Here is a 72089-nt window from a genome sequence, read left to right on the forward strand (position 1 = left end):
CAAGACTTTGGCAGGGAGTCAGGTCTTCTGTGTAGATTTCTTCTTAAAGACATTACTCTCTGAAGAAAACACCTTCTGTGCTCTAATCTTTGAGCCTTGGTTTTCTGAGTCAGCCCACCAGCATGCACAATGAATGTGTTAACATTAATAGCTATTATGCAACTCAATTCCAATACTGACAGAAAATATATACAGGAATTCTAAGGCATTTTCTTTAATTTCTTTTTGAAACTTCTTCAGTATTTTATTTCCAAAGTTCATAAAGTCCCTGTTTTAAAACTGTGAAAATGAAGCCAATTAATCACAGGCTGCACTGCAGCATATAATGAAAGAGAAATGAGATTTTATACCAATCTTTTTTCTTTGTCAAAGATTTGAGCAGTGATGGTAAATTGTCTCACAGAAAGAAGTTAACGGAAGTTTAAAGAGAAAGTCTGGTCTGGCAATTAAGGTGCTAATCTGAGAAACGTAATATCTAGGTGAAGTTCCCTGATGTGCTGTAGACTTTCTCTCTGACCTTGAACAAATCATCTAGTGGAATTTTTCTTGCCTACCTGTAGTGGTATGAAAACGAGGCAGGCTGACCAACCAAGTTACCTGATTAATCTAGATCTACCTAATCACTGGAGGCAGTGTAAGCAGGCAACTTCTTCCACCTCTTTTAGCATAGGAAGAACCACCTTTAGAGAGAGCCTCTCTCTCCTACAAGTAGTTTGGACTAGATACTTAAAGTGAGGTGAGACTTATCCCACTTTTAATCTTCCTACCCTTCAATTCTTGCCACACCAGTAAAATGAGCATAATGACATTTCCTTTCCCTTTTAGGCTATTATAAAAAGGGTAAAGTGTGCAGCATTAAAATACTGTAAGAATAGGGTGATAAAAGTACCACAGACACATATAAGACTGGTATGCATGTCAGAAAAAGAAAATCCAAAGTCTTTATAACTTCAATCATAGTATTTTGCTAAACTCAATTCTAGCACTCTTAAAATCAACTTTAATCAGAATACTATCCTGATTGCCATCTGGTTGGGTTCCTATTAGTCATTCAGAGACCAACACTTGGCACTAAATTATTGAGGAGAAAATGAAAGACATGCTATAAATAATGCTAGTCAGCATTCAGGTGTTGGGAAATCTGATTTGTTACAGCCATGCATAGTATCTATCAGCAAACCTAGTTTTAAGTGCAACAGGTGCCTATCACTGAAAATCTGACTTCTTTGTTATAAATTATAAATTATAAGAGAGACATGTCAGTCACGAATTTCTGCCCTTTGCTTGGAAGGAAGTTAAATAATTCATTTTTCAGCAATAGACAACAAATGACTGAAACCAGAAGAAATTTCAGGCCAAGTTCTCAGCCATGTCTGTCAAAATGAAGTGACGTGTTGGTGATTTCTAGCAAGAAGACAACTTCAGTGCAGCAGTCTATGAATTGAAACTGCAAAAAAATCTAGATTTATTTTGAACAGGAGTCCTGTGGAATTTATTGATGTTCTTTGAGTTTAGGGTGGCTTATATTTGCAGTGCAAAGTTGTCAAGTCAATTTTACTTCTTCACCTGTCAGAGGGCTGCATTTAAGACTGCTGTGTCTCTCTCATGTGGATAAAAAACCTCGTCTGGACAGCAAGTTCATCAAGGTAGAATAGCTGTATTAGATAAAGCTTCAAAGGTAAATGCAGGCTAGCACCTGTCTTTATCACTGAGGAGGATGGAAGTCTGATAGTGGTCAGCTTTACTGCAGGTTAGAATGACTTTGGAAAATATAATTTTTAGGATGGTTGGAATATTTTCTATCCAAGAATATCCACTGCAGTTTTTTCAGTGGAAGGGTGTCATCCAAGGCTGAGGTGTTTATTCAGTCATGGCATAAGTGCATGACTTCAAGAGATCCCAGAGAGGGGTAGGCCTTTCAAACAGAAAAATTTCAAGCCTGTGTTCTGAGTAGGACAGGATTTATGTGTTTTGTTTATTTATCTAATTTGTGTGGTTAAAAAAAATAATATCTTTTTCCTTTCCCCTTGCATACATGTGCTCATATCCAGGGCATTTTTTAAAGAAACATCAGATTTGGGTCTCTCCAGAGCACATTGGAAAGTACTTGGATACATCATTATTTCAATTGCTCGAGTTGCTCTAGTTTTCAGATAATCATCTTCATTTAATTCTCACTCTGATACTGTTTCTTTCATCTTCTGCTTTCTATGAAAATTATGTAATGGTTGTGAGGCTTCCAAATATTCATCTTCCAAATTATTTCCCTTATAACAATTAAAATAGTCTAAATATTCCAAATCCTGTGAATCATTTATAATTTGAAAGTTGCCATGACCTTTCTGTGACTAGGCAGTTGATTTCTCCAGTGAGTAGAAGACAATATGATTTTGATTTTAATTCTTTGCAGGGGTGTTCATATAGTTCGAAAGGCTGGAACTGTATTCATGGTTACCACATTTCAGTTTGCAACAAGGAAGATTTTGCTTTAGAAAAGGAAAAACGGTGTCAGAAGACATGTATAAAATGACACTTTTGCACTGAAATATCACTACCTGGTGTAAATTGTACTTCCTGCTCTGCTCTGTAAGTCACTTATAACAGCTTGGATCCACTTAGGAATGTGTTAAATGTGGTCTCATACACCTCATATCTAAATTGGTCCTTCAAATTATGGGAAGAATAACAGCCCTCAAAACACTGGGGTTGACTCATTAGGTGGATTATCCTTTTTCTATAAACAAGAATAAAGAGGCTGTGAATAAGTTTTAAATTACCTGAGGCAGAAGCTGATATTTCCACATGCATATATTCCCTCATAATAACTTTCTGCTTCATACTAACCCAGCAGCTGGAATAAAACTTATTAGAACAAACTGTGGTCTCCCAGGAACCTTCAGCTTCTCAAGTCAATGGATTAATGTTATATAAATATCTTGATATTCTTATTTAGTCAGTTTGTCCATATCAGTTTTCAGTACAGCATCATCTCTGCTCTAGTATCCCTCCAGGCTGAGCCCATTAATATATGCTGTATCTGGTTGTTGCTTGGATTCATTTTTATGCTTTGTATCTTTGTGCCATATCAATGCAAAGCAAATTAGGCAAGATACAGCATGCATATTCCCAAAAGGAATACAAGCAAAATGAACTAATGTAAGTTGCCAGCCTTACTGTAGTACTGCCAACATCAGCCACTCTGCTGGAGAAAGAATATTCTGCTATATTAAGGTAATGTCAACCTGATGAATATGTTGGTACAGTAATCTTTATTTTTTATCTCTTTCATTCTTGTACTGTGAGTAGGTTTTGCAGCTGATACATTTTGCTGCTGCAAACAAGAAACACTTCTCAGTTCCTCACTCCATTACTAATCCTATTTTTCCTAACTTTTCTGAATTTTTATTGGTTTCTAAAATGCCTGTAGTCCATTTAGTATCAATTACATTTGTTAGTTAGGAAAGATTACAGTGCAAGGTGGCATCTACTATCATTTTCTGGCCCTCTTTTTGTGTTATGTAGGCTGAGTCAGCCCACAGTCAATGTCAGCCATCAGGAGCTAAGATCTTTGACCGTTATTTACATGGAAATAGCATAAATTTAAGCAGCAAAATCCAGCTCTGCTCCTCAGATAAAACTCAGCCTGCTTTTACCAGCAGTGTACTGGCTTTGCTGTGACTCTAACATATTGCTTTCCCCTTCCTTGATACAACTATTCCTGCCCCAACATATACCACAAATGTGGCAGAAACAGAAAAAACTTTTGTGTTCAAGGCCCCCAAAGCTTATTTGGTAAATATTTGTAACCCTTTCTAGAAAACATGATAGATTTACTGCATATACATCTATATAAGGAACATTATTTTAAGCAACATGTCTTCTTTTGCATTACAAGACCTTCTGCTTGTGTTGTTACTTCCTCTGCCATTCATATTCATGAGTAACATCACTGTATTTGTTAGCATATTAGTTACAAATAATTAGTATTACTATGTGTACTCTTTTTAACAGAATTCATAAATATGATGAAAAAATTGCAGCTAAACAGAACAGTTATCTTTCAAGCAGCCACTCCGCTAGTCTGCAAATCGCATGTGTTGTGGAAGCCACCTACCACCTATCAGCCAGCACTAAGGATCAAATCTTTTCTAAGGTTGTTAGTAACATAGAATGCAATCATGCAAGCTGCAATTCTTCCAAAGCACCAACCTTCCTTTAACCAATAAGAATATTTTAATGAAACGGCTATTGGGCTTGGTACTGTGTGCTCAGGAGCTAGTCTGCATGTCTCATAACAAATATGGAAAGGCAGGCAAACTTATATTTGTGATTATGTTTTTCTGAACATACTTGATCTCCAGGACCCCCCTCCTAAGGCCTTTGTTCTTGTCTCATTGCTTGTGTTGCAATTTGCACTACTTTAGTTGAATGTTAATGCAAGGACACAGGGTTTTTTGAGCTCAGGTAACAAGGCATAGATGGTCAAATTCTGCATGCGAGAGAAAGTGCTTCTCTCACATCAGTCAAATTTCCTGTGACTTTTATGAAAATAGGCAGCCAGATATGGGAGAGAGACTTTATTAATGCCTTTACTAAAGGAGAGTTCTCGTACAGCAGAAAAGTTGAAAATCAAGCTCTGGCTCATGGAACTTTTTCTTTGAAAATCTGGCTCTGAATCTCATCAGTATCTCTTTACTCTTTGACAGGTGTCCAATGTTCTGCATGAAGATGTATCCTAAAGAAATGAAACAATAACAGTGTTTTCATTTCAGTTGTTTCAATTTTGATGCTTGTTTTCATTCTCATCAGCAAATGTTTTCCTCTTGTTCTTTCCTAAACTGCCATGGGATAAAATAAAATAAATCTCTAAGAACAAAAAGAAAACAATAAAGCTCTTAAGAGGCTGTTTGGTTTCTGTTCAGACTCCTAACAGCTGCTTCATTCTTCTTCACTGGTTCCAGATTTAATAAGGCGATGTAAGTCTTTAAGAAAACAGCAATTTAGAAGTTTCTTCTTTTTTTTTAATGTGGTTGGTTTCAGATTTTAATATAAAATCATCTTCTCCAGTTTTCCTTTGAGTATAGTGCCTGAATTTCTTATTTATAATTCCTAAAATTATTTTTTAAAAAGAGAGAATGTAACACGAAGCTGTATTTTCCATGAATAACAGCACACAGCTCTTGTCCTGCATACTGACATGACTAAAAATAAATCAATAAAATAAATAAGTCCTGATTCTAGTGAAATAATCAGATTTTTGCAAAGCAACACTGATGAGACTGAGATAAAAATCTGGTCTATTCTGATCATGTGTATCTCAGTGTAAGCAGTAATAAAACATTTGGGGAAATGTCACTACAAAAGTTTTCATATGTTGTCTATTTTATGAGTAGAAATGATTCACTGATTTCTTACCTGAGAACTTTGCACTCATTGGTGGGCTTTCCTTGCCTTTTACCTTCTTGTTTTAGTACTATTACTGAGTATGTCACCCTACTCAACTTTCAGCTTTGTATGGCCTAATCTGCCTTAGAGATCACATTGATCTTAATAAAGTTGACGTATTCTGGAACCACACTTACTGAAGAGTGATCTTGTTATAGTTGCGTTCACACGACAGAGAAAAAGTATACACAAATAAAAAAAAATAAATTGTCTAGGCTTACCTAAATAACTCCTTGGAATCTTTGGTAGGAATGCTGAGTTCTTCACAGAAGGAAAGAGCAGGATTGGGAGAGGCTTTTAGAATTTATTTTGTTGTTTATTTTAACATTTCAAAAACATAGACCTTATCAGTCTTTCTTTCAGGTTTACCACTTTTTAGGCACTGGTGTATATTCCACAGGAATTTAAGACAGTAATTACATCGTGAACTGCATTATGCAAGCTTTGACAGTGTTGCTGGCTTCCATTCCCAGACACTTGAAAGCACTTGAGGTGCCTTTTTTTCTCTTGAGGTAGGCTATGTTCATGTGTGTAGCTGTTTCTTGTATAATGGGGTGTTTCAGGCATGCACTGAAACAATGAAATTAGGTGTATTGTAACTATGGACCTGGGAAGCTTTAAAGACTTGTTTGCTTCTCTAGCAATCAATTAATTTCTGTCTTAATTATGACAATAACAATGCCCCAGTATATTATCTGGCAGCTAAAAAAGCCTTTTGACAGTATTCCATCATCACCTTCCTACTGCTAAATCTTTCGTAGCATTTGTAATATCACCTGTCATCAGATAGAGTTCCAATGGTAATTTACCTTTACTCCTTCCCTTTGGACTTTGCTAGAAACCAGTAGAAATGTGAGATACACAGTTACTGAAGGAAACCTGCACTGCCGCAAACTGCACATTTTCAACAGGCTAAATTATCCTTAAATTAATACACAGCACTAAAAAGAAATTAAACTTAAAATTGAATTTTTGACAGTTGTGATAAATTTTAAAGAGGAAATTGATAGTTAAAAATCACTCTTTATTTTTTAATGAAGTTTCACAGACTTTTTTTCCTCAACTTCTGCTATGCTGATTTGACATCTCCAATACTTATTTTAGTGTTATATTTTCTTTACAAAAAGAAAATGAGTCATTCTCCACTTATATGCCTTATGGCTAAAACAAAAGCAAGTGAGAAAGACATTTGTATTCTGTAAGAGATTATAGTACATAATCTTCTCAAAATGTTAGTCTGTTTAGATGGGTTACAAGTGTTCACCCTGCACAGACACAAAGCTGAAAAGGATGCATGGATCTGAAATAACTAGTAGAGCCAATTTTAAAACAACATTTGATTAGTATGAAGTAAGAAAAATATTTTGAGTGAGAATGTGATTAATTTTGTGAATAAAAACTGCAGAAAACCACCTTCTGTTTTTGATCTTTCAGTCAATTCTCATGCACCTTTATGGCTGGGTTGCTGGACTTTTTGGAATAGCATGAAGTGTGAGGTTTCAGGTTTGTCTTCAATCTTTCATCTTCCGAGTTTTAAAGATGATAGAAAATTCAGGGAAAATTAATATATTCAGTCTACTCAGTAAAATTAGGAAAAAACGAGGCCCAGAAGATTGTTTACATTAAAACCATTTTTGCTTCTCCTCTCAGCCCCCAAATGTTGTAGTGTAGGCAATACCCTATATTTAGACCTCTGTTGAACTGAATTAGTGGCATGCTTAAAACACAAATAGCTGTCTTGGACATTACTTTGGATAGCAAAATCAGAAAAATCAAGTCTGTTTCTGAAGAAGGATCTCTCTGCCCTTTTTAATAAAAGTAAGGGTCTTTATACCCTTTCATTTTTGGCAGAGACTAGCAAGGTGTTGTTGACCTTACATACTCTTTACAGTAACATAGACTTTTTCAAAAAGTCAAGCCTACAAGGGTGGTAAAGAGCTATTCCATATTCAAACCCATTTGGCTGCTTTATCATTTTCATCAAAACCTAGAAATGTCTCATCTAGGAATTTCTGCATCAATAAAAATTTATATTACAGAATGACAGCCTAGCATTTCTGACTTTGGCAGTTGCTCTGTGCAGGTGTCATGTTTCAATGTATCTATCTTTAATGCAGTAATCTCAGACTCAGTGCAATATATAACTTGTTCATAGTGGCTAAATCTTGGCTTTTGGTTCCTCTTGTTTAAAAGGTGACTGTCATCTCTGAGGCATCTAATCCTGGTTATGTGGACAATTTCACATTGTAATGGAAAATATTTCTCAAGGGGAAATTAGAGAAGCATGAACCTCTCTAGATATGACAGATTGGTTCTGATAAACATCCAAAATTTAGACACTTATCTGGACCACTCTCTGGTCTTTAAATCTTATTAGGATTTCTTAAAATACTTCCATATTTTATGGGTTTATCAGGGCAGACATATAAGAATGTCATTTTTTATGGTATTTTGGTACTAACTCTACATTTCTAGATGTAACTGGGAGATTACAAGATTCAAAAAAGATTCAATAGGGGGATTCATTCAGTAAAGTTTTGTTCTGGAAGGCCATATTTGTTTCAAGACTGGGACTGAATTCTATAGACTATTAAAGAAAGCCTTTAACTGAAAGAAATAATATTTGAGAATTCTGCTCTATACCTAGTTTATGATGCTACTCCTAGGACAGACGGTAATAAAAAATTGGAATTGTTCTTGTCTTAAAACAGAAAATTTGTTTAGAAATTCTTCCAGGAGACCTATTCACTTGGTATGTTCAACCTTTCTAGTCCCGGTCAATTTATAAACATTTAAAAAATGCCTTCAATGTTTCCTACTTTCTGTCCCAGTCAAAACAGGAAGTGAAAGTTGTACAGAGGAAAAATACAATGTTTACTCTTTTTGTCTTCCTTTATCTTAAACATCAACAACAAATAGATTTTCCATGAAGAATATCCAAAATATTGGGTCAGTTGTTATGCATTGCTTAATGCTGTGCAGAATTTCTCTTTTCCAGAGGCTGACAGTTCTCCATTGCTACTCTATGGCATTTTAATTTGAGAGGTTTATTGTTCTGTAAGTGCTGGGTCCATACTAGACTGCTTTATCCGAGGCAAGATGATCAGCAAAGGTGTTAACTCATCCTCCTTATGTATACAGAGAGAGACTTGGGAATGGTCTTGGGAGTAGGACCCACATGGACACCTCCTCACTTCATGATGGAGGGAGAATTACCCACTCAGCATTTTCCACACAACCCTACATTTTTGTCCCATTTATTATTTTATCTACTCACTGGGTCCAAAGGGCTGATGAAAATAAATGACTGTTTCCATTACCTGTCTATGATAGATATAAAAGTAGCTTTTGGGAGAATTTAGGACCTCTGATGTGAAGGCCTATACCTAATCTAGGAAACTTTTGGTAGCAGCTTCTCTTTAGTGAAGTCCAAACAAAGTTCACTCTGTCACATTCCCATTTCACCCACCATCAGAAGTTTGAGTTTCATGTCCTACTTCTTCCTTGTGATAGATAAAGCAGAATGGGGCATGATATAGTTGCCTGAAGATAGGTGTTGGGTGCCATTTGGCACCCTCTCGGGTACCAGAGGTAACTATAGGGGACTGGCAGCTAGGACACAGAGCTTGTTGGAGCCCCTTGCACTTCTGCAGTGGCAGCTGGAGTCCAGGTAGGACATCCTCTGGACCTTATGTGGTTTAATGATTTGATCCATTTGTCACAGAAGAATTTTCTCTAACATTTGGATTTGGCAAGACACAATTAACAATTTCATTGGAGTTCTTCCGTGACATTCCAGGAAGCCCAATTGTTGCTGAATGGCGGGGATAGGGGTAGTCAAGATGTACCGTTTAATGGCTGTGAACCACTTCAGCTTACACAAACCTACTCTGTCGCCTTTTACTCTTTAATAATTAATAGATTTTAGAACTTCCACCTAGACTTATAGTTATGTACATGAGGTGCCTATAAAATCAATAGCTGCTTGTGTATGCATCCAGATGCTTTACTAATTTAGCCTTCCTTATGCTTCTCTGCAGCAGGTAACAAGCCTTAATATACCCAGACAGCATACAGGAAATCTGAAATAAAGATAGATTTATTCAGCTACCCAAGGCTATGCTGCAGGTATAGGGTCTGAGATCAGCATTACTTGCTTTGGTATTTTCTGATTCTATATAATCCTAAGGATTTCCATCCCCAAACCTTCCAAGACTGTCTCCAAATGTCTAAATGTGATTAGTCAATACACACAATATTCTAAAAATTCCTGGGGAGTTTGCGATGAAACTTGTGTTTCTTCTGGTGCAAACCCAAGGACAGTCTTTTTAAAAAACCTCTCAGAGTTAGGTCACTGTAGGGGCAAATAATGGTCCTTTACAGGACACATGGCACAGCATGTATATATCTGCATGTTCTCCTTTTGCCTTTGGTGGAATGGTCTAAGCATCTTAAACCAGTTTTTACATTCTTAGCAACAATAATCCATTCCAGGGGACAGCAAGTGGTACATGTGGGTGACATGGTATCTGCTCATTAGAATTCAAGCATACACTAACACTGTAACATTGTTAGGTTCCTTTTTATCAGAACATGGGATAAAATCAGCCTAGAGCTATTAATTCCTTATCAAGTGGTAAGTAAACGTTTATAATTCATGATACAAAATATACACAACAGATTTTTAGATTAGATCAGTGTGTTACTATAAGTCCAGAATAGAGCATGCTGGCTGAAATCTTGAAGGCTTGTATACTGAAAAAAAAATAATTTGGCACTTCTGTTCCAGTTTCCAGTAGGTTTGGTGTTTGGCATATATAATATATCAATTTTGCAAAATAAGAAAAAGAACTCTTTGTCATCAAGGCTCTCAAAAGTGGGATGTTTAAGTGTTACATTGAACATCTGGTTTTAGAGTATTTCCTTTCTATAACTTCAAAAAATAACATCTGTCACTTCAGAAGAAATAAAATGCTGCAAATCTGAGATGCAAGTAACAGGTGAAAGTTGATTCCACTTGGTATGAAAATTGAAATGCTGAAGAATAAAAATAAATTATGTGTTGGAATATTCAAATTTTAATAAATTATTTTTTCCATTCCAAGAGCAATACTGCTTATATTTGTATCCTGTAATCAGCCTCAGGAGTTTGAGTTGGCAGAGAAATTTCTTTTTGAGCCTGTAGCCATGTGCTTTCTTGTTTCCTTTCATCCAACTGTTTTATTTATCCCCTTTTGCTCCCATCTTTTATTCTCTTATGCATACTCACACTTTCTGATCCCCTGCCTTGTATTTCATTTTCTCAGTTCTTATCCCAGCAGATTTCTTTTCAAAATACAGGCATAGCTCTGAGAAAATGGCTTGGGAAGTAGGATCCCTGGGGAGAAGGCCTCAGGAAATGAAATAGCTCAGCTTAAATGTAACAATGAGTTGGTCACAGGATTGGGATGAATGCAGTTAAATGTGCTGGGTTTGTTTGTTTCTTGAATAGTGTTTCTAATTTCCCTGTGCTAAATAATCATTCTTTAAGCATATCTAAAAGTAAAAAAGTATTATTAAAATGGAGTAATAGCAGAAAGATATTTGAACTTTAGGTTAATTAAAGTTTTTATTTCACTCCATAATACAGATCTATTTACTGGTCATTTTGGCTGATTTTCAACAATCTTTGCACACAAAAAAAATCCTTTCTTAGGGTATTAAAGCAGCATACATTATCAGAAAGATTATGGATGTCAGCTGGGCCGGTTCATGATAGCTGAGGAAAAACAAGTTTTGCTAGTTGGAAAGATTATTACTGAAGGGTTCACAGTGGTGAGATGGCAAAATCAAATGCAGATTGTGCCTTTAGCTGTTGGCATTGTAATTTGTGTGACTGTGAAATCTATATATGCAACCTGATGGTTCTTTTTCATTGCACCTTTTTCCTCACTCTGTATGTAAAAGACAAGTGGTATTTTGCTTTCCCTGCACCACACCAAATAATTGTTAGGTGTTGTTGTTGTCCATTTTGTCATTACTTGATATGATCCAAATGGAACAATGGCATGATTTTATACAAATTGTGCTGGCTCATCTGCACTAGTTCTTAATAATTGTTGAGCTTAAAAAAAAAAATTCTGTACCTTATTTACCAGCCACCTGTAATAAATGATTGGAAAGCATAATTTGTTTTCCAGAATCTAACATAGAAAACTGAGTTTTATACATTATATACTGCCTTATGCTTATGTAGAAAACTGAGTTTTAAACCACTGTAGAGCCACTAATAGCCCAATTCTGTGGTATAACTTCAGAGACTTGGATAGGACTGCACAGGCTATAAATTAGGAAGGAATCTGACTTTTAGTGGCTTCATATTATAGTCTTTCAGGACAGCATGGAAAGGAGAGCTATTTCTATTAGCATAGTAATGAAGCATTTTTTCCAAAGATAGTGAATGAAATCAACACACTAATTAGACTTTATGCATAATACTTGATGGTCAACATTAGTCAAAAGAGATAGGGAAAACTTCCATTTAATGCATACCAATTTTCTTGTTTATATTGGACAAGGAAAAAGAAGAACAAGAAGATAACATAAACCACTGTGAGAGGAACACTTCTCAGAATGAAATCATGTGCATCTCATCTTTTCACCTACATTATGCAGATCTGAAAAGGAAAAGAACCCCTACTATAGAAGAGAAAAGAAATAATTCTCAGCATAGCATGATATGCATCATGTGATTCAGATAAGGTCATGCACATGATTATAGAGATAGAGCATACAGGTACATCAGCTGTGATATACATACATATAGGTAAAAATCATAATATCCTGTATTTAATCTTACACACAAACATAGTTTTATTGTTGGTTTGTTCACAGCCCTTTTTCAAAAGGTAATGAGAAAAACCTGAAGCCCAGTGACTTTTCTTTCCAATGCTCTAACAGTGTATTTTATGCCGTCTGGCATATTTGCTGAAAATCAGCTGCCCTGAGATATGGCCATGAGGCTGGTCTGAGCAGTGGCACTGATTTAGCAGAATTTGATTTCTAGCCACTTTTGTTCAGAGTATCAGACCAAGAGTCCAACAGTAAGAACCTGTAGCTAGAGAACATTAATATTCTTGCACCTTTGATGAACCAATGTAAAAGATTTTCTTTGTTTTAATGTAAAATGCTCATGTTTACAAATAAATCTTTCACTTTTTTTGTACTAACCTCTATTTCATAAAAACATTACACAGGGTTTCTGTATTCATGGAAGCAAGGTTGATTAATTTTGTTCTGTAACATCTCGAATGCATCTCTAGAATTACCAAAGAGCATATCTTATTCCTTTCTATAAGATATGTATGAATTCTTCTACTATCATTTCCTCTTTTCTACTTTTATATTCCTTTTCTTACCTGTGTCCTTCTTCCCTTTTATGTATCTAGTACCTTTAATAGTTCTTTTGCTATTTCTCATGTACTTATCATGACTCAATTGCAGATGTAGGTTTTCCTTCCTGCTTGCAAAATTATTGCACAATTTTGTAATCAATTAAAGGATTTTCAGATAAATCTACTGTCTTGTTTTTAACATAATAAAATTCATAAAAAGATTTATAGGAGTTCACTTTATTTGATGCAGAATGAAAATAATATTTGTTTCATTCATATGAGGTAGCCAGGAGAGGTTGAAAAGGAAGCATTCTTATAACAGCAAAAATTTCTCTGATTATGCAGCTGTAGAAAGAAAAGGTAATTGACATTTACTCACTCTCATATAGACACAAAATGACTACTTTCACCATATCTCTTTTGCACAGTATTTAAACTATAAGTGGAAATAGCTTTTGACAAATTGCAAGTAACTCAGCAAATATATTAATAGTAATTTATGTGAATCATGTATAATATAATTTATGCCAAGATTGCTGAAATTTTATCAGATCATCACTCTCTGAAAGTACAGAATAATATATTGACCTCCTCAAGTAAAAAACTTTAAATACAGCTTATCTGGCACTTTACTTTCTCATTATGAAATAAGCAGCTGCATTAACACATACCAAAGATTCATAATATATTGCTGTTCTACTTTACTGAGCTCTTGAGTAGAAATGATTCCAAAACACAACCTTAGATATAAACAGTCTCTCACTGTTCATAATTCTGTTATGTAAACAGACTTTCACCTATATAAATAGACAAAACCAACACCAAACACTCTCACATTATGGGGGGTTGAATAATGTGGATTTCAATCCAAGTGTTGTACTGTCAGTGTGCTCGTGTATGAAGGTGAATTGACTGAATTACATAAGTATTTTTCTCTTTGTGTGTGCTCTTTGTGGTTGTCTAAGACTTCCATAGCAGAGTCAACAACTCCACAAAGAAAAGTGTCACAGCTACAGAAAAACTGCATTATGCATGTAATATTCTATTTAATCTAATATTTAAAAGCTGGTGGAACACTTTGAAAGCTTTTCATTCCAAAATGAGAAACAATCCAAATATTTCTCTGGAAAAAAATTGTTCATGATTTTCTACCTTTTTCATGTCTATGCAAAACGAATTCTGTCCCCATTGAATTCCCCTTTCAACACCATAACACTATGTTTCAATGTTAGTGTATTAAGTTTGGCATTTCGTAGTTTTTATGCTATAGGAAATAGTGAATAACCATTCCTATTCATTTTATCCATGTCTTTTATGATTCCAGGGACCTCTACCATATTCACTCTTTTATTTATTCCTTTGTGAAACTGAAGAGCACCAAATAGTTTCAGTCTCTTCTTGCTCAGAAGCCACTCCACAGTTCTGATAATCTCCATTGCCCCACACAGACTGTAACTGGTGACTTATCCCCAGAGCTCAGGCGAGCACTACTGCCTTTGTACCCAGCGAGCAAGCTAACACATTGACTTCACTGAAATCACAAAGCTTCTATATATCTGCATCCTTGATAACAGAATCCCGTGTCTATGGCTTGCTTATTGGACAGGTTCTTGTCTGCAATAGGGTATTTATGGCACCAGAACATACAAGGTCACGATTTGGGAGACAGAAAGGAAAGAGTAGTAAAGAAACTCTCTCAGCAATAGCATCAATTCCATCTTTTTTTCTTTTCTTTCCTTTTTCACTTATATGGTCTGTTTACCTGGAAATAAGACTGCCCTATGACTTGTTTCTACAGCTTGTATAGTACCTTGATTTTGTCCAGGTTACCCTGTCTGGTTTTAAGAGACAAATAAAATGTAAACAAGCAACAAAGTTTTTTTCTTTATAGATTTTTTTTTTAAATATACTTATTGCAAATGCTTAGAAAAATAGTGTTTGCAATGATATTTGTTGTCCCCTCTCAGAGGTATTGTGTGAGATGTGTCCCTTAAATTCAGGCCAATGCAGATTTAGGTTAGATTGTGAAAGGAGATTGCTAATTAAAGTATGTAGATTCCATCAGGGACCACTGTGTTCTGTAGACACAAAACATAATGTTCGAATAGAGATGACTGCAATCTCAAAAGACTTTCCATTGACTTTTCTCCTGCAGTCTTCCATCCTTTTCCCTTCCCCTGCCCTACAGTAGCAGCCCAACTAATAAATTAAAAAACTAAGATCGGGGTAAAAGAGTGTTTATTTCACTTCAAAATGTAGTCATTTTACAAAACAAAACCAATAAGGTACAGTGAGACTGTAATTCCTTAAAAAAAATGAAAAATGTTTTACAATTCCAGTAAAGTTCCAGACAGCAAGTTTCACTTCTGTTTACTCAAAAGTGAGCCCTCCTACAACATCTGTAATGACTAGGCAAGTGCTATACTTTGTAGGAATAAAATCACATACCATGTGAGTCAGGATTATCTCATTGTGGATCAAAGCCATTTTTTAATGTGGCAGAGAGCACTGAAATAGTTCTCATTTCCAGCATGTGCTGCCAGTATCTCTAAAACAATTTCTATCAACTTCACCACTTCAGAAAAGAGCTGACACTCAGTTTGGCTGAATAAACAGAGATATTTCTGAACGGACTTCAGTGCTGTTTCTGTCATATGACAGTTAGCTTAAAGCAGATGAAGCTAAGTAATCAGTCGATTGTGGTTGAAATTGCAACTATAGAGCAAAACATGTCATGAACATATATTTCTCTTATGTTTGGTCATGTTATGAATGTTTCTCAATATTTTCAATCAAATTGCAGCCTTTCTTTCAAGGTCTGGATTGAATATGGGACACAGTAAAATCAATCATTTTGAAATATATATATAATGGATTCCCTTACTGAACTTGAATGGCTTGAATTGGTGTTATCACCTGTCCCTATTTGGCATATTAACTTTTTTTTTTTTTTTTCCTTTTGGAAGCCCTAATATTTTATCTATCTTCAACTTTCAGCCTTGTAGGTGGATTTTTTCACAGAGAGGTGCAAGCTCTCATCTGATTGATAGACTGAATGAAGCAGCATTTTCATAAAAGATTGGACTTCTGTTGATGAAACTTGCCTGTGAAAAATTGCTATATAAAAAATTCAAAAAGTTAAACTGTTCCGTTTGAACTGCTATGCCATCAATTAAAGGGACCATTTCAGTCTTTTGCTGTTGCAACAAATGTTTATTGTCCTCTTTGCAAGATCATTCTCTGAAACTGAAACAAGTCTTCTTAAACAAAAAATTCAACTTGGAGACAAAATACTGGTGCTTGTTGACTTACTGCTTACATTCTTTGTATCTTGGAACATAATAGGATTTTTCATGTTAATTTTTCATGTTATGAATAATTAAGAGTCCTTTAGAAAAGTATTACCTCTAAAACAGCAACATAATAATGTGTATATTAAACTGTAATATGTCTTATTGCATTCAGTTTGCTATATCCCTACCCTACTGGTGGCATTTTCATTCTTTGGTTATGAGTGCTGTTGATTCACAGCTCTAAACCTGTTACTACACTTTTAATTGTTGGCTCTAATACCTCTGGCTTATTGTACACTCCTCATGAGCTCTTCACCAAGTTTTGCGTCATCGTCCACTTACCACAGACATAAAATGCGGTTGCTGTTGTTTTTGAAGTTTTTTGTCTAGTTAACCATAACTTTTGGAAAGTGGTTTAAATTTTTTTTAGAATTACATCTACAATTTTAAAAGCCAATGTTTCTATGATATCTTTTCAGAAAACCTCTCTCCTGAATTTTTCATTTTTCCAGCCACTTTGAAATATCAGGATCAAGTTCTGCCAACAAGCGAAGTTATTGAATAAAGTGACTGTCATCCTCTATGCTTAACAGTCTGTCTTCAGCCCATTTGGCTTAGTGGTACCACAGAGGACTCCTTGTCTGGCATGAGAATGTATGTTACTGTTTTCATTAGGACTCTTCTGTTTGTTCTTTCTTCTAAGAATATTGAAAACATTCTTGTCTCCAACATTTCCTGTGCTATTTTGAAGAACAGGAACAGCTCATGGTGACATCAGCAAAGTCTACATCATGCAAATTTGATTCAAGATCTTTCTTAAAAATTATGACAGAACGCTCTAAGTCATTCCCAGACAGCCTGACACAGCTGTGATCACTAAGCTGCCATAAGAGATGGGCAGTCTGGTAGGTAAATCGTCACTAAGAAGCCTAGTGCTCCTCTTACCTAACTCGGTGCTTGAAATACTCCATCCCTTGAAATTCATAACGTTTTTCTCTCTCTTCCCATATGTACTCAATGTGGCTGTGAACGCTTTCAGAAATGTAAAGTGTGTGGGCTTTCCGCTCTGATGATTTAGTTCAAAAATCTAAAATTCAGGATAGCGACAGCCCATGGTCAGTAAGGGTTCCCTGGAAGAAGACCCGAAGTAAAAAGAAAACCCAAGTTAGGTTACCAAAATAAGCTGCACAGGCTGAAACAGTCAGAAAGCAGTACAGTCGTGTCAGGAGACCTCTTTCCTATTCATCCCGCACTGAGCTTCAATGAATGGCATTATAAGGTGTGTTACCTGAGGAGAAAACAAAAGTTAATCTTGAATCTTCCCCTGCAACATGGTTGGGTGTCATGTTGTTCTTAATGCTTTGTTTCTTCATGGCTCATACATTATTGAAAGGATTATCTGGCACCAGATAGGTTTTATGATCAAAGAATTCACTTAGCGTTTGCCTTCTGGCTGCACATCATGTTCCAGGATGTTTCAGCGGAGTTCACCCAAACGCCACTGGTTTTCAGCCTGTTCCCTCTCTCCCTAATCTTGATGCAAAAATCAATGTAGAGCTTAAAGGAAAGGTATCAATGTTCTGCCTTGCAACTGGAGTCCCACATTCTGTATATTCATGGCAAACAGAAAAGTTGCTGGATAGGGGACTCAGTTTCAAATATTTCTGTGGAGGGGAGTAAACTAAATCAACAGTGTATAATTTATTCCTTGTACCTACACTTGCCAGAATCTCAGCTCTCTAAACCACTGGTTTCATCCATGTATCATCGATGGATTTTCTCATGTATCCTCCAGGCTGGTACCTGCTAGGGGAAAATATATTGTGCCAGCTCCGACAGGCTGAGTGAGGCAAGACTGCTGCAGCTCCATGCCCCCGGTCCCACCAGCAGTGAGGCTGAGCATGTATTCCCAGTAGGCACATGCACACAGGGCACACGTGCACACAACTGTACGTGCCTGTCCATACAGATCAACAGAGACAGGAAGACACACAGAGCACTCACATGAACAGAAACAGCACCAATGGCCTCATCCTGCTCCCCTACCTGGCTGAGCAAAGTAGAGGTGCATAGTAAGACTGAAAATGCACACACGTACAATATGGATCCCACCTGCAGCTGGGCTCAGACACTTGTGCTGCCCAGCAGCTGCCCCTGGATCCCAGTCTCCCCAGTTGCTGTCAAATGGACATACAAGCCTCAAGGCCATGCCATAGCCCCACTCCAGTTGCTGGTACAGACCCCTCACTCACACTCAAATTCACACTCACCCCCCCACCCCCATCCCCCCAAAGCTGTCTGGGACTCCCCTGGTCCCCAGTAGTCAATTCCCCCATAGTCTCACCTTTAAAGACACGCACCCCCACCCTCCCTGGCTCTTCAGACACTTCACCCACTCCCCAGAGAGTCCGGCGTGATCTTCGCTAGTGCTCATATGCTCGCTTGCGCCCCCCCCCATAAGATCCAGTCTCTGGCAGCTGGGCCTCTGAGCTCTGGTCCCAGTCCTATGGCTGGCACTGGATTTCACTCACTCAGGTCCCTCCAGTTGCCTTCAACCTGTGGGCTGATTCCAGTTGCTGGCACCCGGACCCCCATACAGACATACGTTAGAGAGAGTAAGAGTCCCTTACCCAGGAAAGAGATAGAGAGGAATTTAATATGAAGATAGGATAGGTAGCATGCCAGACAATTGTACCCATCAGCCAACTATTTACACATGATGTCCTCTTTTATCTCCTTAATCCTATTTTCCCACACTTGTTCCTCTCAAATCACCTAAATCCATCCCTTACCGACATTCATCCCTCCCCTAAACACCCCATAGGAAGTCTTGTGCAATCCCCAAATGCTCTTCCCTAATTTCCAGCTGGTCAGCTCCCAACATATACTGGTTCCTGGGGTTGCTCCTGCCTGGGTGCAGGACTTTGCGCTTCCCTTTGTGGAACTGCATGAGGTTCCTGTCAGCCCATTTCTTCAGCCTGCTCCCAGTTTCCTGCTCCAGACAGAAATTTCAAAAAGTTATTCTTTTTATCAGATGAACTGCTTCATAACCCACTAAGTGAACATTTTTTGTGACGAGAACTCAAGGGCCAGTAAGCCTGAAATGTCTTGGCACAGGGCAAAGCTTGAAAATGGGAGTAGGAAGAAAAAGGTGCAAGGCCAATGAGAATAATGGGTAGCAATTTTTGAGTTACGCCTGTTCAGTCACGTCCACAAGATCTATGGGATCTGAAATAGAGATCAAGCTAAATGCTCCCTCCTTGTCCTCCTCTGCTTTCTGACTTGTCCAGGAATTACAAATATAGAACACATGCATGGGTTTAGAAGAATGGGGAGAGGTACATAGATAGTAATACCAGTGTAGCATTAGACTCCTAAATGCAGTGGTATATGTGGATTTTAGGTCATTAGCAAACAATAGGACTTGAATTCCTAGAGAAGGTCCTTCAGGAACTTAGGTACCTAGGGATACAAACAAAAAAACAAACAAACAAAAAAAAAGAAAAAAAGAGAGAAACAAACCTTAAAAAGAGCCTGTAAACAGATTAAAAAGAAATAATACTACCTAAATGGTTTCCCTATCTAATAATCACCAAGATCCATGACAGTTAAGTATGATTTCCAGAAAGGTACTGTGGGTAATTGAAAAAAGGTATTAAACTGAATTTAGGCACCAAGATCCTAAAAAGTAATATAAAAGTACCTTGCTGCAGGAGAACTCACCAGATATGTAAGTTTATTCAGTGTCAAGTGTGGATCCTAAAAGTTCTCTTAGGGACTGTAGGGGTCGGCGTTTGGAAGATGTCACGGAAAGTTAGAGGGTTAGTCGCAGCCTTGTGATGTACCTGTAACCCCACCTCCCCTTGTTAGTATAAAAGGAATTAACTGCGCAATAAAAGGCAGAAGTTGGCGCTCACACTGCGTGTGTTATCTGTCTCTTTCCCTGGTCCGGGCCGACCAGTGATCTAAGCGTGGCACCTTGATATGTAGTGAACGCTACATAGTGGTGACCCCGACGTGATCGGTTGCCATGGCGACGATGGAACTTGCGCAAGTGATTAAGGTGTTGAAAGAGTTGGCTAATGAGGTGGGTGCCCGCGGAACGATTAGGAGGGGCCCCACCGGCGAATGCATCCTATGGATGTGGCGCCGGGGAGGGATGAGTTCTCCCACAGAAGTATGAAGTCCCCCAAATTGGGGAGAGCTTCGGGAGCTGTTGCTCCAGTCGGCGCTCGCAGGTGAGCGCGGAGTTGCTGAACGATTGCAAAGTTGGGGAAAAGTGTGTGTGAGGGGGGTAGTTCCGGCAGGACGGAAGGCTGCTGGTCGGCGGCGCGAGCTGCTCTGTCTGCGGATGAAGCGCCGCCTCAGGAGCAGCGGGAGGCAGTGCCCAGGACAGGGAGTCACGCTCAGGCGGGGTGGGCGGCTGTGGAGCGGGGCTCACAGAGCGGGCCGTCTCTGACCGAGAGCGTGGACACGGAGGGTGCGGCAGAGATGGGGGTTTTTCCGATAGAGACGGTACCAGCGGGGACGGACGAGCCCCCCCCGCAGTGTCCGGGGGGGGGTTGCGGCGGCTGGTTCGGAAGGACTTGAGGAGTGTCTCCTGGACTGGGTTCCAGGCAGGGATGTTAAGGGAGATTTATACCGTCAGGTGAAGGAATGGGAGGAAAGAACGCCCTCGGAGGGGGAAATCGGGAAGCTGCGAGGGTTAAAAACTGTGGTAGAGGGGGAACCACCCCCTGGCAAGGGAAATCAGGCACCTTTGCCGGGAGAGCAGGCTGAGTTTTTGCCTGCCGAGCCTGTGCAGGCTGAGTTTTTGCCTGCCGAGCCTGTGCAGGCTGCGCCTTTGCCTGCTGGGCCTTTGCCTGTTGAGCCTGTGGCGGCTGAGCCTTTGCCTGTGGCTGCTGAGCCTGTGCTGGCTCAGCCATTGCCTGCGGCGCTATAGCCTCTGCAGACGAGAGGGAGAGGAATTGGAGGGGAGGGAAAAAAAAAAAAAAAAAAAAAAGGAGGCATTTCACTGGAAAGTCCTTGAGAACTTAAAGAATGCTGTGAGTCAGTGCGGAATCCACTTATTGATAAAGCCAGTAGTTGTATGTAGAACTTGCTTTAGGTAAAAAGTGTGTTAAGCATACTTTGATTAAACATAGCGTGAGCGAGGGTATGCCTGTGTACAAACACCTGAAGGGCTACTGAAATGGGTTCCTAGTCGTATGATTTGTCCTGCCTTAACCTCGTAGTGTTTGAGTTTTCTTACAGATTGCTGTCATCCTGTCCTGGCTTGTGATACCTTGGGTATCCGGATGACATCCCTCTCAGAGTCCATTAATACATGCCTTTATGGGATCCAACTGTTGGAGCTTGCGGCCAGGAATCTAGGTGCCTCAGACATTAAGCCTTAACATCAGCGCACCAACGATAAGCCTTATAGAGTAATAGAATTATATCTTTCCAAGTCTTAATTTTCAATCTACCTCTTGTGTGAATTTCTATGAAGGAGCTCTTTGCTCTGCAGGGTTAATGGGACATTTACGGGTGTTTAAGATAGAGTGTTTTAAAGTAGTTGTAGAGATATGTTTCTACTCATGGCACTTTATATAGTTATTTCTTTGTGTGGAATTGTTCATAACAATAGAAGCCAACTCGTCATGGGGAGGGGAGAGATGTAGGGGTCGGCGTTCGGAAGATCTTGCGATGTCATGGAAAGTTAGAGGGCTAGTCGCAGCCTTGTGATGTACCTGTAACCCCACCTCCCCTTGTTAGTATAAAAGGAATTAACTGCACAATAAAAGGCGGAAGTTGGCGCTCACACTGTGTGTGTTATCTGTCTCTTTCCCTGGTCCGGGCCGACCAGTGATCTAAGCGTGGCACCTTGATATGTAGCGAACGCTACAGGGACACCAATTTTCCCCAGTGACTAGGGACATTAATTTTCCCCAGTGACTATATAAGCGATGTATATACTTTGCTTACTTTCTTCAGATTGTTTGAATGGGTCCAGATGTATAGTTCCATTTTTATAAGCTTGCAGGTATTTAAAGTGCTTTTTTGAGTTCTACTTTACATTCTTGCTTTTGTAAATCCTACTACACTGGTCAAAAAATTTATTCTTGGAGATACCTTTAGAAATCTGTCTCTAGTTGTATAAATCACTTCTGATAAGATACTTCTGTCTAGATCACCAAAGTACCTTAAAACATTTTGGCAGATGTCTTCAGAACAGTCTAAACAAGTCAGTCAGAGTTGAGTGTCTGATAAAATCCTAGCAGCTTTTACATGTTAAAACTTAGGTTTGTATTTCATTTATCCATGTCTGTGGTGGCTCCTTATCTGACCCTATTGCCATCACATGGTTTACAAATTTTGATGCTATTCTACAAGTGCATTTTTATCCCTGAACAACTTGCGGAAGCAACATGGAAACATAAGTGTGTTTTGGTTTATTTTTCTTTATACGTGAGTGTCCCCCCTGGGAGCTGCAAACAAGCATTGAAGTGCTACTGTATTTGCAGAGCAAGTTACTCTGTCTGGAAGCCAATTGCTCTGAAGTAAACAATTGTTCTTTAGAAAAGAACAGGAAAGGAAAAAAAAGGTGAGATTCTGCTACAGTAACCTGAAGGAAAAATAGCTTTTTCTAGTATAAACCTTCTTGATAACACCAAAAATGTGAAAGTGTGAGTGCCATGCTACAGATTCTATTTTTTGATAAGTAACACATTGCACTTTTGGCAGTGAGGTTTCAGTGACAGAACACTAAGGCTTTGATTTGGAGCCCTGATTTTCTCTACAACTTTAATCTGTGTACACTGTAAGAGTTTCTTTCACATTTGTAGCAGCAGTCCTGAGATTGATGTCAGCGCGCATTATTATAGAGGAGAACATTTGATACCAAAGGTTCCTGGAGCTCCCATCAGCTTTCTATGGTATGTCTGCTCTCTTGACATTTAATGTCCCTTAAGCCTGATGTAGTCTGATAACTTTAACATGTCATGTGCTTTTTGGGAGAATAAAGAATTTTGTTATCTCTGCTTCTCCATTAAGCTTGTCACTATCTACATTCACAGTGCTTGATTTAGCCACCCCCTTTGTAATTAGATACAGCTGTATAAAAAGTAGAAATGAAGGATCAGCATAATGTCATACACAGGTAAATACATCCTGCTGGAAAGTACTGAATGCAGATAGATTAAAAAACGATGGATAACAACATGCTTCTCTGAATATTGCATCCACTTGTGTGGGTCTGACCCTTTCCCTGTTGATGGCTGAGGGCACGTCGCTTCAGGAGCAGACATAGATCAGACCCTATATTCCATCTGATCAGTAATTCTTTCTGCCTTGGTGGCAAGCACCAGATGTTTCTGAGGAGATGTTAAAGCAGGCTACCCACAGAGACTGTTTCTTTCTAGTCCCAGACACTGAGTGCTTGGTTTTTGCTCTGAAACAGAAGGAACTGTCACTTGGGCATCCCAGTATCTGGCTTTTCCACAGCTTTCAGAAGCCTCTGTGGCTTTGGACAGCTGACTGTTCTGTCCCAAAAGATGCCAGACAGCAGCTTGGATCTTGGCTAGTAATGAGACATTCATGTATAAAGTCTGTTTAAAGTACAGACACTACTGCAACAAGTGTGACAGTAAGCTGAGTTTGGCCAAACCAAAAAGAAAATAAAAGGACCATAATTTTGCTAGAGTCAGAAATTATAACTGGAATAGCTAAGAGCATTGCAGGTAAGTTCAAAATTATAAGCCTCTGTAACACTGTTCCTTCTAAGTAGTAGCTCGAATGCTGTAAGGCAGAAGTGGGGTAGGTAACAACTGTCCCATTCTTTGGAGACAAGGAAAAAGCTCAATAGAAATTCTGCAGTGTTCCTAAATTTGCTAACCCCCAAAGAGCAAAGGAACATAAATATACAGTTCCTCATTGTTGCTTTGTTTGATCTGCTGCTATAAAGCAGTATATTTGCAGAAAAACTTGTTATAACAAGTGATGCCTAATTGGCTTTTGAATAACTTCACGTCCATTCTGCTAACTCATATTCTGGAGCAAAGACCCAAAATAATTACATAGAATTATTAATAACAATAATAATAATAAAGGAATCTCTTGCCAAGTAGTTATTTTAATAGTAGCTAGAGGGAGAAAGAGGTATATTTTGCTGATATAACATGATGTTCAAGATCCAAGGTAGTTAAAACTGATCAAGATGAAGACAAAGAATCTTGTATCAGTCAAAACTTTCTTGATCTTGTATTTAAATTTTCTGTGACTTTCTATATTGTTTTGTAACTCAAGTGAAGACTCATGCCTAGTAGTTTTCTGTGTTCATAGTAATAGACCATGACAGATATGCTGTATAGGATGATCTAATCTAATTATTTGCTTCTGTTCTTGAACCAACTGTTAGAGGCACTTTGGGCACTATTTTAATGTCCTTTCCACGTTGTATGTTGCACTGACAGCAAAATAATGTGTCAGTGTTGCACAATGTAATACTGACGTGCTGAATGCTGTAAAATGCCTATAAATAAATAAATAAATAATGTATAAAAGTAAATAAGAAAAACTGGATTGCAGCCCCAAGCAAAAGGCTTAAACTACAGTTATTCTTCAGGCTAAGTCCTGGCAATCTTGTATTCCTAACCCCACACTATATATATGCCAAAATGTATTTATAAAAAAAATATAAATAATAAATAAATAAATATATATACACACACACTCCCCCCCCCCCCCAAATATCTCTCTCACCGACTTCCTTTAGGTGTTGGCATTTAAATGCATATCTGGACAAACACAGAAATATTGGTTTTGGTACTAATTTACAATGAAGTTTTTAAAACTTAACTTTAAAAAAACCTTACTGTAGAGATAGGCATAATTTTATTATATTAATTTTCTGCAGGAAAACATGCAGGTTACAAAGTTGCAGTGTTTTTTATTCTAACATGCCGGTATAGAATGTGGAGTGTAATAATCATTTTGGTTGTGCTTTGAGAGTTCAGCATGACCTTATGGGTCACTGAATTCATTTCACTAACTCATCACAAACTACAATGACAGCAAAGTCACCTACTGTGCCACCTTCATCCAAAGTAAATAGCATAGAGAATTTAAACAGGTGTTTTTGCTCCCTCCAATGCTTCAGAAAATCAAGTTATTATTGGCCTTTTAGTGAGTTTTGAGAGTATATTTACAGTTCACCATTCACATACACTTAGACCATTATTGTTTAATGATGACTACTTTATATGTACCTAAGAAGAGGATATTTGGTATCTAGAATTAGGTACTTCATAAGACAGTGTTTCTTTATGTCTCACCATCCCTGTTAGGGATTTCAGCAAACAACTTACTGAGAAATAAATGTGAATACAGCTAAACTGAATGGCAGAAAAAGAAATGTTTTGTTTTCCTTCAGCAAGAGTATGCTATTTTTCACATGTTTTAAAAAAAAATCTTCTTTATATGTATTTCTTTTGAACTCCATGAAAACCTGTATTTATAGAAAATAAAAATAAAAGTAATGCAACTGACTTTAATGAGTCCTGTCATGTCAACAAATGCAGCTACATGTCTGCAAATCATTCTTGCTACAGCTCTCTAATCCTTTCTGTCTGAAGCTAGAGGTTCAGTTTGAAAGGGTAGACCATACCGCTCTTGTCAGTAAACACAAATTACAGTTTCAAATCTACAGCTGGCCCAATCTGTCTTTGTCTTTACCTTTGCTTTGCAAATATCAAATGGAGACACTAAGAATTTTCAGAATGTACTGCTGATGTAGGTCACTTCATCTCTTGGATGCCTTGGATACAATTTTCCAAAGGTTTGTAGCTTTAGGCTTTTACTGATCCTACCTCAAATTCTTTATATTCAGAATTTCAAAGAATTTACCCCAAAACTGAGACTTTCAATTCTTCCTTCTCCCATGTGTTCATTTGCACTTTACAGAGACAGAATGCTGGGAGGGATGCTGTCTTATCAGACAGGCACAATGTTTTTCTTCTTATTCATCAATGCTGCATTTTCTTTAGGTAAGAAAAGATAACAGCAATAAGCACTAATTTTTCGTGTGCCTCTGGGGCTGCATTGGACTGCTGAAAACATGAGATAAGATCACCGGCTTCACTGAGAGACTACATTTACTTTAGATATATGTATAAGAGGCTCAGGAGAGAGGAAACTATTTACATTCTGGCATCTTAATGTGTTTCCATCTTTTTTTCACCTTCTCTTTCTCCTTGCTCCTGTAATGGTTTTTTTGTTTGGGTGTTTTTTGTCGTGTCGTGTCCCCCCCCCCCCCCCCCCCCTTAAAAGGTGCAGGATGTATAACAGCTTCAATAGCACTACTAATACATGTTTATAGGACTACAGCAATGTCTTTGAGGTGAGTGGGCTTTTTGTCTGTACACTGAGACACCACATCAGAGGGGAATTTACCTCATGTATCTCGCCTGGCAACAGTCTCTAATTAATGCCCCCTTCACCCCTCACCCCCAAGCTACAACTCTCTCAAAAATACATCTTCTCTATGCATGAATGCTTTCACAGGGCATTTGGGCTTCACTCAACTCTATTGAGAAGTTAGCTATCACAAAATCATTTAATAGCCCTTTGTGTGCCATTCTTTCCACCTGCTAATTTATGGTTCTTTCTTATGCCTGTCTGCATTCTTGGAACTATCCTTTGGAGACAGCTTCCTGCCTTGAATGAACAGGAGATTTTGGTTGCCCTTTTTCTGTGTGTGTGTTCATGAATTAAGCCCCTCACTTCAGAGATTTCATGTGCCTTTATCAAGGACATCTAACATATACTGAAAGTATAACTTAACAGTTATGTATTTTTTCTGACATACTTAACAATCATCTTAGTCAGCATTAGTTGTTAAGTACTTAGTGTTTAGAATGTACTCTTTTCTGTGCTACAATAAGTTCAGAACAAACACCTAATTTATAATTCTATTGTGTCACAACATTTCCCTGGCTCTGCACCCAGTTACGTGAGAATGTTTAACCCTTTTATTCCAGTTGCATTATTTCTAAACTTTGGGAGACTATACTATAGGAATGCTTATTTTTTCTCTCACCCTCTAGCCTTCTCTCCTTTTTCTAAGTCCTGTAGCTACACAAAGCATACTGGTTGTCTATGTCAATTTAGGTGTTTGCAGGAGATGGTTCTTCTTCATTCTTCTCAGTGTTGGGCTACAGGATGACTGGATCTCAATTTATTTGCCCACATTAAGAAAAGGTACTTGCAGGTGCAAGTTTTTAAATAATTAGTTGTAGCACAGGTCTATATTGCATTCACGTAATGAAAACGCAAATAAGAAATAATATCCCCTTTGAGAATAACATGTAGTAAAAGAATAATTCTGTAGCATTTGATGTTTGAATGATTGGATATGGCATGGATTAGTGAATAATACTGGGGTTCACCAGCTGATTAATGTTTGTCTTGAAACTACTTATTCTTGCTGTGATTAAAAAAAAACAAAACAAAAAAAAACAAAAAACAAAAACAAAAACCAAAAAAGATGAATTTATTTATTACTAGAGACTGCTAGAAGGTAAAATTCATCTAAGGAAGACTTAATTAGTTTCTGTAGTGAAGCAATCTGCATTATCTCTAACTATAGGGGGTCTCAAGGAATTAGAAAAGTACTATAATAGTACTAATAATTTGATTTCACATATTCTTCACAGATTTACAGCAAAATAATTTTGAAAATCTGTGAACACAAGAGCATTTAGAGTTGGAAACACACTTTATATTTCTTCTCAAATAATGTAAGTGGTCAGATCTGAGTTTCTGTCCATAGGTCAAAACCCACTTCTGAATAGAAGGATCCATATATGTATTTTCCAAAGTGTCAAGATGTTATGCCGTTAGCATATTTATTAACTCAGTTTTTACATTTTCTTTGTTTTAAAATTTTCTTTGCTTGGTATGGTTGGTGTTGGGACAAAATGAAACAGACGTGGAGAAAGCAATGGCAACATCACCTTCTCTTGAACACTAAGTTAAGAAGAGGCATTAGTAGTTCCTTGGCTTCCACTTTGTGAGAAAGCCAAACCTGACACTCTTCCAGAGTAGGTATTTAACTGCCCAAACTAGGGCAACTGGGCATGTGCAGAAGTGCAACTCTAGTCCCAAACATATTGGACAGTCAAAAAATGAGACAAGGATGTAACCTAGGCACCATTAAAGGTTCTGTGACAGGTGAGTGGTAATTTCTAAATTCCAATTTTCAATGTATATGTTGCAAGACTTTTACTGGATCTTGCCATTAGTAATATTTAAAAAGTTGCTCCTACTGATAAAAATCTCTTTTATAAATTTCTCACGTTCTGCACTTACTTCAATTTTGTTCTCTTTAGGGATGCTTGAGCATTTCATACTTGGAAGGATGGGTATGGGTGGTATTTTTCCTTCTGCTGAATCTTGGTCATTTTACGATGTATCCCATGTTCATACAGAAATGTAGCGTTCGCTACATATCAAGGTGCCACGCTTAGATCACTGGTCGGCCCGGACCAGGGAAAGAGACAGATAACACACACAGTGTGAGCGCCAACTTCCGCCTTTTATTGCGCAGTTAATTCCTTTTATACTAACAAGGGGAGGTGGGATTACAGGTACATCACAAGGCTGCGACTAACCCTCTAACTTTCCGTGACATCGCAAGATCTTCCGAACGCCGAATCCTACACAGAAACATTGAGATTGGTTTTGTTTCCATTTTTTCCAAAATCAGTATCATTCTATGAGATATATAAGAAATGACTGAACCTCTTAGATGTGCCCTAGACAGCTCTTATACCTGCTGTCTTTCCGGATCTCTTGTACCCTGCATGCATTTACAAGTTAAAGAACAGGTTATAGAATAAGTTCATCACCTTCTTGCATGTCATTGTAGAAGACATTGATAATTTCAGTAAATTAAATGGAATATTCAAAGCAACATGCATCCTGTCCCATCCATCAGAGACACACTGAGGCAAATCAGCAGCTCTGTTACCTCTGTTGACTTTCACCATGTTTTCCTTCCATTTCACTGATTTTTGTTCCAAAGTTATAAAACACTGTTTTACATCGTTAACAGCCTCTATACCCCAGCAAAATATGATGAAGTGACAAGAACATATCTTTTTCCTATATAACCTGCCACAGGCCTATCTTCATACATTGGATATTCTACTTTAAAAAAAAAATAATCCACAAATTGTAAAGTATTACCTTTTATAAATGAAAAACAGAAACCTTGTAGCAGCTACTGTAAGGCTTAGTGCAAAGATATGTGAGGAAATTCTTGTTTTATTAGTTCCTCCCTTTTTATATGTTTTTTCTTTCAATTTCATTTTTCTAGTTTGCTGATCTTTTTACCTTTTCAATTTTTCTTCCTATCACCTGATCCAATTTAGCAGTGTCTTAGGGTCTACTCTGTGTAGTAAATAAAAAGTAGCTACATTACATGCCTGCAGAGGTTTCACTGTCAGTACTTCAGATTTAAGGCTGGATATTGATAGTGTATAGTGCTTTGTTTCAGATCTACTCTTAAACAAAGGGTTATAACCCTCCTCTGACTCTGCAATGGACCATGAAAAATATATCTGTCTTAATTCAAGCAGCTATAAAGCATACTGCCATCTACTCCTTCAATGGTTTTGGGACCTCTCTTCTGTTTCCCATACTATTACTTTTTATTTTATAACCTTCTTTCTGAGGGTCCTAAGCTTTTCGTTTCTACTGATAAATTTGGGAAATACTTACTATAATTTATTATATTATAATCACAGTATCTATATATATAACAAAATTGATAAAGGCTATAAAATTTCTCAGAACTGAACCTCTAGTTGCTTCTGCATGTTCCAGGAAAATTTAATATTGTCAAAATGGCATTTTAATGTAAGAATTAGCAGAAAATAACAGTGACCATATAAAAAATATTTTTTAATCCTCATAGATTCTTCCTCTTCTAATGATTATGTAGTTGAGGTAGAGAAGATAAAGAATACTGCAGACGATAAATAGAAGAATCCTTCACTATTCTTTGTTGTTATGGGGTAACATCATAAAATGTTTAAAATCTTTATATTGTCTTTCACACTGTCAGCTTTGTCTCTGAAATCTATATTGTTCCTTCTTTTACTGGCTAGCTATTCTGCCCTGAAGCCTTCCAAGTGACTTGACTGAGCTCTGAACCTATTCTTTTTAGACACTGACAACATAATACTCGTAATGTACTTAGCCTCACTTGCCCTTTCCTCTAGTCCATGCTATGTAAATTTTCCATAATTATCCCATCATGCGTATCTATTTAGTAAATAATATCAAGATGCCTGATATTATGCATAACAGTGAAGAAGAATTCCTTATGAAATAGTTTCCTTCAAAGCCTTTTTTTTGTTTGGTGTGGTTTTGGTTTTGTTAAAGAAATATATTTGATATTTATTACCTTCAGAATGGATGCATACACTGGTACCTAAGTGTAAGTCAGCTGTTAACTGAGGAATATAAGAAAGAAACCACTTTGGCTTTTCAGTGTAGAACTACCCACTGTCTTCACGCCTCCACTTTCTGTGCTACAAGGTGAAGAGATGGACTCATAGTCTGTCACGTTTTGGTGATTTCTGTGTTCTTCCTTTTGGCACTATTACCTTTCACAGACTGTATTTCTTGGTCAGCTCTTTTCCTCTCTCTTCTTCTGATCTCTTTAGATGACTTAATTACATATATCATCATACCTGCATAAGCCTGACACCTCCATTTCAAGTGACAATACATTTTCATCAGAAAGCAGAGTATGTCACTGTCATGGTTTAACCCCAGCCAGCAATTAAGCACCATGCAGCCACTCACTCACCCCCCCCCCCCCCCCCCGCAGTGGGATGGGGGAGACAAGCGGGAAAAAAAGTAAAACTTCTGGTTTGAGATAAAGACAGTTTAATAGGAAAGAAAAGGAAGGGAAAATACTATGACTGCTACTACTAGAATATACAAAACAAGTGATGCACAATACAATTGTTCACCAACCGCTGACTGATGCCCAGCTAATCTCCAAGCTGTGGTGCCCCCCTTGGCCAGCTCCCCCCAGTTTGTATACTGGGTCTGATGTCATATCATCTGGAATATCCCTTTGGCCAGTTGGGGTCAGCTGCCCTGGGCTGTGTCCCCTCCCAACTTCTCATGCACCCCCAGCCTCCACGCTGGCAGGGTGGTATGAGAAGCTGAAAAGTCCTTGACTTAGTGTAAGTACAGCTCAGCAACAACTAAAACATCCCTGTGTTATCAGAATTATTCTCATCCAAAATCCAAAACACAGCACTATACCAGGTACTAGGAAGAAAATTAACTTCATTCCAGTCAAAACCAAGACAGTCATAGATGAGAACAGATAAATCTAGATGATTTAGTTTACTCAGGCTGCATTTACAAATGCAAGTAATACTGCAGTACTATAAAGGAGCTTGAAAAATCTTTTCAACTTGGTTCTGCAATACACTGAGTTATTACATAAATCTGGCCCTGCAGCTTGGACACAGTGGAGAAATGGGGATCTATGAGTGTCTCTTCCCTGAGATAAATGTCTGATATCAAATGGCATTCATGTTGTTTTCTGTTCTAAGCACAGCATCCCAAGTTTAGCATGCAAAGTAATGGACCTCAGAGTATGGCTCCTGTTTTACCTAAACCAGTTCTTCTAAAGTTCCTTTCATCCCATCTGCAACCCTACAATGTAGGAATGAACAGAACGTGTTTAAGAGCAAAAATAGTGTAAATGGGAGAAATTACTGCAAATACACAGGTTACAGTGTCAGAAAAGACATAAAGGAGGTTTGTTTTCCTGTAGTCTGGGTCTTACACTTGTGGTGCTATGTAGATTCTTTGACAGCTCAAAAGAAAGTTCATTTTGCAGCTCCTCTGTCAATAGAGGTAATAGCAAGGTCTTATTTGTACAGAAACTGTAGGAACCTCTAGGAATGTAGGATGTATCAAATTTGGTTGAAATTACTCGGTGCTGTAGTGGGTTTACTTCAGCCAGCAGCTAAGCACTCACACAGCTGCTTGCTCACTCCCCTGCCTTCAGTGAGATGGGGAAGACAATAGGAAGAGCAAAAGTGAGAAAATGATGGGTCAAGATAAAGACGGTTTAATAAGTGAAGGAAAGACAAAAAAACAAGTGATGCAAAGGCAACTGTCTCCCACAAGCAGATTAATGCCCAGCCAGTCTCTGAGCAGTGGCCACCTTGGAAGGCAATTCCTCCTCCCCCCCCAACCCTTTTCTTCCCCCTACTCCCATTTTTTTATTGTTGAGGATGATTTTGTATGGTATGGAATATCCCTTTGGCCTATTTGAGTCAGTTGTTCTGGCTGTGTCCCCTCCCACGTTCTTGCCCACCCCCAGCCTACTTGCTGGGGGTGCACAGAGGGAAAAGAAGAATGGCAAAAAAAAGAGAAAGCCTTGAGGCTGTGCAGGCACTGTTTCGCAAAACCCGAAACATTGGTGTGTTATCAACATTGTTTTAGCCACAAATCTAAAACAGGCAACATATGAGCTGCCCCGATGAAAGTTAACTTCATCCTGGCCAGACCCAGAACAAAGGGGTACAGAATTTGTTATAAATGTGCATATGATTATGTAAGCTTTTTTGTTTTCCAGGACATCCAAGTTAATGAAGGTATTATCTATGTGAGCCTTGATATTGTTCCTGCGGAAACCCATGCTTGCCCTCAGTGGGACCTTAAGATTTTATTACATCAGTATCATGAGGTTAAATATGTAATCCAAAAAGTGTCAAAAGAATTAAAAAAAAAAAAAAAAAAAAAGTCACTCTTTCCACTTTATGTTTTTTCCTATTTTGTTTTTGTGGGTTTTACTTGTTGTGTTTTTTCCACTCAAATTTGGTCTTCTTCTCATAGCAGTAATAACAACATTTAGAAAAGTTTGGTCCACAGTACTTTGGCATAGATTGCTCACAGGTGCTTTTGTTGGTCATTTTTGTCTTTTTACGAAATTACTTACAAGTGAAAAATTGTCACAACATTCTAGATGGTGACACTCCTGCTAACATATTGAAAACAAGAGAAACTTCAAATTAAATCTATGGCAAACATGTCTGGACTTTTTTCTCCTTCAAAATATAATAAGAATGTTAGTTAAATACTAAAAAAAGCAGCATTGCACTCACATTATGTTTACTACAGCAAACACATGCCAGATGTGGAGGAAAACTGCCATTTTTCAGCAGGAGTTCTCATAAAGTAGTAGCATTTGATACATTCCTCAAGACTTGCTAAATGCAGTAAACTTTGTGAGAGAAACATGATAGTCCAGACCAGAATCGCGAAATGAATGTGCTGGTATCTCCAGTTTCATTTTAAAAAAAACCCAAAACACAAAACCATAACACATCAATAAGAAATCTAATATTTCAAAGTGTTAACAAACAATGGAAAATAAGAAATTGCTCCAGTTAAGAGCACTGTGATTCCTCATGCAGTTAGTTAGTTTACTTGTCCAGTTACATTTTTGGCTTTGCGCTGGTGAGAACTAAATCAATGCTACTGGATTATTGAGATTCATCATCTAGGAGGTTGTTAAAGATTCATAATTTTTATACAGAGAAGGTGGTATTGTGGAAAACTACTCACATCTTGATCTGCTAATTATTCTGTGACTTGTTCTTTAACATCCTACTATTTGTTTTGTCTTTGCAAACAAAAAATAGAAATTTTCCAAAAGGTTAGGAACATTTCCACAACCAGGGTAAAGCTTAGGTAATCATAACTGTAGCTTTCTGGAGGTCTTTAGGACCTCAAAGAAAAACAGAAAGCTGATATCAAACACTGAATAACATTTTAAGCTTTTGGAGAGGTATCAAAAATATATGGTCAAATGGATTTGACTTTATCATTCCATCTGCTAGTGAATCTTTTAAGTGAAACATTCACAGTTGTCAGAATTCCTAGTAAAACTAATTTTTAATTTTAAATGAATGCATATAAGAATGGAACAGGGAGCTGCGTTTCTGCTTATGCTGGATGGTTAGAATTTCTAGTTTCTGCACTTATATATCTGCAGGTATATCTATTTAAACTAATATTCCTTGGCAGAGGCTTTGCTTTGTCATTATTTCTCATTTTATAAATAGATACAGGCTATTATGCCAGAGTACTAGTACTATCCAATCTGATCTTCATCCATTCCAAAAACATTTTTATTATAGCAAGGTGTGAGTCAAAGGACATAATCCATGTATTAAAGGTGTGCGCTAGCACAATACTACAAGGTAAATTGTTATTGATTCATCTTCTTTAGGGAAACAGTTTTTGACACTGCTGACGATAGATATAAAGAGATGCAGCTCTAAATACAAAGGGTAAAGTTGAAAAGATTTACATTTAAATTAAAAAAGTGGCTGCTGGAAATCAATAATAATAATCAAGGGATTTAGCTTTGGAAACATCATGACATTAAAAAAAATTATGCAGATTTACCATTGTTGCCCTTTAGGTATATGGAGAAATCAAGGACAAAATTGATTTTTTTACATTTCTGTTTCTATTAAATAAGCTCAGATAATACTTGAAGGCTAAGTATAGTTATTCTAAAATATTTCATATATGCAATATATGCCAAAGTGTATGATTACATGTCTTTATCTGTCTCTGAACTTCATTTATGCTGAACAGTCTCACCTGTGTTGTCACTAATGTAATCTATATCTCACATTTTGTTGGTAGAATGACAATTTTATGTTGTGTCCAATTATTATGTTAAAAAATGCTCCAGTGAACAGTCAGTAGTTAAGCAAGCAATGAAGTTGAAAATGTAGCTATGTAGAATTCTACTCAGAATCTGTCTTAGACTAGCATTTTCCCACTTGATTTCTGTTCTATATGTGAATTACTCTGTGCATGAGTATAATGTCTTTCATATCCTGTGGATATAGTACAAAGCACGGTAGTGAGGCTACACAGCTGTGGGAAAGCAATGAAGGCTAGCACAGAATATGTGGACTCCTTCTGCAAACAGACTGAGGAACCTTTATGTGTTGAATTAAAAAGATATTTATTAACGTTTATAGAATATAGAGATGTAAACCTCTGCTAGCAGAAACTCAATAAACTGGCAGCTGTGTAGCTCACTACCTTTCCCTCCTCAACTTTTGACCACAAATTAAATCGAAAAGAGTCATGCTTTGTTGAGATGATAAAAGCTGAGTGCCAATGTGATTCTTGCATTCCTCTCAGAAACTATAGAAGTAAAAATACTTCTAGACCTAAAGAGTCTCTCCTTCTCTGTCTCTCTTCCTCCCTCCCTCCTCCCCCCGAAGTCTCTGAAGATGGATAATTTCTCTTTAGAGTCCCTCTTCTCTTCCCAATATATTCTGTAGAAAGTGTAATCACATAACTCAACATTCACTGTGGAAAGAGACAAAGGGGGGTTTTTTTAGGTCCTGTTTCCAGTGTCTGTTCTGTGATCCTATGGAATAGCCTTGTGATTAAGATCCTACAATTAAGATCCTACACTGGGATTTAGGAAGCTTCAGGTATCTTTTCTTCTTCCAGAAGCCAAATGTATTGTTATGGAAAATAAATTTATTTTAATTCTATAAATTTATTTCATTAGCTTCTCAGTATCTTAGTTTGCAACTTACACTGGAAATATTATTTACCTTTCCCAGATCAACATTGTGCGAACTTGTTCATTAATGTTTACAAGGACTTCAGCTATGGGCTTTTTGGAGGCTTTAGAATAATTTATTTAACAGATAGGCAGACATACCATGGTAGTTAGGCACCTGTAAGTTTCTGAGCCTGCTCAGATACAAAGTTCTATTTTGAAGACACTTGGAAAAATTGCCAGGTCTTCCTAGGATGTCACTTTTGCAAAAAATAAATTCATGGTTTGGAAAGGCTAAGCAACCTGTCTGGAAAAGATTTCCTGTGGGAAATAGGAGAATGTTACACTTTAGTGGGCTGAGTAGCTGGAGAGAGAATGGAGAATAGAGACAAGAAGAGGGACAAGCACTGGAATTAAACTCAGCAATGTTTATGTAATTATCTGAATAGTTTGACCTGAATCTGAGAGTAGAGTCTTTACTAGAGCTTTTTTATTCTGTAGAGTCTCTCTCTGCAACAAAGTGTATTTTCTGTATCAGAAAGTCTTTGGGGTTTTCTGCCTATTTTTACAGTTCAGCCACTGATTCAATGTGTATATGCATCATGTGTTGTAAAAGAGTGCTCACACTAGGTCTAATCAAACTCTGATGTGGGTACCAGAAGCAAAGCAGAAGAAATAGGTAGTTAATGTGGGGTTTATTCCCTACTCTGTAATGCATACTATGACTGTAGCATAAATCTGCCAACTGAACAAAATACATGTATATACTGGGATCTAATGTCCCTGTTAATTCTTGTGTAAATCTGATAACAAGGATGTCATCAGTTTCTCAGTATCTGATTTAGTAACTACCATTAACTGGCAAAAAAGTATGGCTAAATGAAATAATAATATCTTGCTCTTTTACAGTAATTTTTGCCAATAATTCTCAGAGTTCTTTAAAAAAAAAAAGCTTTCAATATCTTCATTTTAAACTGAGACACAGAGAGGGGAAAATTATCTTGTTTGAGGGCATTGACAGTTGAAGTCTGATGACTCTTGCTGCAGTATATGAAAATATTACTACTCAACAGTGCCTACTTTGTTCTTGTCTATAGATTACTGTCTCTCCAGCAGTCACCAGAAGGGAAAGCATGCCTGTATTTCAGTTACACTATACTAAGCCAAAGGGCTTTACCCTAAGCTGTTAATTAATGAAGATAGTAGACTTTTTTACTAATGTGTGGATATACCACCTACTTTGCTGGAAAGAAATAACTTCTAGTGAAAGGAAAAGAAGACAATAGAAGGAAGCATCTGCTTTTTCTGCAGAACGATACCTAGAATTTTTCCAGAACAGCATGTCAATGTCCTACGTTGCCTGGTTACTGAGTCAGGAAAAGGATGTGAGTCGCCTACTACATTATCCAGTGTAACATACTTCCTCAGTTACTGAGATTTTAACACAGTATAATAAAGCATTAAACTGGTTTCCTGTATTAGAAAAATACTTTAGACAGTCTGGGGCAGAATTTGACCTTCTATTTTTGAAGTTTCTCTCTGTCACAAACCTTCCCCTGTGGGGAAGACACCTCTGTGTCTGAGCTTTGTTCTTATATTTACCCTGAAAGGCACTCTTTGATTTTAAGTTCTGAATATAACAACTTCCTTTTAGCACCAGATAAAACTCCAATTCAGTTCTAATTCTTATACATACCTGCAATATAGTTTTCTTTTATATTTCCCCTTTGTGCCTTAGTGGTTTCCCTATTCTTTAGAATTAACTTTTTTTGAGGAATAAAGTCTTTGGATATACTTTTATAATATGTCTATTGTCTTAATTTTAATTTTAGCTACACAGTATCAACAAATGATATATCAAAATCACAATGAAAAATTCAGGAGTGGAGCTTGTAAAACATGCTATCAGGTTTCATCAGAGGTTTGAATATGATCTTAATTGGCACAGCTTTAATATCATTAAGAGTTTTGCATATGCTTCAGCTAGTGTTCATGCAGATGAGAACAAATATCAATATCCATCTGTCAAGTGAGTGCAGCACATATGGTATCATAGAACCTTAAAATAAGTCAGGTATTGTTTATAAAATATGATTCAAACCACTGTAGTGTGCAATAACATAAGCAGGCTAAAAGAATTTCTCACCTTGATTTGCCTTCTAATTAAAGACAATCCTGTGTGAAAAGCTTGGAACTGGATACCTCCTTTTACAAAAAAGTGTGAATGCAAATTTGAGCTTCTCAGAAGTGCACCTATCTGTATTAATCCTAGATCTAAATAATTTCAAAGGTTGTGAGAATTTGGCTGCATTATGTCTATGCACATTTTACATTGCATTGTGTCTACAGAAAATTAAATGAAAGTAGTGGTTTATAGACAGAGTCACAGCACATCTATGTGAAGCTAAATATGTATATATATATAAGACAAAAAATATGCAAATTACTATATTTTCATAGCTGTGTTGCTGACTTCTAAAAACTGGTTATAAGAACTAAAAAAAACTTCATTCCTTTGATGAGAGCAGATGGAAGAGTCCCTTATGAGTAGAGAGAGCTTGGCAAGTTTCAAGAATTTGTTAACTTCAGTAGTTTTCATTTGGAATCACAAGACAGAAGTTGTGTCAAAACTATACTCGCTATCTAGCTTTTTACCACAACCTCTTTGCGATGTTGCAGTTGTACCCTTTTCAGTAGAAACAGGGAAAGTTCATGAAAAGGGAAAGCAAAAAAAATTTGAAAGAAACTAAGGTATACATTAGGTTTTCATTTTCTAAATTAATGTGAGGAAAAAGAAAAAAAAAACAACAAACTTCTACAACTCTGTGGAATAGAAAGATTAAAGGTCTTGTTTTCATTTACAGATTTGGAAAGCTGGAAAAGATTTGTCCAAATATTGACATGCTAAGAAAGAAGAAATAGACTTCTATTGGCATCTTATTTCACAGAATATTGATCACATTAAGTAGTGTATTGTACTATAGGAAGAACACATCTTGTAGCCTGGAAAACAAAATTTTAAGTAAGAAGAACTGTAGATGACTAATGGTCTGTTTCAGTTTTGGTGCAGTTCATACCTTTGCTTTTGCAAAGAAGTTTCGTTCCTGTCTTTTTCTGGCATAACGCATCATTCAAAGAAAAGAAAAAAGTGTGGTGTTTCTGTGTTTTGTTTTGTTTTTTCTATGTTAATCTTATTTAGAAGTATGTTGGTTTGAAGGAAACCTCCCACCCACATAAAATATTTGAGTTGAGTGTAGAGCCAAAATCTTAGCTGTAAAGTTAAGCTATGTGAGTAAAAGTGAGCAACTGCTTTGCAAAATGTCTTTTTCTTTTCTAAGAGGAAAAAAAAAAGATAAAATATGAAGAACTGTATTCTGAACATAATAAGACAAGTGGATGTTCAATACCTGATTTATGAATTTCCTAGAAGATTTATCACAAGTTTCCTTTGTGCTTTTGGGCATACTGGGAGATTTCAGAAATTACACAAGATGAAGAACAAAGCTGAAGTTCATTATCATATAAAGGTTTGGAGGTTTACACATTCACAATTCCTTCAACATGTGCTATACAGAGCTGCTCTGTACAGCAGAGAGTGATCCTAGGAGCAAGTTATGACTAAATGTCTAGTTAAGTAAATCCATATATAAGCTAAAGATGTATCTACACTAAAGTGAAGAAGTAGCTCTAGTAGTGTATACAAGGTAATTCTGAACTAAGCCAGCTATGACAACACCAGTTCGCTTTCAGGAGTGTAGAGCTCAGAGCCAAGTATGGCAAAACGGTACAGAAAGTACTTAAAGAATGTACCTTTCAGGGCATGGTAAAGTTGGCGTGAGCTAATCCTATACAGATAATGGATAATTTTTCACTCTTTTTCCTTAAACTTTTATCCTCTAGCCAGTTAAAGAAGTTCAAATAGGACTATGTAAAAGCAATATAAAAAGGTAGACAATAAAGCCTGGAAAGTTTAAATTTTTTAAATATGTCTTGCATAGAATTTCATCCTTCAAAAAATATCTCCTTTAACCTATTGCTTGTACATCAAGCCTCATTTGAAGCCTGTCTCTAAGCTATGTATGTTATAGATCCCTGGATTTAACTGAAAATGTGGCACATTTATTTTACATTTCGTTTTCAAAGTATGGTTTTGAGATAGTGGACTTACGCACAAAGAATAAATGTAAGATAATAAATTCATCCCTGATGTAGTGTCATTGATTTCAATAGTAATTCTGGCCCAGTTATTTGGAAATATATTTTTCAAAGGTTTCATTATCTCATAGTAATTTTTCATTTCACTAGGGAAACCAAAGACATGCAAAAGGACTGGGAAAAGGAATCAGAAACAATTAAAAGCACTCATGGTAGTCATTTCTTCTGTACCCAAAGAGAATTTAAAGTCTATTGTTTAGCTTTCTACAGAAAAGACAGAAAGAAGATGCAATAAAGTGGATAATACATCAAATGCTAAGATACAAAAGATTTATCATAAGAATTTTCTCTAGCCTATCACTCCATGGAACCCACTGATACTGAGGAAACAAATATGTAAGGTTATTCAGAAAAGGTCAGTACATATTCTCCTATGGAAAAAAAAAAAAATCATTTCAAGGCCAGAACCAGTTCAGTATCTACCATTATGTCAAGCTGGTTTGTCCCTCTGTGACTTGAGAAGACATTCCTCAGGACACAAAAGTAGCAAGTTCTTCCAGCATCCAAGATTAGGCAGTGGGAGCTGTTGCTCTGTGCATAATGGACAATGTAAGTTTTCTTCTTGTCTTGGATCTTTCTGAAAACCTGATTTAAAAGTTTCTGATTTCTTAAGCCAAAGCCTGGGCTCTAATCTATAGCTACTTGAGAAAAAATGGAGAAATATTGGAAAAAAATGTTATTAAAGATTGACCTTTCCTGAATGTGAAAAGAAGCCCCTTGGAGTGCCTTTCATACAACTCGGAGCTGCAGTCACATGATGTTGTTAATACTTATGTGTTAGGGCATAAATTGATCACTAGCTAGAACCAGGAAAAAATGTCTTTGCTAAATCTGGGGGCGGAGGGAATAGAATATGAGAAATATGGACTTTGCAGGTTTTTCACTTGATATGTTTTCATTCGATTTGTCGTTTGAAGCCAGTCCCAGTTCCAAGCCCGCCTTTGGCAAGGTAATAGTAGATTAGAGTTCATAAATGTCAAATGGTCTCTTCACCTCAGCTTGCAGCAGGACAAGTGTATACTCAGGGACTGCTTTCTTTGTTCATTCTGATGATAAAAAAGGTTTCTGCAGTAGCTGAAGGATTTATAAGTCCCTTACTCTGTCCTTTTTTCTTTTTTTCTTTTTTTTTCTTGCAGTATCGTGTTACCTGTAATTCATTAATAAGTAGACCTTCTGCAAAATCTGTGTTTTAACAATCATCTGTTTCTACAATCTCAGACTGACTTTGCTGCAGTGTGCTAGAGCGCAGAAGAGTGAACTGTCAGCAGCAACTGATTTATAAGAGTGATTTACCTTCTGGAGAGTGTAATTATGTTCATAGTTAAGAATTAATCAGGTGAGAGAATTATAGAATAATCGCACTCTTGACTTTGGAAGGACAAACTGAATGGAGATTGTTCCACCGAGTCATCTCAGCAGATGGAGATCTCTTTACTCTTTAACAGCTGGAAGACCAGGTTTCCAGGATAGCTGTCTTTATTTTGAAGATAGAAAATGAACAATCTTGCAGTAGTTACCTTTCAGCTCACATAGGTGAAAATACATGAGAAAGGTGGAGCAAGAATAAAATATATTAGCAATCATGAAATTAAAATAAATCAGATAAAATTCTAGCTGAGATTTTTTTTTTAGTTTGCCTTTATGACATTGTGTATAGTTCTGTGAATATAAGAAAAGTTTCTCTCTGTCTCTGCTGCCTAAAAGACTTTTCTTTTTCATCTTAATAATGAATGTGATGTCTTTTACATTTCAAACTTCTTGGTATGTGTCCTTTAACAATTAAGTTTTATTAAACTTCACGGCAGTGGGATCTTCATTTGAAGATGCCACACTGTTTGAAAGACTAAAGGCCAAAAGATGAGATTTTCCAGATAGTTTCTTAGGGACTCTACTGGATTTTTTCTTAAGTATAATTTGCTTTACATTTTGTCTGAGCTCACACCCACCCTTTATAGGTAAAATCTTGTCCTAGGCACTGCCAATCAGGTATGTCATGTGCAATCATATATAGCATGTATGGGTGTTGACTTTGTGAGGTACTTTCTGCACAGTGAAAAGTCTCCTGTAGTTCCAATGGACCTTGATTGAAGTTTGTGAGGTTCATCACCTCCAATGAAGTGGAGGTGCTCATTTCACTTATTACGTGTGAGGCTGGAATATTTCAAGAAATGTGCTGTTAAACGAGTGTTAGTTACAGCTGTTATAAAGATGTCCCAGGTTGTCCACATTATACTTATACCTGGTACATCAAGGCACAATCTCCTTTTCTAGCCTAATGGGAAACATGGTCTTGAGCAAACTAACTGTACAGAAAAATGGTCATGAGCAGATTCTACTGGAATTTCTTTGACTTTAAGCAGCCACAGTTCCTTGTGTAACAACAACGTGTAGTCCCTAGCGGCTAAAGTCACAATTTACTTTTTACTTCAAAAATAATATGAAATAGTGAGTTCTGTACGAGGACACACTATCTTCTCCTGGCTTTTTGCGGACCCAATGAGCTATCAAATAGGTCTGAGTCCGGGGCGGCCATTGGAACTACTCAATGTCAATGGTAGATACATTTCATCCTTCCCAAAGGAAATTGTTTTATGATGAAAAAGCTGTGACCACTCTCGCATTCAGGCAGGAGAGAGAAAAGATCCAGAAATTCAACACATTGTTTTCATGTGAGGGGAATTTCTGACAGGAAAGGTGAAAACTCACTTTCTAAATCAAACATGCTGTAGTGTGTGCGCTGAGCTTCATTTGGCTTCCCTGCCTCATTATGCCTCCTTATCCCTACAGCAGTTTTTTTTTAACAGTGTTTGAAAAGTCACCTTTGGGACTAGACAAATTCTGTCATGTTCTCAAGGAGACTATGATATGGCATTAATTTTAGTAAGAGAAAAAGACCATAATGTCCACATTGGTAAATAAATGGTCCAGTATTTATTTACACACCTCCTAAGTGTTTCTCAAAGGACCCATTCAAGATGAAATTCTTCTGTCCCAAAGGAGACAAAGGTGTTTTGTGCCCCATTTGCACAATGAGGGAGCTGCGTATTAAGGTAGTAGTCTGCATATCATTATGCATAATTATAACTATAATTACAGCCCTTTATTTCCCTGTCTCTCTGAGTTGCCACCTGCAATAAACTGCATCACTCATATTTAGCATAAATGTAGTCATTTTTAAAGTGTAAATAATAGCTTTTTTTTTCTGAAAAGCAAAGCTGTATAGAAACCAATGGTCATGCAGATTTTTTCGTTTCCAAGTCTTTACAAGCTTTCTTTAGAATACTTTGATTTGGCAGCCACTATATAAGCATGTACTGTCTAAGCTATAGTCAAAGCAGAAAATGTAATTACTTCCAAGAACATTAGACTTCAATGTTTTGGGGCCTACAGAAGTCCCCAGAAAAACACTTGAGTAAGTCTTCAATAAGTTATAGAATACCAATAATTTCAGCCTTACAGATACAAAATTTTATGCTGTTCAGCATGTCTGTCTAAGTCCAAGTTCCCTCCTAAAATGCAAGTATGTATTGTGTTCATATTTCTGAGCATCCTTACTGACAACTCCTACCCCATACTTTGTGAACGTGTTTCTGCAACTTACCCACACGACGTACTAAGGATTCAACTAGAGATATAGTTCAAACCTTATCCACCATTAGTCCAGAAATTAGAGAGCAAGTTTTCCTTCTCACATATGCTATGCAGTACCTGTCCATGGATAGGTCCTGCAAACAGACCTGGTCTTAAGTTTACTTCCATCCTAGTTCTAAGCACTAGGTATCCGTCCTCCTGCAACAGCAATGACTCATGGCCTTCCACATAGCTTGTCTTGTTTCTTCACCAACAGTGTTTCCCTCTTCACATCAGAGCTGCCATTGATGTGTAGAATCCCCTATACAAACACTGTTTTGGGGATTGGGGCAAAGTCTTTTGCACTCCTATGTGGGCAGCAATCAGTTATTCAGAGAAAAATGCTATCATAAAATATAGGCTTTAAAGAGTACCCTGCTTTTCATGATTGATAAGTGCTGCTTATTTGAGTCCACTTCAGGTCTCAGACAATGTATTTGTGGAAAAAGATCCACTAGAACTCAGTAAGGATGAAATTAATGACTAACAGTTTACCTTTTTCTTTTATGTTTATGTTAAATTCTCTAGAATCATTAGAAATAAGAATGTACAAATTTTGTATTAAATTCAAAGGATTTTTTACACAACATTAAACCTTGGTGATGATACTGAAACTTTAGGGCAGGGCATTCCTAGCTTTTGTATATTTGTCTGTGAGTCTTCTCTGTCTCTATCTCATTCGAATTATCATATTTAATACTTAGTACATGTTCCCTGCTTAGTACATGTTCACTGCTTTATATTATATATGCAGAATGCTGTGCAAAGAGCAGTTAATGAATTTTCACAACTCCCTATTTACATAGTTAAGTTTAAATTTTAAAAATCAAGAAATCATTTGCATTTGGGAGATAACTGTAATATGTTTTCAGTGAAGAGCATATTACCACAGGGAATTTTACTAGAAGTAACAGGAATTTGAAAAGTCCCTTCCTGGCTCTGCAGAGTCTCACTGTGTGAGGAAAAGGAAAGGAAGATGTGCAAGTAGTGTAGTAGCAGTGGCCACCCCTACTAACAAGGGATCACACAGGATTTTCCACATCTAGAAAGTTCTATGGGAAACATTTGTTTCTATCAGACTCCTCTTTTCTTACTACGCATAACCATAGCAGAAAATCAGAACATAAAGCTAATAATATTTTCTTGGTTCTCGCAGCAATAACAATACTCTGTCATTGTGAAGAAACATAGAGAAAGGAGAGAGAAGCTGAGACATATAAGTGGTTAGAGAATGGCAGCCCTGCAAAACTTCAGCAGCTGCATAGAAACCAAGACACTTTATGCTGTTAAAACATTTCCCTTGTCCCTCCTACAGGGAAAGCCCACTGGATGTGCCTGTTTCTTTTTCTGTAGGAAAGAGACCCACATAGTGTTATCCCTATGGTTTTTAATTTCCTATTTCAGATGGCTTTATTAATCTCTCAGCTGGTCACCTACAGATACTAACTGTGCTCCCTGAAACATCTCTGCTGGACTCTGGAAACTCACTTTCTATTCTGCTATTTTCACAAAAAATATAAAGGGGGGCAGGGAACAAGGGCAAAGGAAAAGAAAAAAGAAAGGTTGTGTATCTCCATCTTTAGTATATACTTGAAGAAAGAAGTGAGATATTTTCAAACATTTTTTTGCCTTTCCTAGAATAAAAAGTTACAACATGTCTCTTTCCTAAGGAGAAAGTCCACTAAAAATTCAGCATAAAAAGATGATTCTGTAGAGAACTATCCAGCTGATTATGTGCTGAAAAAGAAGCTCTAGTTTCTCTAGTTTTTTTCCCTGTGTTCACAGTGGGACATCAGTAATTTTGAGGAAATTCAGACTTGCAGTCTTGTCTAGTGCTTGTCCTTGCTATTTAAGGATTGCTGTGGTGTTACCTCTTTTTTATTTTCCAAGGTAGTCTTATGGTCCTAAGAAAACTTGTGTCAAAATGATGTTTGATAGATTATGCAGACTGCTTATCCAAGCCAAGAATCAGTGTACACTTGTGTCTATTTAAACTGGCTTGTCAGTCTGTAAGTGGACAGAATGAAAAGTGAAAAACTAACAAATCGACGTGGCGGTGGAGCGTTAAGTGCTTATTGTTGTGCATGGCTTATGTGAGTTTTTCTTCAATCCTTGAATTCTGAAATGGTTGATCAGCTATGTTTTTTTCTGTCTTTAAGGAAATAGGCCACCCAACTTCTAGCCATCGGAAAAGATAAACATGAATAAGAAATTAATTTATGCATCAGAATTTGGCAAATTTAATTGGCTAAAAATCACAATAAAGATCCATTATGCAAGGCAACAGAGAACTGCAACCACTCTGCTGAGGTCAATCCTGCTGAGGTCAGTGCTTAGGAGAGAGTTTCAATCCCACCCACCCATTCATGTTGGTCTATTGGGGGGGGGGGGGAGAAGAGAAGAGAAGAAGAAGAGAAGAGAAGAGAAGAGAAGAGAAGAGAAGAGAAGAGAAGAGAAGAGAAGAGAAGAGAAGAGAAGAGAAGAGAAGAGAAGAGAAGAGAAGAACTATTTACATAAAGAGATAAGGAGAATTTTTCTTTTTGCACAGAAATATCTCAGTCATTGGAGTAGTGGTTTTGTCATCCACACTCCAGTCTTTTGCATATGTCCAATAGAGGAGGTGTTAAGGCTAATATGAGGGAGGCTTCTTTTGCTCAGAAAACCACTAATTTATCTCTGACTACCATGGAAAGTTAGACAATGGAAACGTGGTAGAAAGCCAAATAAAGCCTTTTCTGTTAAGAAGCCTCAAGCTTGCTTTCAGTGAAAAGCTGACCTCCAATTTTTTCGTGTTTCTTTGTTATATTTCCAAGTGAGATGGAAGAAATATGGAACATCATTTACAACAAGACTCTGACAAGCATTCTGCACAGTACATGTGAAGAGTGAATTGCAGTTGCTCAGAAGAATGATTGTGAGTAAAATCGTGACTCGTTTTAAGGTCACAGCAAATTTCAATGAAAAGAAGAACCAGAGTATATTAACTTCAGCTATTTACAAACTGTATGTTGAGCAAAGATAAGGACATGAGTTGAACAGTAACTGAGAGAGTAACCAAGACTGGTATTTGCTTCAGCCCAAACACATTTCTCTTTTCCCTGACCTATGCAGGTAGCCTTAGAAGACACTCTGTTTTCATTAATCCAGCTGACACCATCACAAAGCAATAATTACTGTACATTGTTGGCTCTGTGGGAATTCTTAAGATATTGAATACCAATCTTTTGTCATACATAAAAATATTTTAATATAAGAACAGAACAGATGACTGAACTGATAGTCATTATCAGGTCTGACTAACCCCCTATGAGCATTAAGAACACAGGGGTATTTATGCCTGTTTTGTGTGTTGTTTAGCAATGTATGAAGTTTATGTCATTTGCACCTGACACATAGGAATGCCTTGTGCTTCTCCTCCTCAGATCTCTTCCTAAACCACAAATAGAATTGCCATAGGCCTCACAACAATCATATACCTGTAACTAATTTCTAAAAATATTTGTTGCCTTCCATACTCACTCCTGGAATATCTAAATCCCAAATACCTGTAAAAGGTTAAACGTTTTATATGTAATATCTTGGTACTGAAATAGAGACACCCATACAAGAGTCAAAATATTTCTTTACTTCACAGGCATGTAGTAGTGACCATATTTACTGGGGTTTGATCATAAGTTTGGGGTTCTGCTTAGGTGGTTCCTTTCAAAAGTAGGGGACCATACATGCTTGACATACGTTTAACTGTAATTAGAGTTAGATGTGTAACTCTTTACTCTTTTTTTGAAAACTCAGTCATAAGCATGAAATTAAATGTATTTTTAAATGGCCAGTCCAAAATCTAGAATACCCTGAAATGTTCCCTTACTTCTAAATCATTCTTACTATATAGTCTAAGCTCCATAATAATTCATCAATCAAAACCTTTAATTACCAATGCATTGGTATGATTTTTAGTCCTACTGCAGAAGTTGTCATTATGTCATTTTTTAAAATCTGTTTCCTGATGTAAGGTAGAGAGAATCAATACAAAAATATTTTCATGTGTTTAATTCCCACTAAAAACCTAGGAAGCAAATCAATAGAAGGACTTTCCTGACTTTGAACATCTGCAGTGCAGGATCTTAAGAAACTATATAAAATCACACGCCTGAAATTTCAATTCTTAGTTTTCTAATCCTAAATTTAAACATAGAATCATAGAATGGTTTGGGTTGTGAGGGACATTAAAGATCATCTAGTTCCAACCCCCCTGTCATGGACAGGGACAGCTTCCACTAGACCAGGTTGCTCAAAGCCCCATCCAACCTGGCCTGGAACACTGCCAGGGATGGGGCATCCACAACCACCCTGGGCAACCTGTTCCAGTGCCTCAACAACCTCATAGTGAAGAATTTCTTCCATACATCTTCCTTACTTCTTCCTTAAACCTACTCTCTTTTAGTTTAAAACCATTACCCCTCTTGTCCTATCACTACGCTCCCTGATAAAGAGTCCCTCCCCATCTTGTCTGCAGGCCCCCTTTAGGTACTGGAAGGCTGCTATAAGGTCTCCCCAGTGTACACCTTACATGGTGTAATGACATGGAAGTCTGGTTGGATCTTCTCCCCATTAGAATGGTACGTAGTTTTTTCTTAATCAATTCTGGATCATAAAAAGATGAAGTTGAAATGAATGAGTACTATGATTGAAAATGAGATGGTTGGCTTTTATAATCCTTGCTTCTCTTTTGTCCCTTGATCCTTCTTTTCCCATATTCTGAAACATTGTGTGTGCACTGACAGCTTAATATACAACCTTCCTGAAAGGTCTTTAGCTGAATTCCATACATAGGCCATTCCATTTGTTTCAGAAGTGCAGCAATATGACAGAGATTTTATTAACTGGGCTTGACACTACAGGATATTTTTCCTTTATTTCTGGTGGTTCCTCTACCCAGTTCTTCTTGGGCATTACCTGTAGCATTTGAAATTCAGTCTACTGCGTGGATTTTGTCACACGAACATCATTACCTTTTGAATTTCTTTTATTTCTCGGGGAGTAGAAATAATGGGTGAAAAAACTATTGTTTACCGCAATAAATGTTCCTGGTTTTATTTTTAAAAAATTAAAAAAAGATATTAAATTAAATAATCCCATTCTTTTCTTAATATTAACTAAAAATCAATGGAATAAAAATTGTGTTCACTTTGCTTGAATTTAGTAGTCGTCTTTATGCCATAAAATAAAAATTTAGCATTACATGTGTGTATTTTTAACATAAGCAAAATTAAATTATATAATTTTGGATGCCTCTATACCTCAAGGAATGTGACATGAGCAGTTATATAAGAATTGCTGATATTAGCTCTGTGACAAACTGTCAGGTACAGTTTACACCCATTGCCAGAAAATAATCCTTATGAGTTTTATATGTTTTTATTTGGACACAAATGTATGTTTTGTGTAACTGTACTTTTCTTCATGCTGATGTAAATAAACAGTAATTTTACTGAAACATTTGAAGAGTAATATCATTTTAGAATGTTTAGAAATCCAACATCAAGAACAGACTGTGAAAGCCTGAGGTTGCTCTGTGCAATAACTATTGAAGGTGCCTGTGCTGATCTCAGTAATTTAAAGTGACATTCAAGGGATGCCCATAAGCATCTGTGCATCCATTTTATGGATCAAGAGAAGGAACTATGAAAATTCTCACTACAGGAAACAAAATGTGCTTTTTTGGGCCAGAAAGTAAAGCAAGCATGGCACAGCAGTTTTATGGGCTACCTGGAGAGTGATGTGAATACTTTGGAGTATGCAGACTCCAAAATTTTCAGGTGGTATTAGAAAACACTACATTTTTTTCTGTCATAAATGATATACAAAATCCTGTTTACAGTCAGATTTTGATCTAAAGACAGTTTGGAACATTTTCAAAGCACACACAAAACTGATTTTTTTTAACTGAAGAGATACTTTGGGGCTGGGAGAAATTGTTTTGCCAGAAAACAAGGAAGAATAAAAGGAAAGAATGGGAGCTATGCGGAGAGTCCTGGAGGTTTAGTTTTGCTGGTTTTGCTGCTGCAGAAGACATGGGTTGCTACGACCCATGCATCCTGATGAGGTTTGCCTAGGTGGTGACCAGTCTCACTTTCCTTTTTACCTTAAGCAAATGAATGAGCAGAACCTTGGACCTGGGACGCCCCAGAAACTGTCACCCAGAAGCTGCTTATGTTACCAATAAACAGATCCATTTCTAGAAACTGGACTGCATTTGACAAAATGGGTGAGATTTCAATATGAAAAGAAAGCAACTAGAACTGGTTGTCTGGTGATATTCATGTCTGATTACTACAGATGTTCAGTAGGTTCCCTTTTTATTGTTTGCCTGATCAGTTCTTGGTACTTAACCTTTCTTACTGTGTGCTGCTACCCTGCCACTGTCACTGTTAGGTGACACCAAAAGTAACACTAAATTTATGGTAATATTACACAAAGTATTAGCAGAATATTTGAAAGTTTTATGGAACAAGGTAGGTTATTTGTTGTTGCTAAGGAAATCCACTTGCTTTTGAAAGATAACATTGAAATTGAGTATAATGCTTATATCAACTGTGCCTTTAAAAAAAAAAAAATCCTTTTCAGAAAACAACTTGGGGAAGAGGAAAACTTGAAAAAACTTCTTTACATAAATCGTAGATAATTTCCAAAAGATGAAAATGAGTCTTTGCTCTAAAGTGAGATCCAAGAGTTTTCAAAATCATCATGTTTTTGAAGACACATAGCAAAGTTGATGGACTGACTTAGAGCAATTAGCAGTGTTCAATGGTAGTTCATAGCACTAGCCTGCTGCATTGTGCATTGGCTGGCTTTTGATGAAAAATGGTGAGAACTGTATGAATTCAGAGACCTGATAGATTCTGCCTCCAATAGAGTTTGAATCTTCCGAGGACACAGTAAATTATATAGGTTTATTAAATTTTGTTCATTCCAGTCACACTGTATTTCATATGTTCTATAGCAGTAGTTTATATTAAAATCTTTACTTTTCTTTAATGGGAAATCAGTTTCCCAGTAAAAATAATGATTTGGCCAAACACAGGTAACACATTGAGTCACTGATTTTAAATAATTATGCTGAGACATATACATACTAGAGGAGTAAAATTACTTCATTTTTTCCCCAAATGGAAATAACACATTTCTTTAATCCTTACATATGGAATATTATGTTCTCTTTCTTGTCATTTCAAAGAAATCCCTTTCATCTCTCGTGCAGATTAGGCAAAGGAAAGGGTGAATTCAATGAGCAGGCATCAAAATCTTGTTATTATTAAAATGAGAGCAAGATCTGAGTTATAAACAAAATTTAAGTACAGCAAACTGCTTGCATTTCATATGATGAAATGCTATCGGGAAAGCATAGAAAATTCATAAAAGTAATGTAATAAGCATTCCTCATAGTTAACGGGAAGAAATTTAAGGACCTTGGATTTCTTGTTTCAATCATCTTGATGGGACAGAAAGTCATTTTCATGAGCTACTATGTAATTTTGGCATGTTTTTTTATAATCCAAAAATAGAGTAAAAAAAATTAGGAAGCACGTATGGTCTGAGAGTTGCAATATAGGATAATGGATTTAAATAGATGTCTCCCGCAGAGAATATTGTTCATGCTGACATCTGTATTGTGCATGTTATTTTCACACATTCATCAGGAAGGGATATGTGAGTGCTCAGGGCCAACAGAACCTTATCAATAGCCCTGTTTTCAGGCAGTGCTTCCATTCTTGCTAATGTTAAGCTGAGTATTACTTTTAGCATAAGAAAGACTGGAAGATTGGTTCCTTTAACTCATGATACTATGATTTTGTGGTAACTTAGTTCAAATTCAATAATTGTGTATGTCACGAGTAGTTTCAATTTTCTTCAAAGAATGGGTTACATTTCAGACAGGGTAATATATCAGAAGACCTAGGATTTAAAAGGTACCAGAGAACAGCCAATCATTACATAAACATTATTGAAATGTTATCATTGAAATCATCAAATTAATTACAAAAAATGCAAAAGTTAAAAAACTTCTGCTCATGCAAGGTACTGACAAATGCAAACTAGTAGCTGAGCCGTGGTGCCCAAAGAAATGGCTAGAACACACAAACCCCTGAAGCAATGTGATGTTAAACACATGTATTTTACTTTTCTTCTGGACAAGGCATATTACCTGGAAAAGCAGAAGAAGAACTTAAAAATTATCATTTCAGCATAATTCATGAAAATATGGCAAATTTATGGTACAAAAGCTGGAGCTGTAATATTATAGCCCTTCACAAGAACTAAAAGGAAGTTATGAAGGAAGTACATTTCTACTAAGATCTTAATCTAAGGTTAAGTAAGACTAAGACATCAAATAGAAAGGAAACTAAAGAATAAGATGTAAAGTTTAGATACGTGGCCCTAAGACTTAATTTACTTTAGGCTCTACAGAACAGGATTTTATAAATCAATTTGAAATATCTTTGCCTCAGTACCACAATAGGACTGAACACCCCTGTCTTGGCAGAAAGGAATAGAAATTTATTTAACGTCTAGTGTATATAATTTTGTGATCTTACTTTCACATACCTTAAACTTAATTCATGTTCACTGTTGCTTTTCTATTTCATATTGTTTATGGAAGCATACTGCAGGGGGGACGGGGGGGGGGGGGAGAAAACCACAAAAATAAACAAACTAAGGAAAGAAATTATTACAAGGCTGGAGCATGGTAATAGAGTAAGAAGATTGTCACAGAGTTCATTTAATGTCTTATTTATGACTTATAGTTGTTTTCTTAACTTGCCTGCAAGGTACATGAAGAAATACAAGTCAGAAAGCTGCTGTAATATACATAAATATTTATTCAAATGCATTAATTTTTCTGTCTGATAACTACCACTACAACAGACTTGAAAAGATTTTTAGTTTGAAAAGTTGCATATTCCTGGATTTTAGTAGTATTTTTTCTCCTTTCCTCTTCAGTCTTACCAAAATAAGTAATTTTGGAAAATGGCTGTTGAATGTTTGTAAAAAAATATGGACATGTAAGAACTTTAGGAAATTGTAAGTTGAAAAGCATTGTACTGTTGGAATATGCCTGTATTTCTTGACTCTCGTGTCTAAGGGCAACAGTTTTCATGCAAAACAAACAAACCGAAAGGTTTCAGGCTGTTCCCAGTGGATTTTATCCTGCTTTACTTGGAAAAAAAATGAGGAATGCCTGCTTTGAGATTTACAAAAATATTACACACAAGGAAAACCTTCCACTCATTTTGTTCTAGAATGCCATGTAAGTAGACAGCTATATAAACTCAGAAACATTCATATAGATTTTTCCTAGACCATCCTGAGCACAGGCATCCTCAAGATGTCAACATGACGAGTTCATTATGCTACCTCTCCAAAATTAGTTACTTTCACAGTAGTATTTCCAGTGATAAATCACTGTTCTTACACATCATCAGCTCCCAGGAAAAAAACCCCACTGAGATAGAAATAAGAGTACTCAATTATTTTTAAAATTAATTAGATTATTTAAAGTTTATTGTTACTCACACTTAGAAATCAACTTTTGGTATCTGGTTTGTTTGGTTTTTTTTTCCTAGAATAAAGATTACAAAGATTGAATTAAAAAGATGTTGCTATGGACTTTGAGGAGGATTTAAATGATCAAAATAAAAACCACACATAGTTGCTGGAGCTTAAAGTAGTTTGTGACCTGAGCTCCAAAGAAAAGAATGTAGTAAGCCATGACTTTGGTCAAGCAATATGATCACAAGCTTAAAAAAACAGTAAGCCTGTACTGCAAAAGGGATTTAGGACAAAGGGTACAACTAGATGTAGGAATGCAGCTTCAAACAAGTTGCTTACTAGCTCTCAAGAGTATCTGAAAGGCTTAAATATAATAGATAGCTCATGGGCTAGCTGTTATCTCCTGCTCAACTTGAGCAGGCATGGCAAGTCCTTAGTCTCCAAAATGACTGATTTTGGGCCCATTGGCTAAGTCAGGTGAACTTAACCATTACTGATGATAAAGGTCAAGATCACTTATTCACAAAGTCTTTTAAATACCATTTGTAAGTAGAATTGTTAAATTCATTGTTTTCATCAGGAAAAAATATGTAACATATTTATGTAGCTCACTGCATACATTTGGATTTGTCATTTATTTAAAACAAATACTGTGTATCTGTCCATAAGGGCCAACAGGTAACTCATTCCACATAAAGCATATTACATGTAATAAAACAACAAGGCAGCATTGACTTTGGTCTGTAGAAAGCCTTGCAAAATGGTGAACTATTATTATATACTGTTTATTCCAAGAAGGCACTAGACCAGTTAATGACAATTCATTATCAGCATTAATTAATTGTTTTAACTCTGCTGCAGATCAGTTTAACAATAAGCTTTTCACTAATGGTGCTATAAAATCTAATATTGGACGGAAAAGGGCAGTTTTCTAAAGAAGAAGCGGCAAAGTTCCCAAAAGAGAGAGAAAAAGAGAGATTGAGAGAATAAGGAGCAGAAATGGTAAGCTAACAATGAGCACATTCACTTATTAATGATGCTGAGTGTAACCACAGGGTACTGAAGAAATAATAATGACTAAATATTTAGTTACTACAGTTACTATCCTTGATCTTTCTCTGAACCTCCCAAAGTGACAGCGGTGAGCACTGCTGTGGATCAAGGCCAATTTTGCACTTTTGCCCATAGACCATAATTAAAATAGATTAATGAATAAGGAAATGCCTGCAGAAAGAGATCAGTCTTGCAACATTTCCCAAAGGTCGTTAGATTTTTTTGAAGACTAAACTGTAGTTTAAATCTGCCCACTTACTGTAGATTCTTCCCTTTACAGCATATTTTTTCACTGCAAAGAAAGCAGCTGAACATACATTCCAGTGAGATACAAAGACACTATTACTCATACTCATAGTTTGGCTTAGAATAGCCTTGATTATATGGGCATCATTGTTTTCAGTGGCATAAAAGGATCTCATCACTGTGCTTGCATAATGCAAACTGTTTCCTTTTAGGAACCCATGGAAACAAAACTGTAGATGGAAAGGATTATTATGAATTTTAGATCTGCCCCAATGGGTTCTTTCTGTACTTTTTCTGAGAAGATATTTTTCTTGTGGTTTCTACCTATCATTGGTTACATAATTTCAGCTGGATTTCATTGCCTCTGCCTGAATTACCATGAAAGACCACCACATACTTTTAATGAGAGGGTGTTTTTTCACCCCAGATACACTTATACCTCATATCTGAAACTGAATTAGTGGGGTGAAATAAAGAAACAAAACAAATTTTTCACATCTTTCATCAATACTACATGTTACTGTTCAAAAGAGAAAAAAGGACAGCAGGCAGGAACAGTAAATTACAGCCCAAGAGTAACACTGAGTACACAGACAGTGCTTCTTGACTTTTTGTGATGACATCAGTTTCTATCACTTCTTGCCAATTCTGTCTCTATGTGATTGGAAGCAGACAATGCATTCTGATTCTTAATAATTCCTGGCCTCTTCATGTAAAGTTTTGATTTCTGGTTCATTTTTACATCCTTGTTAAAAAACTTTTGTGTTTGTACATGTGCATGTTTCGTTTTTCAACAAGTATATCAGACACCTCTCTAACTGCATAATTTCTTTGTATTCTGATTTGCTCTGTTAGAAAGTAAATATCAGGAGAATATATATGTATCTTTTGAGTGCTTCATAAATGAACACTATACAGGACCATACCTTGAACTTTCATGAATCTGAATAGCTCTATGGACATTTATGACCTAATAAGCACCCTCTAGGAACAGGCTGTTAAGTATGTTGATCCTTTCCAGAGGAAATAATGAAGAAGACAAGGTCGTTTTATATATCATAGCCTTAGGTGTCCCTACAATGTGTTTATTATGAAGGCATATGGAAGGAGGGTTTTCTTTTGCCTCTGTGTTCCCCTGTTTCTGAGGTTAATTTAAATTATACAGGTAACTAGCAGTCTTTCCAGTGCAATAGTCCCAAATGGAGATCAATGGTGAATGAGACATTCTCATCAAATTCTTTCACTTGCTGCTTCCACCACTACAAACAATTTTGTTGAGAGAGTTCTCAACTAGTTAGTTTTCTGACTATTTTTCCCTGACAGATCAGTGAAAGGAACAATAGCCTGAAGGAGAGTAAGGCCTACCAATTACTGATTTACATTACTTACTGTAAATGGACAGCTATCTGGGAGACGTAATTTAATACAAGCACATAATATATTCTGAGCTGGATAAGATGTCTGGGGTTATGGGTTCATTATAACATGCTCAAAAAATAGCACAGTGCTGAACAGCCATAAAAACTAAACCAAGTCACAGTGAGCATATAGTGGTGATAAGCACTGGTACTATTGTTATTGGATAAAATATTCTACCATGGCCAAGGCCATTATTTCCCAATAGAAACATAGGTTTTGAAAGCCATAGTCTAACACAAAATCTCAAAGGGAGCTGCAAAAGATAATTTGATTTGGTCATTTGCTTTTGATTTTATCATTTAAGGACATTGTTCCAAAGTGAAAGAAAAAGGAGAGGGAAGTTGGGAATTTTAGGAATTTTGCAGTCCTGGTGACCTTTTTTCTAACTCAGAGAAGACACTCTTGAAATAGCAAGAGCAGAGAGAAAGATAATAGAATGACACAGGGGCTCAAGGATTTTAGTTTTTTAGAACCATGAAATTAGTGAGGTCACTCTCCTTAGATGGAGGATTTCCCTACTTTTGGCACATAGGAGATGAGTTCATGTTGCAGTGGTTTGTGCTGCATCAGGGTTGAACATTTTCAAGTTCTGCCTGCTTTTTCAAATACATCTCTACTTGTTCATAAAATTGAATGCATGCAGTCTATATACTTCTTATTATTCAGTTTGGCTTCTGCTTTCCTTTTAAGAGTGGAAGATGCTGTCTGCCTCACAAAAGGACACGTATTCAGAAACCAAAAAAGTGGATATTCCTGTGAATAAGTTTCCTTAAAATGCTGCTTTTTCCAAAAAGCAATTACAATTGTATATGAAATTAATCTGATGGTCAGTGTACTCTCGATAGTACCACTGACATTCAGATTCTTGCTCAGACAAATTTAGCTTAGGTGGAAATTTTTGTGTAGTCGAATTTTCTCATGTGTTTTTTCTGTCATTTCTGTTTCAGAATAACTACGATAGCTTTTCTGTGGTGATTTTGGCTCACCTAATCCTACAAGTGTGAAAAAAATAGTAAAACAGAAATAAATTTTGGCTTCCCTCCTGTTTTTGTGCAACGTTGGAACTTGATATTCAGATTAGTTCTGACCTCTTCTGAATTACCTACATTTCTCTTAGAAAGAAAATGGACTTTGCTTATTTTGCTAAAGTCTACATGGCCTTTAACCTCTTTGTTCCCGACTCTTCTCCTTCCTCCCCCGCCCCGAGCACTGCAGGAGGCGTGGGCAGTGGGGTCGCAGCCAGTTCCTACCATCACATTGCTGCCACTCCTTCCTCCCCACACATTCCTCTGCTCCAGCGTGGGTCCTTTCCACGGGCTGCAATCCTTCAGGAGAAGACTGCTCCTGAAAAGATGGGTCACAGAAAACCTGCTCCTGCATGGCCTCCTCCCCACAGCCTGCAGTTCCTGCCAGGAGTCGACTCCAGCCTGGGCTCGCCCCAGGGTTTTGGTTCCCTTCAGGGATGTCCACCTGCTGCAGCGCGGGGGCCTCCGGGGGGTCTCTGGTGCTTGGGGCTCCTCCTCCTCCTCCTTCTTCACTGGCCTTAGTGTCTGCAGGGCTTTTGCTCTCCCATTTTTCTCACTCCCAGCTCTCACAGCTGCTGTGCAGCATTTTTTTAACTTTTCTTAACTATGTTATGACGGAGGCAACACCAGAATCACTGATGGGCTTGGCTTTGGCCAGTGGTGGGGCTGTTTTGGAGCTGCCTGGAACCAGCTGTGTCCTCAGCCTCTTCTCACAGAGGCCAGCCCACTACCAAAAGCTTGCCAAATAAACCTGATCCAGTAATATAGAAAGTCGGCTGTGTAGGTCTTACAATAGTATCCTTGTCTACGTTTATCTATTGAAGCCAGATTTTATGCAACTTAAGTCGAGCAGAGTTTTGTCCAGAGCTTTAAATGGAACAAAAATAAAATGTTCTAACTCTCTTTGTTATCAGAAAGGTCCTATATATTCATATTTCATTATAAATAGCTAAAAAAAGATTTAAAATATTTCTACATGCTTTTAAGGAAAAAAAAAAAGAATTTACCTAGGATCTTACCAATAGAATACCTGAAACATGTTATTACAGAGGGAGTAGACATGGATTTACAAAGCATCAGTATTATAGGACACAAATGATAAATTAAGAAGAGAGCAGATACCCCAAAACAGCTGGAATTCATTTAGGCATCTTGTCCTGACACATAATTACATACATTTCTGTCTAATTATCAAGGTACTGGTATTGAGCAATGCAATGGATGATTGAGAACCTGAAGGTGGTCCTAAGCTTCACTGACTGCACGAGCCATAAAGGACAACTCTTAAGGCTGAAGTGCGCTGAAGACCACTGAGGGTCTGATGCTGCTGCCTGAAATATGATGCTGTCGTTTACACTTCTGCCCAAAGCCACTGAGACAAGAAGTGAGATGACCAAATAATAGCACCCAGTAGGTGCAAAGCACCTCTGCATTTCTATTGTAGAGTATCAAAGTTTTTCTTGCCACATGGGAAATCTTAATAAGGCAAAGCATACTGTGCCTCTGACTGTTATCAAGAAATATGATTTATAGATTCATAGGGAATTTATGAAACTACCTGAACTCTCTGAACCAGCCCATTCTTATCTGGATACATTGTAGGCTTAGTCTTGGGAAAGCAGCTGCCAGATGAGTTCAGGAAATTCACCAAAATGGGGATTAGGATTGATAAATGACTGTATAAGTGCATACAGGATTTAAGAGGGTATGGGGGAGGGAAAGTGAAAAGCAAAACTATAGCTGCTCCTTGTGTGGGGATATATCATGAGCACAGTGGACTACAGTTCATTTCTGCAGAAGGGATTGTATTTAATATTCTCTTTTGGGCATAGAATAGAAACAGGTGTCTGCACTGACCTCTCTGTATTGTTGGCCAGAAGGTATTTATATACTTTTGAAACACAACAGAGATGTTAAAATTTTACTTTTGTGTCTGAGATGGTGCAGTGGTGTAGCCTATCTAAATAATGTCTCCTCTCTGAATCAGTCTTAGTGCATTTCCAATGTTGCTAAGAGTGTTGAAGTACTTAATTAAGTATCTCATGCTAACCAATTGTGTCAAGTTCAGCAGTTTTGTCCCTTGTGGCCCTTCTTGAAAAGAAGAGTGTATCAGTAGCTGCCTGAGGAGAAAGAAAGAAAGAAAGAAAGAAAGAAAGAAAGAAAGAAAGAAAGAAAGAAAGAAAGAAAAGGAAGAAAGGAAGAAAGGAAGAAAGGAAGAAAGGAAGAAAGAAAGAAAGAAAGAAAGAAAGAAAGAAAAAGTAACACATGATAAAAACACATTTAGTTTGGCTAAGATGCAAGTACATAAAAAAAATATTTAACTTATGAGTGGAAGAAACAACCAGAAAAAATAGGGTTATTTATACAGCTGACAAGGTATGCCTACCATTTGTTTAAAGTATTTGTAACCTTTATAGATCTTGTTGATTCTCTAAATCCTTCTGGCTATCCAAGCCACAGCTGTTGCTTAGACAGCTTTTGCATTTTGTTTTTTTCTCTCCCTTCAAGTTTGATTATTTTTATGCACTTTCCATGAGATAATACTTTTAAAACATTGGGAAATCTCATGCTAATGTGTAATTATTCAGCCCACTTCTAAGACATTGTTTCCCTCCAACCAATTTTCCCTTTTGTTCCACCAGCTGTCCCATGTAAAAAACACATCCTAAAGGAAGTTTAAGGTGTTGGTTTTTATTTGAACAAAAAATGTCAAGAATGACAACCAAGCAGCTAGTTCATTTCACTGCAGGCACTAGCAGCTGGAAGGCAGGAGGAAAAAAAGAAGCATTTCCACAGCAAGCTACAATCATGTGATACAGAAACAGTCCTATATGGGAGTAATCATCAAAATTTACTTGAAAAATCTGAAAAGTAGATTCATATTATTTTCACATTTGTTGTCCAAAGTATTATACTAATCAGAATTTTCACTGACTGAGAAATGTTCACAGAAATATTTTGAGCCTGATTTCAAGAGCTAATCAGTTTAAGATAGAACAGAAGCATGCCCCTATGGCCTTTATGTACATTCATAATCAAACGATGTATCTGGAGTTTTAAAACTGAACATTCTCAATACATCATTGAGAAATGACCTGACTACGGCACATGTTTTGATAGGAATACTCAGGGTAAGTCCAACTGAAAAGTCATAAGCGGCTTGCAGAACCTTTGGGAACTGAAAGGGAAAAATCCAATATGTGTTTACTGTCTGCATTTATACTTTGTACACAAGTATTCTCAAAGCCAAATTCTCTGGCCAATTTTTACAGCTGTAAGGTTGCCTTTAGGGTCACTGGTGACATTCCACCTGTTCTATATCAAAGGCTGAAAACTCAGCTGTGCCTGCTTTCTTGATCTCCCTCCTGGACATCTACACAAACACTGCTGACTCTGTGGATGGAGTTCTATAAGTCTGTCTCACAGAAGGTCCACCATGGAAAATCACAGAACCTGGTCCAAATAAAAAGTTTTCCTGTCCCTTCCCCTCCCCATCCTCCCAAAGCTGCTATGCATGACATACCTTTTCTAAAAGTCTGCAGCAGAGCAAGATGAGCAGGCTTCTCGATATAAAATGACAGTCAAATTGCCATAGGGTTCAGAGAAACCTGGAGACTGCTATCTGGATCATGACCTGTATGAAAAGTGCCTGCCCTTCTCTTTATCTGTAGAGGAGAGACAGAGAGAAAATGAAATGTTTCACTACAGCTACAGCAAAGTGAGCTACAAACACCTTGCAACAAGCAACAGGTAACAGACTCAGAGACCACAACATCTGGAGAAATGCTGAAAAAAAGAAGAGAGGCTTTAAGCAAGGAGAGCAACTTCCTCAGCATAATAATGGAGAAGGCTGAAAAGAGAACTGTCTTCCCAGCTAGGTTATAAGGGAGGTATTTCACAGGAAGGCAGGAAGGTTGCTTCTATGCAGCGTGTAGCAGTTCACAGCCGCCTTCACTTTTATTGGCTTTGAAGAAAATTAAAGGCATAAAGCTGGAGATTTCCAGTCTTTTTGAACAGCAACTGCATGCCTTTAATACTGTACTTTAAAAAATAATAATAATAAAAAAAGAAGATCATGGGTCCATTTTATTGAATATATGAAGAACAGTCCAGGATCTGAATTTAAGGTTTATCTGAAAAGCAGCGGAGGACAAGTAGCCCTGGATTTGCTTATATTGATGCCAAATCACTTTTTAGCAGATTAGAGGAACTAAGACAGAACACAGCCTGGTTTTGTGTTCTTTATCTCTCTCTGGATACTTTGCTTAATGCCCCAGCCTGGATGTACACATAGTCTTACTAGACTCCAACAGATGGCCTGTATCAAAGTTTTTCTTGAAAGAACTGTGACTAATGTGAGCTGGCCCCATTAATCAAGTGTGGTCTGGATGGAAATATTCCCTAGCTGTGAACTGAGTAATTTCAAAAGGCCTGAGTTAGAAAGGACAAGCTTTGTACACGCAAATGTTCTGGGGTTGTGTGTATGTGTATGTCTGTGAGGCAGATAGTATTGAAAGCGTGTTATATTTTCGGCTTGTTCTTAAGGTGTGCTCTGCAGTCATAGTTTCTTTATATAAGAATTATAAAGTTTACTAACTTGTGTTAATAGATGGTTTTTGTTCTACGGCTTTTAAAAACAAAGGGTTTTGTTTTGGTTGGGTTTCTTTTTTTAAAAAAATGTTTCTGCTCTCTTAATTTGGTACTCTTTGGGAAGACTCTTAACTCTAAAGCTCTTCCATTGGCAAGTGGGGACATAAGTACCACCTGGGGGATGAGAAGTTTTTTCAGTCTATGTCAGGTTTATTGCAACCCTAAAAAAATAAAATATAGTAAAATAAAATTAAAAAAACAAACCAAACTAAACTAAAGTAAAACAAAATTTTATTTCAAAACAAAATAACAAAAAAACCCCAAGAGACTAGATCCCCGGAGAAAATGACTTTGAAGTGAGAAATTCAGAAGGGCTCTGTAACTCATGTTTACTGTTTATGTGCACAAAGGAATATGACTGAACCATGGGAATAGGTTAGAAGTTTATATATGAAGTGAAGCTGCAATATGTATCTTTTCTGTAATAGTCTTTTTATTGGAAAGATGCAGATAGTGAAATAGTAAAAGATCTCATTCTACAGTTATATATTTATTATTCTGTCTGTATTTGGGAGAAGAGTAAAAACTACCTTGGTTGTGAAGGATCTTTATCCCTGTTTTTCCTAGGTGGAAAAAGTGCTGTGTAGGGAGATTTTATTAAAGAATGGAGACAGAAAACTGCACTTAGGGCTGAACAATGAAACCAGGATGCTGTATTAATGTTGTTGGAACAGGCTGTAGAGTCTGCTTCAGGAAAGCAGGGAAAATGAAAGAGAAAGGAGGGGGGAAAGAAAACAAGTTTAGGACCTACAACTGGAGCAGCAGAAATTTTCACAGTGGGACTGTGTGGATGAAGTGTATAAGGGTTATAGATGAGGAAATGGCATTCTGCATTCCCTCCTGGAGGCAGTGATTTGTGAACTCTACAACCCTCACTGGTCATGTAGTAGCTACTCCACTTGGAATGGCATCTTGCCGTCAGTGCACAAACCGGGTAGTGCAGAGCAGGGCATCCTGATCTTGATAACGTTCATGTTAGCATTGGTCCACTTTTGAAAGCAATGTCAGGACACCTTAAGCTAGATGGATAACCAGAAGGAGATGAGAATGTATTAAAATCCCATAATGTTTTCTTGACAATGTCACCTCTACTGGACTGACTAATGCAAAACAGCTGTATCAAAACCAGTGTGAGTCTGGCAGAGGTGTCCACCTATGCACAGGCTGAAATGACAGCCTGGAAATGAGATTTCTTCTGTTTCAGATCTTGTGCTGGGCTGTTGTAAGAGATCATGAAGGTGAATTTCAACTTCAGAAGTCATGGTTCTCCAGTAGGCGTCTGTGATGCAATTTCAGGACCCCTGTGAGATGGCAAGCATAAATTTAGCATGTCTGCAACATCAGTGTCAAACCCTCACCGTAGACAAGAATGTCTTGGCCATTTATGATTAATGAAGCTTTCACACTTCCGCTTAGGCCCTGGTTTCAGCTAAGGCTGAGGCTTACATCATTCAGGAGAGTATGCCTTGTAAGATGAGATGACCTACTCAGTTGATTATGTTCTCTAGCAGTGGGTGTGGCTATTCCGACACCCTAATCACTGTCAGGTTTGCTGCTCTATCATTTGTCATTCCCCAACTGCATAAGTAATACCTTGGAAAACTGGGAGATAATGAAGAATTCATATGGGCACTGAAGGACAGAGGTGGTGTGTGGTAGAGTGGGGTGCAGTAAAGGCACAGCACAGATGTCAGAAGACCTTGTATGTCCTGCAGCGAGACAAGTGAGATAGATAGATAAGTAGAGAGAGAGAGAGAGAGATAAATAGACAGATAGATAGATTCCTGACTTGAAGGTAAACTATTTGGCATGCTGCATTACTTTGACTTTGCAGGATACTTCATTCTGCGTTCTCCTCTGAAAGGAGTCTCGATAGCACATTTAACATAACATTTTAGCACATTGTTAACACAGTCCATGAATTTGACTCTGCTACCATTACATTGACAATAGCTCACTCCACAAATAACCCCACTGACATACAGTCAGCTGTTTGCTTAGCTCTGTTAAGGACATTATTATTAGTAACATAAAACAAGGCCAAAACACAGCACTTGTTTTAAGCTCTGTTTCATCGCCTTTCCAGTCATCAGTTATGAAGACACAATATCCCCATGGGAGTCTGTTTGAAAAATGAACTCTTTTCTCCTTAGCAAATTTAGCTTATACTGCATTGCTGTGAAGACCACTAATGATAAGATTTAATGGATGCTAAAAAGATTGCTTAAAGATTCTACAATTTTTGTTAGTCAAGTTAGACTGAACTAATGCTGAGAGATGAAGTTGCTAAGATAGTAAGGAAAGAAGGATATTGCTAAGTTATGATCACATTGAGGATGCTGAGGGAGAGGGTGGAGTAGAGAGTGACAAATCTGAACCTGTTGCTCAAACACTGGAAAATGTATTTGCATTCTCTCCAGCGGTTTGGATTGTTGCAGAGATACTGTATAGATCAATGGAATTAAATTAATATCCAGGTCCAGAGTCCTGGTGTTTGCAGTTTCTGAGCCACAGGAATGCTTCCACCACTGAAAAAAAAAAAAAAAATTTACCAGGAATATATAACAACCCCCCCGACCCCGCCCCAAACCAATAACTTGTAAAATGGTAAAAATTGATAGAGTGGTAAATAACAGTAGGTACATGTCCACTAAACTGACCACTCTGAATTGCTTGGTAGAAGATATTAATCTGAACTATGTTCATTTTTATATAGCCAAATTCAAATTCACATAGCTTAAAAGAAAAAAAAAAAAGAAAGCCTTAGGTCACACTCCATTAGATGGGAAATGATACCCTACAATCAGTGACAATGAGAAGAAACAGTATCATTGAGATAGCTAGTAGAAAATGACCTTTTAAGAGAGTGCTATGGTTAAAAGGCATGTTGTTTGACTATATTTAAGCATGGCAATTCAGTCATGTTACAGATGTTGTTTCTGAGAAATTTTTGATGATGTCATTACTGTAACTGTTTTATTATATAAATTTGGGAGGGGAAAAAAAAAAAAAGAATTGCCAAAATGCTAGTCAAGGCGTGAAAGATTTGCCTTGTTATGATTTTTTTTCCTTGGGAAGGAAGGTAAGAAGCAATTTTAATGAGATTTTCAAAATACCTGGCTGGAAAAGAGTTTATCTGACAGTATACAGCTTTATAATCTAATAGGAGAAAAGGTAGGTAATAATGGAAGGAAAAGAGAAAATGATAATGATAATAACATACATATTAATAACTCAATAATTTAATAAATTACCAAGTAAAGATGTGATATTTTTCTCAGTCATTTCAAGACAATATGAAGATTTTATAATTTTCTAAAAATATATAATAGTTCAAGAAATAGTTTCGGATGCTATCTAGAAATCCCTGGGTAAACACTATGGTCTATTTTACAAGGTCACCTTACATTGTGGTCCTTTATGACATGAAAAGGTATGAATATTATGGTCCAAACCTATACATCCTTAAAGGTTATTGGGGAAAGTTTATCTTGAATTTCTTGAATTTCCTGAAGTAAGACTGTGTTCTAACTTTGTTTAGAAATACTCCCACTGAGCCTGTCAGAAGAATTACTTGTTAAAAACCATCTCCTTTGGTGCTTATTGCTTCACTATTAGTGACTGAATCAGCAGAAGAACATAAGATGGTCTGAGCAGTGTAATGGTATCTGGCAAACTTGCAGAGGAGGCTGGAAAAGAAACAAGAAAAAATCAGGTCTGTTGAAATCAAAAGCTTCATGCAATGAATCATGAAGAACTATTAAAATGAATAGAACTGTTACTGTTAACATCAGCTGAAGATCTACTTCCTGAAATCTAATAAAAGGCTAGATTAAAACTGAAAGCAAAGGAGCTGTATAAGCTGTATGCTTATACAGAAAATATTATGTCAATGGACTTTGAACTCTCACTGTTACAACCTTAAGCCATCACATAGGTTTTTTGTAATGTTAACATTTAAATATGTCAGAGTGCAACAACTGAGTTTTCATCTGGAAATGAGGTGGGAAGGTAGAATTGTTGTCACAGAGCATCATGTTATTGCAGGTTATCAACACGATCAGTCCCCTTACTTCGTCCCAACAGACCTCTGCCTCTTGAGACAGTGAGAGGTTAATGGCAATTATGAGTTCTTAGCCTTGATCCAAGACGTGGACATGTTGGAGCTGGTCCAGAGGAGGGCCACAAAAGTGATCAGAGGGGTGGCACACCTCTCCTATGAAGAAAGGCTGAGAGAATTCAGGTGGTTCAGACTGAAGAAGAGCAGGCTCTGGGGAGACCTTATTGTGGCCTTTCAGTACTTAAAGGGGGCTTGTAAGAAAGATGGGCACAGAGTTTTTATCAGGGCCTGTTGCAATAGGACAAGGGGTAATGGTTTTAAACTGAAAGAGGGCAGATTTAGACTAGATATAAGGAAGAAATCCTTCACAATGAGGGTGGTGAAAGACTGGAACAGCTTGTCCAGAGAGGGGGTAGATGCCCCATCCCTGGAAACATCCAAAGTCAGGTTGGACGGGGTTCTGAGCAACCTCATCTAGTTGAAAATGCCCCTGCTCATTGCAGTGAGGGGTGGACTAGATGACATTTAAAGGTCCCTTCCAACCCAAACTATCTTATGATTCTATGATTCTATGATTCAGACTAGTGGTCAGTGGGTCTTCCAGCTCTTTGCTGGCATCAAGTGGATGATGTGCAGTCTCAGCACATCAGGAGTGTGACACAAAAGGAATGTGACCTACTCCTTTTTCCTAGTTCCAGCATCTTTCCTTTTTCCACAAAATGTCTATCCCCAGTCTTTTTGCCTGGTTGGGTCTTATTCCCTTTTCATGTTCCTGATGTGAGCTAATTTTCTCTGATACCATAACTTTCCTGTTTTACAGGAATGCTCTAGATACACAACTATCACCTATAATTTCTCAGTAACAGCTGACTGTATTTTCTCTAACGCAGGGGTTCCCGGTCCTGGTCTCCCTGCCCACCCAAAGCGCGTGACCTAGACTTCAAATCCAAAATAATATTGCTCTTACTGGTATTTTCCCCTCCCCTTTAATAAGGTCATCTCTTCCCAATTCGTTCTGTATCTGGTTTCTCTCTGAATTGGTCCAAAGTCTCAGATTTAGTCCCAAGTTTCTTACCCTGCTCATTCAAACCTATTCCTGTTTCAGCTGTAGCTTTGGTTTTCTTCTCACCTTTCTGGTCTGCTGCAGCTTCTCTTTCCCACCAAAAATCCATTTTTCCTAGTCTATTCCATTTAACTTCCCTCCTCCTCAGCCCCTTCTGTTTTATAATAAGGTCATGTTGAGAAGCTGAGAAAATGAGAACTCATAGAGATCTCTGCTGCAGTCTGCTGTGTTATTCATACTCAAACCAGTTTGTCTGAATTGAGTTTAGGTGTTTCTGTATCCGTGTCATTTCCATGACTGCTGTTTAAACTCATTCTTTGAGTCTTAATTTGTTCCTGTCTTGTTTAAACAACATATTGTTGAAGCTCCTATTCCTCAGAACAGACAATAAATATCACTACATGTCCCAACTTTGCCTGTCTTTCCTCCTTGTTTTCCCAATTTATCTCTCGAGGCTGTGAAAGACGTAGGCTTTAATTTAATGCCAAATGTAATGAAAAAAAGCAAGCATAAAAAAATATTGAAAACTATTCTGGGATTTCATTGGCTTGCCTCAGAATCAGTGAAGCTGAGCACAACACACACATGATAGAGGATCAGATTGTGGGATGCAGCTTCTTGTTTGGCATGTTGACTCCTGGCTCCTCTGCATTCTTTAGAATCTCACGCTTTATGATTCGCAGATCAGCCTGTATATTTTCTCTTCCTTTCTTTCCTCCTTTCTCTTTTATGCTCATGAAAGCTATGGGGTTTTTTTGTTTTCTTTTGTTCATGGAGACAAGTAAATTTTTTCATTCAGTCATGAAGCTAGCAAAGAGGCAAATCTCAGAGGTTTAGCTTCTTTGTGAGAGATTTTTTTTCAAGCAGCTCTACATCTAATTTTCTTTGTATACCGTCGTCTGAGATTCTCAAGGTAGTGCTTATTGGCAGTGACCTGCCAGACATCCTGGGTCTTAAGGATGAATGAATAAATAACTTTGCTGAATGCTGCTGAATATGTGATAATGCAATTAGTAATCTTGCCAACTGAATTGAAAATGAGATGATGTGTCTCCGGGGACCATTGTACCCCTTTGTAAATGCTTTTTTTTTTTTTTTTTCCTTCTTCTTTTTAAATGCATCAGATAGATATGAGCTAAGCAAAAATGTCCATTATAAATTAAACTAGCTTTATACGGCAAATTAAGTGGCCACTTCTGATTTGGCAGTTAAAGTTCAATTTGCTTATCACTGTTTAAGACAAACCATATGAGAATATGTTTTATTTGTTACTTTTTCATACAATTAAAATTATTACTGATAATTAAATACATAATTTTACATTCAAACCAATATATATTGGATGAAGTGGAACAAAGTGTAGGTTACACAACTTATTAACACTATTGCAAGGTAAAGGCAAACAATAACTGCTGTGGATGAGACCAGTTAATTTCCAAGATCTGCTGAAGACAGTAGGGTGTTTGGTAGAGTGGCAAAGAATCAGATGGTACTATCATCCTAATATATAATACTTAGAATGTGAATATTAATCAGCCTTGAACAGAATGGTTGCATACAGGTCCGCAGGAAATAGTGCAGAGTATTGTTGTCCACAATTTTTAAGTAAAAATTAGGGGAAGATTTTCTTCAAAAACATATAAGAAGGCTGATATTCTCCTTGGAAAATCTCACAAGGGATGAACATGACTTACAGGCTGTATATCACTTCCACTGCAACTGCTACAGACAATGACTTTAAACCCAGAAAGAAGTGAATAAATCAGATCTATCTATGCTCATTAGGAGGGGTGAGGGGGAAGCTGATACATAAACTGAAGCTGTTTGTAACATTGATGATTCCCTTTAGCTGAAAAAAATAACACTTCAGCCTTTACTTCAGCCTTCCTGACAATATTGTGAAGTATTTTGCTATTCAGAATGGAGAGGGGAGGGAAAGAAAAGAAAAAATAAAAATAAAAAAGAGAAAACTAACAACACAGTAATACTCCTTACTAGAGCTGCAGAATGCCAGAAAGGCATCCACCCAAAGTAGACACTCAGTGAAGTTGCCCCAAAAGATATGCAGCTCCTGGGGAGCTGGTGATCTTGTTTAACCTTACTGCATAGTATGGAGAACTAATGCATCAGGTCAGTGACTAGCCCAGACAGCAGTACCTGTACTGACTGAAATTAGGTTATTGTATCTTACTACAGACAGCCAGAAACAGAAGAGGAATAAGGAGAATTTATTTACATTACAAAACCTTCCCACTTCTGAAGACCCCACTCTTATGGAAACAGGTGCTGTGTGACTGATGTTGTCTCAACCAAGCCACATCGTGCTGTTAAGGTCAGCTAAGGTCTTCAGAGTAATTGTGTAGCTATTTGGTGCGTGAACAGTGGAGTAAGTCTGAGGGATGGGGAAATCATATCAAAGAATTCATTGTATGAACCACAGAATTTTGGTTCAGAGGAGAAGCAGGACTGGATTCTCAAGAGCTGCCCAGCACCATTTTTCTGTTGCCTATTTCTCTTGCTATTTTTCCCCTGGTGACATAAATGAGAACTCTCTGTCCCATCTCCAACCCTCAGGACCCTGTTACTCTCTGCCTGGCAATGTTCTGAGCAACTGAGTGATATGTAAACTTGCCTTATCCCAGGAACGTGCTATTTCACTATGAGATAAAGGTGAAGATGTACTTCAGTGTGACATAAGGATGTAACTGTGTGCCTTATGCCAAAGTTTAGCCTTTTCCAACCTTACCAGTGTTTTGTGGCTATGTTTTCCAGCCTGAGCATATAGTATTTGTAGCTAAGAAATATTTCTGCCTTTCATTTATTTTGATAGATGGTACTTTTGAATTTGTCAGCTAATGAGTGCTAGAAATCGTAGCATTTCATGTTTTCTGCAAACAGTCAGGATTAAGAAGAGATACTCCCCACCTGTTATCTTTCTTAAAAGAAGCTTTATTTTCTCTTCTCTCTGACAAATCCTTCTATCCCTTTGAAACTAAGGTGATACCAAATGCAGGTATAGAGAAGCACAATATAAAGTGTGATGTGGAGAATTATGGAGTGACAAGGAGCTCTACAGACCTCTACAGAGTACATTCTACAGAGCATACTATGGTATATAAAATAATCACCATATCCTCACCCCTTCCAGGTTCTCATTCTTTTCTCAGGTGATTTTCTTCTTGGTATCACAATGAGAACTTCTGATGCTGAGGACTGAATAGTTAATATATTCATGGCATCTATCCAATGTATGTATCAGGATAGCTGTAAAGATACCAGATGTTCATCTGAAAACAATTTTAAAGGGAATAACAACCCCAAACAGTTTCAAAAGATTCTCAGTTTCTCAAATTTTTTTTTTTTTCTTTAAGCATAAAGGTTTTCTTACTGGGTGATTTTTTTTCTTTTTCTTTTCTTGTATTTTCTTGTCTTCTTTTTTTCTTTCTTTTCCTTTGCTATAGTGAAGTAGACGTAACCAGCTTTTTAGAGAGATATGTCCTGCTGATCAAGTTTTGATACTGAATAGCTCACAGATTTCCTGACACCCATAAATATTCAAGCTCAGTGGGTATTTGTGCTCCCTGGTATCTATAAATATACTGCAGATTTTGATTGTTTTATGATGGAAGTTTATTTTATTTTATTTTTGCCTTCACGGTTGGCTTTGGGGGTTTTTTTCTGCTTTATAGACTCTTGTCTTTTTATTAGTTCTGTGTTCCCTGTTGATTTTATGTTTTATATTCCTGCTGTCACCACCCACATCTCACTGTAAACAAGAATGTTGTATCTCAGTAGGTTATTTTCTGTTAATAACCTGTGATACAGTATATAAATAAACCAGAGAGAAGTTCATAGGTGCAATTTATTAGAGTTATTGCAATATGCCTTCAGTAATGTGCTCAAGTTCTTTAAAAACTTTGGTGTGTTGAGTTGAAGACAACAGCTATATATTGCAGTTCAGGAGAGAAAAATAAATATAAGTGTAATGAAATATATCCAAGTCCAACCCAATAATAATTGCAATTTCTCAGTGTCAATGCTTACAGACCTATGTGTACCTCAGAATAATTCAAACAAAAGTAAACCAGTAAGGTAACGTATTATCCAGGTTACACTGGAAGAATGAAACCAAGCCAAATGGCAAACCACACAAAATACTTTGTCCTCCCTATACTTACATCACTGTTAATTACATGATAGCATGTTCTGATCCTAGTATGCCCCTGTTAAACTTCACATTATACAGTCGTGTTTCAGACATATGTTATAACTATGGAGGAGAGCTGTGAAACCCAAGAAAACATAATTCAGAGGTTGTTTGACTCTATCCCAAAGTTGTAGTGAAGTCCCCAAATCACTCAAATGAATTTTTGAGCACACTTTTAAGAAAATCTGACTAAGGTAAAAACCAAAATTTTTTCAGCAATAATGTATCTGCTTGTGCACAAACAGAGAATAGAGCTGTCAGCTCTGAAATGTCTGTGAAGGCTACTGTGCTTTTCATGATTCACTGCTGTTCATAAGAAATTAAAGCACAGAGAATCCAGTGCTTGATGTGAGTCAGGTTAAAGGAAAAAAACCAGAGTTCTCAGAGCAGCTAAAAAGCAGTGTTCTCCCTACCCTTTCTCATCCTTATTAGCTGATATGTTGGCTCAAATAAAAGCTGTTCTGCCATTCAGAATGTTCTAGAATCACTTAGCATTTTCAGTAGTCAGTCCTAAAAGAATATTTTAAAACTGTTTTAACTCAATACTATGATTTATATATGTTCAACACTATACTTCATGCTCTTTTCTAAGATTAAATTATAATTCATTATCTTCTCTAGACATCAACATCACGCCACAGAGAGTACAAGTGGTACCATGCTAATGTGACCAGGACTTTTGACCAGGCATAGAGATAAAAGAGATGCTTTCTATTTAAGGAAGGGAGATACTCTGTCTTGCACCTCAAATAATGTAGATTGCTGGTATGAAAAATCAAGGTTGGTGGAGTTGTCTGAGTTGGAGCTATTTCACACCTGTGGAAGCTGGAGATACCAGAAACCTTTTTTTGATGAAACATCAGGCTGTTCTGTCTTACCCAATCTACAATTCACAGAATCCATAAGCATGTATCCTTTTTGTCTGTGGTGAGGGAGGCAGCTGACCTAGAAAAGATGAATTTACTTTCATCAGTTATTATTGTCAGCAGAGTGATTCTGCACAAAGGTGCTTTTATACTGGTTATATTTAATTTTAAAGCTCCTTTGCTGATATTAATAATTTCATTCTCATGAATATGTTATTCTCTCAGTGACTACTCTCAGTGACTATTGACAAATATCTCCTAGTAGATGCTCACCCAACTATAGGATTCCATGCCTGTCCCGGGATTGGCATGTTCAGTAAAAACCTGCTGAATGTCTTTGTATATTACTGGCATATGCATAACCAAATTTTACC

Source organism: Buteo buteo, chromosome 6 (genome assembly GCF_964188355.1).
Source record: "Buteo buteo chromosome 6, bButBut1.hap1.1, whole genome shotgun sequence".
NCBI lineage: Eukaryota > Metazoa > Chordata > Aves > Accipitriformes > Accipitridae > Buteo > Buteo buteo.